The 72,089-nt window shown below is 41.4% G+C and overlaps 1 protein-coding gene across 1 annotated transcript; it reads right to left on the bottom strand.

Annotated features, from left to right (window-relative positions):
- Nucleotides 1-31,517: 31,517 nt before the first annotated feature.
- On the bottom strand, nucleotides 31,518-52,413 carry LOC308364229 (cadherin-18-like; the record flags this gene model as incomplete). Its single annotated transcript, XM_080837268.1, has 11 exons — nucleotides 31,518-32,029; nucleotides 32,477-32,728; nucleotides 35,454-35,568; nucleotides 37,646-37,767; nucleotides 39,390-39,526; nucleotides 39,956-40,209; nucleotides 40,316-40,503; nucleotides 40,797-40,964; nucleotides 43,973-44,092; nucleotides 45,537-45,831; nucleotides 52,150-52,413. 11 exons carry the CDS (start codon nucleotides 52,411-52,413, stop codon nucleotides 31,518-31,520), a joined length of 2,427 nt encoding a protein of 808 aa, XP_080693394.1.
- Nucleotides 52,414-72,089: the final 19,676 nt, after the last annotated feature.

Raw genomic sequence — 72,089 nt, forward strand, 5'->3', positions numbered from 1 at the left:
TTCAGTGCCGTGATTGTGCTACAGGATTTGGTTTCATGCACCTGGAGAGACCACCCCTGAACAACCTTAAAAATGAAAGGGGAATGTTCTTTTACTGATTACAGAATTAACATAACACATTTCCTTCTAACAGCCTCCAATTATCCAAGCGTAAAAACTAAGCTCATGATTTAAAAATGTTAAACGGGTCTCTTGGCAGAAACAACCTTCAAGCTGTGGCTTTAAGTGACAATAAAGGGGCCCTGAATGGGTCCTTCTGTGCTGTGTCCATTTGTCATAACATTAGGGTCGTCCATTTGTGGTTCTACTTCATGGTTAGGAATACAGCTACTGCTGAAAACCAATTTTTACACTCTGAACATTTGAGTGAGTTGTTCAGTTCTTCAGACATTACCTTTTAGTGGGAAAAGGGTTCTATTCACTAATGATTAATTTCAAATGTATTATGTGACTAGCGTACTGAAGTGCACTAAAGTCAGAGTGCCCTAGGTTGCACAAATTAGATTTTTGGTAAATGAATAAATAAAAGAGTTTTTTTGGAGAAACAGCATGTGGCGCGAATAGAATATCCCTGCTACAAAGTCAATCTGAAAACAAAACAAAAAACAGCATGAAATTGCAAATTACATGGATATAACAAGAATGCCAGCATTAAAAAACAAAACATACTGTACTTCAAGAACATACTGTATGGAATATATCACAGACAACTTCTGACTGGCACACACAGATAATGATGTGTGTATATTATGTTAAAGACCCTTAAAGATATAATTCACTCTTTCATCCAGGCTTGGAAGGCTGCACAGGTCCTTCACACACTCACACACTTACCTACCCACTCATTCACTGTATTCATTCTCTAACTCCCCTTCACACTTCTGATCATGTTTGGCTTCTCCGTCTCCGTGCTAATAATTAAGAAGCCGTGAGCCATGAAATTGACAGTTGCAGAGCTCCATCCCCACTGTGAGGGGCCTGCGGAGAGGCACAGCGTCAGGCTCTCTCTCTCTCTCCCCACACAATAATAACCTCAGGGAGACCAATGCTCTCATTTAGTCCCTTTCTTCCTTTATTTCCTTGCAGTCGCTTTGGATCTTTAAATGGTCATGGCACCATGTCTGAATGGCCACTGGTAAAGCTGAGGTGTGCTACATGGACTGTGTTTCTCTCTCTGAGACACTAGGGGGCAGTCTGTACCAATGCGAATTTGTGAGAACATTGAGATACTTAAAATATGAATGAAAAAAAATCAAAAGCTAATTATTCTGTCATGGCTTAATTGCCCAAGTGAGCTATACGTTGAGGGTCTTTACAAACAATGTGTGGTCTTTACAGCATGTCTACAGCATGTAGAGAAAAATATGAATACAGCCACGTGACGTAGTCTGTATTCCCCTTACAGTTTTCTTATACCATTGCCTGCTGTTGAGGTTCCTGGACCCTGTGCAGTGGTCTGGCAGAGGCAGATAAGCCTTGTGTTCCCTGGGCTTGGATAAACAGATTGAACCGACTAAGACTGATCCGTCTTGGAGATTGAATCAGGTGGAGGACCTCAGACTTGCTCACTGGCATACTCCCAAAGGGAAGTCCAGGATTATGTGGGAATTCGAGCAGCGCGAGGATGACTTTGAGTAAGGCTTGTCCGAGGAACTGAAGCAGGACAGGTGGCCCAGTAGTTGTGTTATCAACGCCGCTCTGTCTAAGAAATTTGACATGTAACACCACATGCTGAGGGAACATTCAGTCAATTAATCAGATGTTAATCCAGGTGAATAGAACCCCCAGCCCTGTATAACTAACCCTGTGCTTGGGTTTGTGAAGATGAAGTAGCCTCTAAAAGTGGGCTCTCCCAGAGGGGGGTCACACACGGGGAGCTCCTTTTGGAGGAGATATACATCTCTGCCAGTGATGCTGTTACCACTGTTCTACTTAAACATGGAAGCAATTATTTACAATTTTTTAAAGAGACATTTTACCCTTGAACGATAAAATCCTGCAGTTTATAGATGTGCCCGTTTGGCTGAACTGGACATGAACTAAATGTATTTCAAAACTAAACAACAAAATAGTTTTCCAAGTAGAGCCTGTAATCAATACCATTACTGCTGTCCCCCAATTGTTGATGGCCTATTAATCTCATTCCATTTGCAAGGCAGAGGTGAGATTCATTTCAATAATAATAAATGTCACTTCCTGTATCGCATGTGATCTATAACTCTATTGAATCCTAAAATGAGAAAACACAATAAGATGATATATAATATAATCCAACATGGTCATAAATTGTGTTACTACATTAAATCATACATCATGATGCATGTCTGTATAAGGTCATTGAAGTTGAATTGTTACTGACACCCCCAGTGTAAAGTGTAAAAGATGCTTGGACCAAGGAATCAATGTACAGTATGTCAATGTTGTTGAGGTTAAAACTGGTTGGATTTTGTTCCTCCATCATCATTCATTCATTCCTCTTCCTGGTCAAATACAGTTAAATACAGTCAGTCAGTCCCAGATCTGCGACTTTACCATCTTAAAATCGACTTGGAATTTGCACTTCTTCCTATCATCGTTAGGGCTAGCGGGGCACGTAATTAGCAATTAGGAATGAGACAGATAACTGAGTGCGATGACGGTCTCATTTCTCCATCTACAAAATCTTTTGTGGAATTTAATTATTAATACATGAAATCTAATTGAGCCACCGTCTGTGCACATGCTCAAAGTAATTAAAATTGGGACTTGGATTCGAGCTAAAAGTTAATCAGAGAATCTGACTTCATTAAAAACATTCTGGAGAGAAAAAATGTCAAGGAACATTTGATCTGAACAGGAAAGTGCACAGTCAGTGGCCCTTATATCCAGCAGCACACATGGATCCACTGTGAAGCAAACACACACACACACACACACACACACACACACACACACACACACACACACACACACACACACACACATACACACACACACACACACACACACACACACACACACACAAACACACACACTCCTCTCAGTCAGTAGACCTTAGAGCCAACAGCACACGTGGATCCACTGTGACCTACAGCAAACTTTTCCTGTTTTTGCCTTTGCAGCTAGCACTCTCTGTTCACTTGAAGAGCTCTGTTTTTGTCTGCCAAAAAATCTGAGAGGTTTGAAATTCCATGAACTGCACATGGGGCTTTTCACTGCAAATACTAATAGCCTGTTACTGATTCATTTAATTTAATTGTATTGTTCTTGATTGTCAGAAGCCCTCCTACACTATGCCATTTGGAAATGTGTAAAATGATTTTGGCTACGGCACCAGTGAAGCAGCAAGTCTTGCATTCATACAGAACGTTAGCTAATATGGGGAACAAATCTACAGTCTATGAGCCAAATGGGGTGTTAGCTACTCAGAACTGACCCCAGAATCCCAGTCTGCCTCTGAACCTATTCAACATTAAGAACCCAATATTGTCTATGGGGTTTTGTGGATTTTACCTTCTGATGCTCAGCCTTAAACTATGAATGATGTCAGCGATGAACATAAACAACACCTGTCCTTTTTGAGAAATCAATCTCTCTCTCTCATGTCATTATTCCATCTGTTACAACTCCTAGAGATAATAAAGTGGGCCTTTGCCTTGATGGTTCTTGTCAATGCAATCCCCATCTGATAAGATATTTACTCCTCTTCTTCGTCAAATATTAGTGCAAACTAATAGTTCATGCGCCAAGGTCTGCCCTGTTTGGTGCGACTGGCTTTGCGTTGATTATATCAGTATGCTAAACGCAGGACAGGCCCGACCCCCCGTGGAATGTCAGACCGGTCCTCTCAAGTCTGTGAATCTGTAAGCGCTTATATTGATCAGTGGGGAAATTAGGATTCATTGCCGTGCAGACTAGCGGGAGATCCCCTGTGCTACATACCGCAGTGCCCCAGCCCAAAGCCTCTGTCTTTAACCCTAACCCTTCCATCAAACACACACACACACACACACTCACACCCCTAAGGTCTGGAACCTAGTGAGCAGAGGGACTTAGCAAAGGGGATGCTTTTGAACAGAGAACATTTGTAACGAGCTCTTCCCATAGACCTGGAAAAAATGATACCACAACCAAAAGTGCAGCTTTGTTGCCATGCTTATAATCTGAAATGATCTCTTCTTTTCCAGGGGAAGAACAGCAATGAGCAGCTATACTGAGCCATAACCTTTCCTCCACAGCGCAGAGAGGAGGGCCCTCCCATACCTCCTAATAAAATCTTCTCTGACACTTCTCCAAAGGGAAAGGGCAAGCGAAGAGGTCTGAAACATAACAGGCCCAAAAAATAAAAAAGGATGGGCCTCTGTTCAGGGTTTATTATTTGACATTAATAAAATAAAATAAAAACATCTGGTTAATAGATCTGCAGTGGTGTATATCTTCCTTCGACAATGACAACCTCTCTTCAGCACCAGCCATTGTTTGTTGTGACCCATTACAGAGCTAGCCTTTGGCAACACGAGTTCATGGTGTTGCGTACATACCTATAATCAATCAAAACAAAGGGCCATTATATTGAAATACATCGAAAGGGTAGTCCACATCTCATCAGTGTACCATCATGAAAGTCATGAAAGAGATTAAGCATTGCTTACCACCATCAAAAGCAAAAAAAAGAGTAGGCTTGGTCATTATTTCGAGTATGCTCCTCATCAAGGCATCAGTTATCTGATGTCTCACACACTGAAATGCAGTATAAGCTGGTCTACCAGAGTGTACAGTAGCACCATAGCAGAGGATTCAGAATTCAGAAGCGATCCTGTCTCCTGTTCCACACGTATCGTGCCCCTTTTCATCCCTCTTCATTTATGAGGTGCAGCAGCCTATATTAGTCCTTTCTGCTCGCCTGCGAAAACGGTAACCAAACGTGCTATCGCCCATCTCAGCTCCTTCATCCTGGTATATATTCCGTTTCGCTCACCTTGACATGCAAACCGACAGCTTTTTTCTTGCAGCTGCTGTGGTATAGCAGCATTGTCAGTGGTAATGCATTTAACCCCCCTAAAGCGATCTATCACTTCTGCCAGATGGACACGGAAGCTTGGTCATGTAGCTGAGTTCTCGTCTCTATCTCACTTGTATTCTTGTTACTTCTTGAGAAAATGCACACTTTGTGAACGTAAACGAGAGGCCACTCTGTATACAGTTTCCTCTTTCAAACTGTTACAACCATATTGATGGCTTGCAAGAGATTTTTTTCTCTTAAAAGCATCAACTGCTCCTAAAATTGGGCAGAACAAGTGTCTGATTGTGTGAGTCATTAACAGCTGCTCTTCTCCATCTGTTAGAGCTACTTTTGGGGCATATTTAGTAACGGAGGTGCTAATCCCCTGAATCTGAACATAAAGTCTTGTCAGGGGTGAACAGCATGAAAGTTTATTTTGTACCGAGGCCCAACTGTTGACGTATTGAGTTGAAAAAGAAAAAGAAAAACAGCATAACGGTGAAAAGACTGCAAAGGCAGTGCTTCTAGGTTCTATGCTGTAAATCTAGTGGAAACTCCTACCACAGTTTAGCCTTCAGCGTTTCCCAGAATTCCATTTGATGTGTAATACTTGTCTATGTCAGGTCAATTTGCCAGTTGTCCACATTTCACGACACGACAAATGTGAAAGGATTGGTGAAGACACCTGAATCAAGATCAATAGAATTGCTGATTACTGGGAAGCATTATTTTTTCAATACTCACTCAAAATTATATATAAGATAGAGATTATTGACATTTAGATTTTCACTGATTAAAAAGCAAATCATATTTTTCAACTGCATATTAAATCAGATTGGTACAAAAGATTTAAAACAACAAGGCAAATTGTACAGAGGCATTGTTTTAGTTAGATAACCTGAGGAATTAGTACATGTATCAGGACAACTTTGCTGTGATTATTGTACACAATATAAACTGTAGAATCATAACATGGTATATGCATGATACATCCTACCACAAGCTTACCACTTCCTGAGAAACCCTGGTAATGGTTATTACAAAAACCTTTACAATGACAAATTGAATTGAACTGGATTGTATAGTTCAGTTCGAATAATATTATTTTGATGTTTTTAAAATCATGAGTCATGAGAAATGAATCAAAGCTGTGTTTGTCTTTGGCATCAAAATAATGAAAATGTTGAGTTTGAGCAAATGTGTTCTCAGTAGTATTTGTACTGTCATCTCCACTGTGTCTCATGGCTGTCTTGGTATTTAGTGCAGTATTTGATTATAAACAGACAGCCCTGGACACAGCTGCTGGGGTCAACCCAGCGGTAGCCACAAGCTATCGCGTCAACAAAACTTTGTCAAAACAAGAGTGGCGTTCTGACTCCCAAGAAAGCCAGATAGGGGCTTCTTGCTGATAATCTGCAAACATCTGACTCATTGGATGAATCAGTGTTGTGGATGCTAAGGGTGGCAACAGTTAGCACCTCTACCAATTCAATTCAACAATGAACATTGATTTCTGTTTCCTTAGCCCCTTCACTTGTGAGGTATATGTACGTGACTATATGTATCTATTGTGTAGTGAATTACAGGACGTAAATTAAACATGTGAGTCAGTATTTCAGTTTCACACCTGCATCTTTTATGCTTCTTTTGTCTAATAAAACAAAGAATTCCATCTCCCCCGAGATAATGCCTTTGATGGAACAATGACCCTCAAGCATTAGCTTTTTAGATTTGTGATTCTGTGATGGCGCAGTGAATATGCAGTCCCTCTGAAAGAACAGGGTGACATTTAATGCTTTTATCTTCACAGTACAGCACATCTCTCAAAATACCAGCAAGCAATTATGTCAGAGGCAGAGAAAGATGAGGTTCCTTCAGAGGCAATCAGTCATGTGTAATATCCATAGTGCAATATTAACCTATTATTTACATACAATGAAAATATGTTTTTGCAGACACATTCATTTAAAAAAGAAATACGATACTCTATTCTCTATTCATTCTTACACTGCTATTCATTTTAGCCGAGAACCGCGTCAACAAACGTGGGGTTATGGAGCTGTGCAGTAATTGTGGTTGTTGCCCCAGGCTTTCTGACTCCAAGAGAGTCATTGTTTCAGGGGGACAACACAGGTACAACACCAGGCTTCAGATAATGAAGTACGATACAATTGTATAAGTACAATAAACTAGTAGATGTTGACACATACACATGGACATGGTGGACCCTAATTTAATTGACTTGCAAATGGAAATGAGCAAAGTTTGCAACGCATGAACTAAAGGTAAATGGGGGGGGGGGGCTGTGCAGTTCATGCAGAATGGACTCTGCTCGTTGCTTTGCTCATTGGGCGTCAATGAAATGAGGGCCCCGTGAGTTTAAAAGATCACACCTCTGTGGTAACTTTGTCAGAATAATAACAGCCTTCGAGGTGTCCAGTAATCATGACATAAAGAGTACTCTATCTCTCCATTATTTTTGTGTATCTGGCGGCGATGGTTCACTCAAATAAGGCCCTTTATATTTGGAATTGATAGCAGAACCTTAGATGTTTGGTAGGTCTGGGTAAGGACCTTCTCTGGTTTGCTTGACTTGCAATTGCAGATAGTGGCCACTGGGGTGAAAAGTCTCCAATCATACTTGCACCCACTATTGATGAAGGTGCGCCAATCATGTAGACCTCAACATCATAAGGTAACCCAATGGATAATTAAACAAGCTACTCGAAACTCCTTCAAAGAAAACCTGTGCCTCCCAAGTACCAGGATATTCTGAACTATGTATGCCAGTTATCTGGACAAAAGTATATGACTGTGAAATCATACAGTGGGGATTGCATATGTGGTAAATGGTTTTCAATTCCCAAGAGTTGTTTAACTATGCAAAAGACTCTGCAAAATCTCTAAACAAAAAATTCATGCCTTAAAGTCACCCAGTGCTAGCCTGGTGACACCAGCCTACGTATTTCCGCCTGAATTGATTTCAAGCTCATACTCAGTCTGGCCCAACCCCGTTGACAATTGTCTCCAGGACTCAAAATCCTGTAGGACCAATCAGCGAACAGTTCAGAGCTGTGACGCAAAACTCGCCTTGGAGGAAAAGACACGAAAAGCTATCGGAAAAGTTGTCTCAACTCTCGAGAACATCAGAAAATTAAAAGGAGAACAAGAGTATTTTCTTGTAAGTTTTATGATTGGAAAGGACGTCGTAGCTCTTCTCCCAACTGGCTTTGGGAAGAGTTTAATCTACCGAATGCTTACTAAACGTTGCTGATTGGTTAAGGTTATGAGCACCCGCTCATCTCGGAAACGAAAATGCATAGCGTTTTGCCAGACTGAAAGACGGAATGAAATGGAGTCACAGGCTGGTTATGGCCAGGCTAACCCAGTGCAACTTTCGAGGCTTAAAAATAAACATTCAGAAAATCGATAACAACAACAATCGCCGCCATTTTCTTTATTTTTTGTAACCTACAATAAATAAAGCAGGATTCCAGTCAATGGAAAAATGGCCTCTCCCCACCGGCGATTGTTGTTGTTTACGATTTTCTATCAGTTCTCACCACACAAGGACGTCTCATCTTTGCTCATTGAATGTCGATATGTAATGGTATGGAGTTATTGAAACTTACTACGTGTAAAAAAGACTAGAAATTGAATGTTTATTTTTCATTGAATGTTTATATCTCAAGCCTCCTGCTGCAAATTGAAGGATGTTGCTTTTTGCTCTGCTAGTAAAATATTCACAAACAAATGAGCAGAATTGCATTGAGACAGTGTTCATACATTTGATCCTTTAGGCGCTACAACTGTTTCAGAAACTGTCAGACAACATTCAGTTATTTATTTCCCTGCATTAAGATAGCGGGAGCTGCATCTTGAATTTCGACGAAAATCGACGTCTCAGTCAAAGTACTTATAGCTTTCCAGGTGCACAGTTTCCATTCTATATGATATGCTAAGGAGCCATGAAGTAGTGCCCACTGACAAGTTGAAAAACTATTGGGAGCAGGAACTTAACATGGAAATTTCAACCGCTTGGGAGGGAATTACGGATAGAATCCACAGTGGCTCTATTAACTCCAGGCATTCCCTAATTCAATTTAAGGTAGTCCACAGACTGCATTTCTCCAAAGCCAGGATCCATTTACCCCAACATTTCTCCTTTATGCGATAAATGTAAACAACGTACTGGTACTCTAACTCATCAGTTTTGGTCTTGTTCTAAGCTAACATCCTTCTGGTCTCTTATATTTGACTACATTTCAAAAGAAAAACCAGACCCAACAAGCAACTTCTAGCACTTGAGTCCACAACTTTTCTTTTCCTAAACAAGTCTTGTGCATAATATTGTCTGTCAAGATTTTATTTTCCCCCTATGCTGGCCTTTATTTCTTTAATTTGTATTACTTAATTTTATATATATATATATATATATATTTATTTTTTTCCTTTTTTATTATTATTTATTTTCTTTTTATTAGGGTTGTGGGTTTGAGGGGGGGCTGATGGGAGGTTGGGGATTTTTGGCTTTTGTTGATTATGTTGTTGTAAAATCTCAGAAAACTTGAAGGATAACTCTATTACCTTTGTAATTTAATTGTCTGTATAACCCTAATGTGCCCTTCATTCAATAAATATATATATATATATATATATATATATATATATATATATATATATATATATATATAAAATACTTATAGCTTCCATAAGTCCTTTTATCGTTTTTAGGTTTTTTGTTCATCTTAAGATCCTCAGAGGAAATGTTTTTAGTTTATTGTTATTTTTTTTGTTTGTTTGTGTAACTGTCTATTCCTGTTTTAATTCTGTGACTATGTCGCTTGCCTTGACTGCTGACTGGTAAAGACAATTAATCCGGCATTGCTGCATTGAGGCTTTTGTCCCACATTCTCCTTTGTTAACCTGAGCAATACATCTCCCTTGCTCTTACAGCCTGCTCTCAGCTGTCCACGTGTCTAGTCCACCACAATATGTGAACAGAGTGACCAGGATTCACATCTGACTCACCCAGAGATTGCTTGTGTGCAGAGGCCAAGGCTAAGATTAAAGCTGGAGCCAGACAGATTAAGGTTATTCGCAGGATGAAGCATGATTTTCACCTGCATTGGCTTTGTGCTGGAATCACTGAAAGCTCCACTCCCCCTGCCCTCATTGATTTGACTTTTGTATGCTGCCTTGAGTCAGGGTATGAGTTTCACCTGAACTGAATGAGATGTGTGCAGGCAATATCTGTACATTTGTGTTTCATTTCCATGCATTCCCCTATAAACATTACAGTTTTAAAAAGTAAAAATGCTTTATTAATAGTTCTTGTAGACCTTTATATTTCAATTGTCATAAAAAAGCAAAAAAAAAGCCAATGAATCAGTTTTTCAATCAAATTTGTAATGGTATGCTTTTGATTTTTAGGACATGCTTGGGGATTGCCTTCCCAAGTCTTTCTGGTGAAACAAAATTACAGGTGGCTATCATTGAGTGTTTATCCATTTCTGAATTAAACAATCGTTCTATTTTCATGTGCAGATTTAATACAGAAAATATAGAAGTGGACTCCGCATGACAGAATAGAATAACTGACACTTGAAGGCCCACCTGTGGTGTATTATGCAGTCATGGATAAAATTGATCCAGCAGAGATGTGAATCATGTACAAAAGTGGACTGCCGACTGAAATGTTAGAAATACCCTCTGCAGTACTTGCTTGAGTAATCAAGAGACTGTTTTAGGCTTCAATACATTTACATTGTTCAGAAGATCATAGTGTGCAAGTTCAGCTCAGAAATGTGTCTTTGTCCAAACCATGATTACATTTCTGAGAAGCATGGCAGAACTGTTACGGTACCGATGTTTCTAGACCTCAGTCACTATTGAGAGGAACAAAGTGTGTGCTTAATATCTACTTGCAGTTAAACAGAAATGATTTCTGTACAAGAGGTGCACCGATATTAATCCATGAGTGGGTGATAAGCATCCCCATGTGGGGTGTGTTCATTGTATCCTAGTTTTTTGTATCAGAATCAATGTCCCAATCAGGGACGTGCACAGGAATTTTGAAAGGCAGTTGCTCTGCCCTGGAAAAAAGGGGCAACACATTATTTTTTTGTCACAGCCGTTGCCACGCCCCCGTCATCTGATCGCAAATTTTGCCAATATAATTTTAAACTCTTACTAACCATTGCTGCCACGCCCCCGTCCCCTGATTGCAAATATATATATTTCCGTCGGAGGGGCAACTTCAGTTGAGGAGGGCAAACGGACAGTTGCCCGAGCAACCTTAGGCCACTCCTGTGTACGTCCCTGGTCCCAATGTTATTAGTATAAAGGTCTGAAGTAGCTTTGGCTGTCTCGTTTGCCACTTAAAGCTTCTGTGTTTTCTTCTGTTCACACAGTAGCACAACACATCATTATGCTGAAGCTGGAAACACACACACACACAGGCCCAAGGATACAGAACGAAATGTTATGCCATCACCTTGGGCAGAAATGCACTGATGAACGGATTTTATATTTATATTTTCTATGCCTCCCCACTCATGCAGGGATGTACAGTACGCTTGCCTTCATGTGGAATGTGTCCCAACAATTGATAGGCCAAGATTCCTGTGTAAGTTGTGGCTTAGGATTCATGAGAGCTCCTCCTGCAGCGTGGGTGTTCTTTTTCTGCAGAGTGTGCTGAATCCTAAGCAACGTGACCTTTTAAATATGCTATTCCACGGAATCAATCACATGCCTGTCATTTTGTGACAATTGTGAATGACAGGGAAATGAGAGCGAGCGGGCACTGCAGTGGGTGACGTGTGTGTGTGTGTGTGTGCGTGTGTGTGTGTGTGTGTGTGTGTGTGTGTGTGTGTGTGAGTGAGTGTGTGTGTGTGTGTGTGTGTGTGTGAGTGTGTGTGTGTGTGTGTGTGTGTGTGTGTGTGTGTGTGTGTGTGTGTGTGTGTGTGTGTGTGTGTGTGTGTGTGTGTGTGTGTGTGTGTGTGTGTGTGTGTGTGTGTGTGTGTGTGTGTGTGTGTGTGTGTGTGTGTGTGTGTGCAAGACAGTATAGTACAGAACACCACTGTTTTGTATTAGATTTGTATGTGACAATATAAAACATTACCATAAGCTTTATTGTGCATTCTTAATGAAGGGTGGGTTGAGAGTACCAAGAGAGTGAGGGTTCACATATGGGCAATTAGATTTTATTTCTTGACTAAAATAGGGTTCAGGCCAGAGCATGCAAATCATTTAAAAACGTTTTCATTTTTTTCAAATGCTTCGCTAGTCTGGACCCAGCTGACTAAGACGTTTTAAGTGGCGTATTGTAAGTAACACTAACACTACAATGTTTTTTGTTATTGAAATGGTTTCTGGGTATAGTGTTTTAGATGTATGTACATATCACAAAACAGAGTTTGTGGAAATATAGATTGAAAATGGAATATTTTTTTATAATCATTATACCTGAATCCAATAACAAATAATTTGTATTAAGTAAGATTGCAATTGTAATATTAGACAATGTTTTTGGAATATCTACTGTATGTTCTTGATACAGCCATACAATGCATTAATGTGTTAATGTAAGTGTTAGTATTAGTATTAGTGTTAGAGGGGCCTGCATATCAGTGCTTTATGTACAGTAGGTTCTCTGATGTACAGTATCATTGTGTGGTAATTGTGAGTAATTCTGTGTGTTCCAGTATTTGTTGTGAAATCTGGAGTTTGTTGCTCATCACCAGCTCACTCCAGATGGGGAGAACAGCTGTCCCTTCCCCATTGTTTTTCTACAAATCTCCCAAAAATATGCTCTCGCCTCTAAGCTCCCGTACATGCACCGGGAATCCGAGGACAGCGGTAATGGAGGAAACTGAGATTTACAGCAGGCTGTCATGGACAAACCTATCGCCATAGCCGCCTTTTGCTTGAATGTTGACACTGACCGATATCCTCCGCAAAGCCTACTATTATCAGATACCACTGACAGCTTCAAGCTCAACAATTTTGTACCATTCATGGTTGATCAGCTTCTTTTACCGTGTGCGATTCAAGGCACCAGAAAAATACCACCATCCCCACCTGAAATGTCACCGGGGTTGTGATTGAACTCATATTTTGCACACAAAATATATGGTGTTATACCTGTCACCATGGAAATAAATACAAGTAATAGATGAAGGCAATTACACTTTAAGTGGAGGACTGGGACGTGCTGTTCACTGCCATTATGCTGAAAGTATCCCACAGACACAAAAGTTGACCCAGATACAGCTGACAATACAGTTGTCAGGGGGGGGGGGGGGGGGGGGGGGGGCTGTGTATTTATTTACTGGTGTTTAATCCAGTCCCTGGGGAATCAATGTGTTTGGCTGATTCACAAAAGCCTTAATCGACTGAACACTCCGCTCTGAGCTGGAGTGCATAGTCGGTTCTCAGACGGTGTGGCAATTTATGGGAAGGGCTTGCCATGGTCCACAGGTGCAAGCTGAAAACTCGTTCATGACTTTTGTGGGCATTGTGTTGCAGAGGGGATAACAGTGGCTCTTGCTATTGATCAACTACACCCATGACTAAACACAGTTAATGAAGTCTCTTGCAGTCTGCAGTCCTCAAAACTCACTGTGCAACTTCACTGGGATCTCCAGTGATCTCCAGGTAGAAAATGCCATGTTTTCTGACAAACGGATGTGTGTGTTTATTCATTATCAGTACATAGTCACGATTCAGACCACTGACTTTGACAAATCAATTCAGTATTTCAGTAAAACATACTATAGAGAAATGTATTTAAAACAGGAGTTGTCCATGTATGTTAAAACAATGGTACAAACAATGGTGAATAAGTTCCTACACTAAGGCTGCTATCACAAATCTGAAAATGACATCAGTTTCAAACGGTTTTTAACCTGATACCTAGGTATGATCGATTTATGGCTGAGATGGACAGTCAAGCCCAATTTGGCTGTAAATTCGCTCTGAACCTGAAGGATGTAAGTTGGTTACAGCTCTTCCACAGCACACGTCTTCGTGATTGCAATCATATTGGATACAGTTCCCATGTTGTCTGCCATGCTGGTATCTATTATCCATATTTTGTGGTGATGTGCATTATTATGGGATGTGGTACTGGGAAATCAACAGACTAGCTGTGCCTTGGACGTTATTACAGAGCCCTTGTCTGCCTCTGAAGATCTTTTGCGTGGAAGGAATTCCCTGGATGCATCTTCCCACCACATAGGAGGCACAAGATAGATTGCAGGAGGGGCGCTGTGTATTTATTTGCTGGTGTTTAATCCAGTCCCTGGGGTGGGAAAGAACTAATACAGTTTTACACAGACTCCATAGCTTGTGTTGCTTTGCCCACACCCAAATCCATATTCTTCAAGCGCTCAAAGTGTAGCTTAACATCTAGCATTTTTAAGTATATCCACTCTTAGTGTTGAGAGGTGACTGGAGACTATAATAAGAAGAAACCACCTAATTTTAGTCTTCTTCTGTCTCCTCACACGCTAATTTGGCAGTGATAGTCCATTTGATGTTCCTTCTCCATCCTTCTTTCTAGTGACAGTAAAGTTGTGTGTTTTGGTACGGCTTATAATATCCATACCACGAGGCCCCCCTTTTTCATGTTCTTTTTTGAAACCTACATTTAATGGATGATTCAGATGTTAATTAACCTCAATTTATTTCCAATCACTCAATGGAACACAGCAAGAATAATTTGTGTGTGTGTGCGTGTGTGTGAAAGAGAGAGAAAGAGAGAGAGAGAGAGAGAGAGAGAGAGAGAGAATGAGAGAACTAGTCTGTGTGCGAGAGGGGGTGTGATGGATTGATGGCCACTCTATTTAGATCGGGGAAGGAGAAGAGAGAGAAAGGCCTGTCTCCAGCCTGAACCATTTTTTGTTATAAATGTCTGAGGTAACCTAGATTAATTAAAGTGAACTAGTGTCTCGTGTTCCAACCACAGGCTGCAGCCCTTTTGATTGGGTGGGCCAGCTTTCAGCACTCGCCCACCTTGGCCCTTCGGTGGCCCCTGATAGATAGCTTATATGAACACATGCATACATAGATTCATACATACATACAAACATGCATACATACTGTACATACATACAAGTATTATTTGTTAGTGTCTCCCAAGCTAAAATATCTAGGGGACTTAGACATAAGGGATACTCACTCATGATATAGTCCTACTCAGCAGGTAGATGAGTACAGGCCTCCACAGTTGAGATTTACATAGAAAAAGTCTGGGTCATAAAACAGACTTGAGTAAGAAGACATTTAATTGAATTGAATTGATATATTTCCACTGAAAAGGTATCAAAATCTGTTCATCTGTATAGAATAAGTTGATTCACTTAATCACTGTAAAAAAACAGAGCAGAGTTGAGATAGATCATTCAGACAGAGTAAAATACCCAAAGGATAAAATGTATTAAAAAGCCCTGAAATAAAAAAAAAAGTGTTTGTATTGAGTGAGATCTCACACTGAAGGAACTGAATGGACAAAGACCATCATTTTAAAGCAGCTTGCTATTGAAATGGCCTAATTTACCATGTATATTAGAGTTCAGTCCATAAATATCAGACTGCGTTGTACATGTGAATATAATACAGTCTTTTTTTATATAAATATTTTTATATTTCTTCATGAGAAGCACCAGGAAGACATCCACTTCCCTTTGCTTTCCACTGACATCTCCCACTGACTGTAGCAGCACGCCTGCTTCATACATCACTGCAGTGTCATCAATCACATCCAGAAACCACACATAACAAGTCCCATTGGTATAAATGCCTTTGAGTTCAGTGGAATGCTTCTTTGGCGTATTTGCCCCATAACAGCTGTTCTTTGATGAAGGGAGCTGTGCTGAGTTCCAGTCAGTTCATCCATTTTAGTCAGACTGATAAGTTTAAAGCTGGATGTCTCGATTTTGACCATCCACAATTAGTTATTCTATTCTATTCTAAGTTTGTAAATATGTATACCTGACATTTGATTAAAACCTTATGTTCGTGGATAGGATATATATTACATATGTATGTAGAATATGATAATTCAATTATTATTATTATTATTATTATTCAACTCCAAGGGTTAGCCCATTTATTCTGCAGAAATTCACATAGTATATCCCATGGCGGTTTCCATTGGGCACAAATGACTTGCACGCAAGCATACCCCAGGAACTTTACAGAAATGACCCCCTCCATTGTCAGTGGCAGCCAAATAGCTGGCTGCTGTTTGCTGGGTGCGTTTGATCCCTTAACTGTTGCAGTTCCCAGCCTTCCCCGCTGTGTGCGGTGCTAATCCCTGTGTCTGACTCAGTCTCCCCTGACATCCACAGTGCACCTGTGTTTGAGCACGGGCAAACAGCACAATGCCCCATGATTCCACCATATCAAAGAGGGGAGTCTGCACAGAGAGCTGTTCATTGGGCTCAGGGCCTCTCCTTACTCAGGGGTCATCCCTCCTGAGGCTCCTACGTGACGCATTACTGTAATACATTCAAAGGCTGCTTGGATAAACAGATTGCCCACCAGTGCCTCGAGCACATGCCAATAACTGGTGGAATGGACCGAAGCACTAATCTCCTGTAAGGCCCCTCACTAAACAGAACTGCACGATTTATGTCTTATTAGTTTTGTCGCCATAGGGGAAAAAAGACCAGTAGCATTCTAGCTGAAGATACACTTTTGAGTTACTGTAGAGCTTTGGTGGACCAGCCATTTTAGGTCTGAGCCTGAATTCAACGTTTGGAAGAGGAGTGCTAAGTAAGGGATAGTGTCAAGTCAAGTCACAGTTATCTTAAGAGCACAATTAAAAACACCAGGAGTTGTACCAAAGCGCTTTCCAGTTGAGGTTAATCAATTTACACTAGAAATAAACAAGAATAAAATAAGACATTAAAAAGAGAAAATATATATATATTAAACATGGACAATTTATGAAATATATACAGCATGAAAAGCAATACAAGTGAAATCATGACAGAGAGATAGATGATCAAATACAGTATATATAATTGAATGATTTCTCTTACCCATGCTTTTTTGATTACTTTCAGATTTTGCTTAACTTCACTTTGCTTTAAACATAGCACAAAAAGTAAGGAAATTTGGGTTTACAACTGAATTAATAACCTATTTACAAACCATTTATAAACCATTTATAATGGAGTTTTATTGTAAAGTGGTACCGAAATTTGTGTTTGGTCGATTATTCCTTTGTTGTAACAATGCTTCTTGGCAATAAATCTTATACCGTTGGAAAGCCTGTTTATAAGCCTGGTGCCACATTTGTAAGGAACATGCATTTGTGGGATAAGCTGAACAGCTGAGTATGTGGTTTGCACCAATGAAAAATGTGCATATACATTATATATATAAATGAACAACTGATTAAAAAGTTAAATTTACCAAAAGAAAATAAATTGTAGACCTCAGACTGACTAAATTTACAAATAAAAGCCTAACCTCAGACTGAACTGAAGTGCAGCTAAAATAATGCATCACCAAGCTCAAACTCAGGGACTGCCACTGTATAAAAGTATGTTTTCAATCTGGTTTTAAAAGTGTCCAAGCAGGACGCAGATCTAACACCAAAAGGGAGACTATTCCAGTATTAAAGACCAAGAAATGCTCAACCACTCTTTGATTTAAAATACATTTATTCTGATTTTGTTTATCCATTTTCTGGCCCCCAAAATGGTTCGAAACATACTTTTTGTATGGGGGCATGACCACCAGGAATACATGAAGCTGAGGTCATGTTCCTTCAATGAATCTTTGCCCATAATAGCAACCATCCATTTAGAACTAGTAATGGCCATTTGGGCTGGAAAGACTAAATAAGTGGCAGAAAGAAGTAGCTTTACAAATAAGTCCCTTTTAGAAATGAAAGCATGGAAATTATATCTGCAATTCAGGAAGCAGGTAAAATTGCTCTATGAGGTATAACTCCACTTTGTGTCATGGCCACATCATGCCCTCGGCCTGCACTGTTTTTCTGCTACCCAAGCACTGCATAGTCCATTATCCCTTCCATTGTATACACATCTCAGGGAAGACAAGATGTGACATCCACAATAAGTGGTTGTTTTGAAAAAAATGCTGGAGTGTCTAGTTGTTAATTATGTTCTTGCAGCACAACTTGTCTGAAAGGTAATGTTCTTTGAGCGGTGAAAAAAAAAGAACAGTTGTTCTGTACCCTGATGGGCCAAAAAATCTGCTTTCTTCCTGTTGAACTCTCAAGATTTTGGAGTTGCAGTTGAAGGCAAAAAACTAATATATTGAACAAGATATGGGGCAAAAGACATGAATTTCCATAATGAAGGGCAGATAGCACACAGCCCCTATGGCAGTGGTCCCCAATTATTTTTCCCCAAGGGCCAAATTATGTAAAGCAAGTGAGGCTGAGGGCCAACAACCCCCCCCCCCCCCCCCCCAAAAAAATGACAGCGGTTAAAAAAAATAACAGTTTTTATTAGTGCTGTCAAACGATTAAAATATTTAATCACGATTAATCGCAAATTAATTAATCGCAAATTTTATTTGAATGCTCTTATCATGGAAAAGTGGATTGGCTTGCTTTATGCAATGTTTTATTTTATTGAAAAACAACATTGCCAAACAGGGGTGTACAAAATAAAATTATAAAGTGCACATTTCAGACTCTGCTGAAAAGCTGCCCGTTGACATTTTCAGACAACAGTGAAGCTCGCTTCTTTTGCACAACTTTTAAAAGGTAAACTTTCTATTCAGAAGCTTTTTATCAAACATTTCGCCGTATCGCGCTCACCATCACTCAAACCGTAACGTTAGCCTACTACACAGTTTGCGAGGCCAAAAAGAACGTTAATCTTAAAAAAAAAAAAAAAAATCTTTTTTTTTTTTTTTTTTTTACGACGTCGCGGGCCAAAAATGTGCCGTACCCGGGCCGGATCTGGCCCACGGGCCGCCATTTGGGGACCACTGCCCTATGGCAATGAAAGAGGGGCACATGGAAACTATTGCCATTCATGATTGTCTAATGGCCTTGCCCATTCCACCATACCATCAGGAATGGAAGCACTAGTCTATGTGGTGTGTGTGTATGAGTGTTTTTGTGAGAAAGAGAGGTGAGACAGGTCATCAGCCAGGTGATGCAGCCGCTGCTGTTCTCACTGCACTGCAATGACATCCCCACGGAGTGCACTTCTCATTTGGCTTCACGAGAACTCTCATGTCAGCTTTTATTTCTCACTTTGTGATTTTGTGGACATTATATGTTGCAGCACTTTCATTAATGCAGTCTAGGTAATGCAAACTATCGGATTAAAGGGGCTATGGGGTGCTGTCCCTAAAATGCATTTTCTTCCCTGATGTCACAGAGTAAGTGTCAGATCCTTGGATGTGCTTGCAGCTATGCCTGAAGGCACAGCTTTCTCATGCTGACAACTCCACATCGGTGACAGTAAATGTCAAGTCAACTCACAGTTATGAAGCACATTTAAAAAACAACAGGAGTTGTGGCAAAGAGCTTTCCAGTTGAGGTGAATCAATCGACACTAAAAATAAACAAGAATAAAAGAATAGAGTAAGAGATTAAAAAAAATTAAAAACATTAAGCAATATAAAACATAAAGGAGATATAAAAACAATAAAAGTGAAAGAATAAAAGACCAAATACCAAAACAACATGAACAAATAAAAACAAGAAAAATATATATATGTAAAAGAAAGCAAAGAAATAAGAAAGAGTAAAAAGTGAAAGGATAAGAGAAAAATAAGCAGATAGATAAAACCATTAATATGGATAATAGAACAGAATATAACCACCAAAACTATTAAAAAAAAAAATAGTATTAAAAGGGAACTTGACCAGAAACCACAGAGTAACCTCAGACAAAAAGCAGAAATAAAAATCCTCAGACTGAACTGAACACAGCTAAAAGAATGCATCACCTTGTAAAAATCCAGGGAATGCCTGTGTGTAAAAGTACATTTTTATTCTGGTTTTCCAAGTAGGCAGCAGATCTTACATCACACTATTCCATAGTTCAGGACCAATTACAGTAAAAGCTTGATCCCCCTTTGTTAAAAAAACAATAAAAGCCCCTGTCAAGAACATAGTGGGTCACAAGACTTGAAGCAAAGGCTGGAGCAAGATCCTTCACAGCCTTAAAACATTCAAATCTTAGAATTTTATTTTCATCACAGCGAGCCAGTGTATTGCAGCTAAAACAGCGGTAATGTGCTTTCTGGTCTTAGGCCCAATCCCATTTCTCATCTCTACCGCTACCCTTACCCCTACCCCTTCGCCTTCGCTTTTTCAAACGGAGCGGTAGTGGAAGGGGTTGAAACGCTAGCCCTTCGAATTGGGATGGCACTTCAACACTTACGTACGTCATCAGTACGCTGCGTCAGCTGTTACGTTACCGGAGAGCGACAGCTGTCACTCACCAGACATAAACAAACATGGTGCCTGCAGCTCTTATTTACACAATGCAACATTTCATCAAACAAGTTTTTAAATCATGAATTACAAAGAAAATACTTTCATTTGTTTGATGCTTTCCCTGCTGTTTCCGACATTTTTAAATTGACTCTCGCGATGTTTCTTCTTTAATGCTCACGGGTTCGCAATGCATTGAGGGAAATCAGTCTACCCCTCCGTTTGAAGTGTGCCCTCGGAAAATCTCCGTTTGGAGCGGTAGAAAGCGCTTCCCCTTCCCCTACCCCTCTGTCTTAACGTGAATTGGGATAGCACTACCCCTCCACATGAACGCGCAAAACGGAGGGGAAGGGGAAAGACGAAGGGGTAGCGGGAGAAATGGGATTCAGCCTTAGTTAAAAGTCTAGATGGCGCATTTTGGACTACTTGTGGCTTGGAGAGTAATGCCTGGCTTGAACCTGAATAGAGTGCATTGCAGTAGTCCAGTCTGGAAGATATAAAAGCATGGACCACCCTCAAGTCTTTTGATCATTCTGCAGATGTTATCTGCTATGGTGTGTGTGTATGTGTGTGTGATGGATCGAGCCTCGGGTTACCATCTTTATGTGGATACGGCCAAAAGCTCAGGGTCAGGAGAGAGGGTTCAAAAGTCAGATGGGTTTGTTTACTTTTCCAAACAGATCAACAAACCATAGGTCAAACACAAAAGTGTAGATTCAGAAATCCAGACCAACACGGTATAAACAACATAAAGAAAAATCGAAATTCACAGTCTCTAGACAAAACCTGCTATGCCTCTAAATCAACAGAGGACAACAAACCGCAGTGTCAAGGTTCAAGCATACGCACAAACCTGCCAAAGACTGTCTCTAGACAGAACAGAGCAACCTGTATAGAGTGGTGGCCAGTGCAATTTATAAAAAAGGATATACACAAAAATCAGTTAGAACACAGATCACCAGATGAACCCTGAAAACCCAAAGACGGTATTCTCTGTGTGCTAAACATATAACTACAATAATACCATCTAATATATCCTATTCCATTTGTATGCGAGTGCAATGTGTGTGTGTTAGCAGTCGTAGGTCTGGGCAGAAGAAAGGCTTTTTGATGTGCCGTCGCATAGCGGTTGGGGAACCAAAGATAATCACCTCTGTTTTGTTTCCCATCCAGTATTTGGTATCTACAGTCATCATGACCAGAACTAATAGGTAGGGATATAAATCAGACTGTCATCTGCAAAGCAGTTTTCTGAACATTTTGTAAATACATTTGAGAACAGCAGGGGACCTAGAATCAAACCTTGTGGGACTCCATTTTAAGAGCCATCAGTATTGACCACAACGGGCCTATTAAATAAATGAGGGGAAACACTGAAATGCTATTCCCTTACCATCAGCACAATGCTCCAGCCAGTCCATTGCAGCCCATTGTATCAAACGTGGCTGTAAGATCTAAGAGAACAGTAACTGAACAGCCCTCTGAGTCAAGCTGTGAGCAGCAGATCATTTGAGACTTCCAAGAGGGTGCGGAGCTGAGCATTGCGCAGAAACTTGGTTGGTACATTTCTAGGATCATAATAACTTCAGTCAAATAACTTTGTAATTGTGTAAAGACCAGTCTGGATCCAGATAAGGCTACCCACAAAATGACAGACATAATTTAAAAGATAGGATGGAATTAAATCTGTGGGGCAAATTGTGAGTTTCATATGAGACACCAGGTCAGTGAGGCTGGAAAGTGGTACTGCATCAAAATTATGTAGAGTATAGTAGACATTATAAAAGTCGGTAGCTGATGATATTGATGATCTGATCCCATTAATTAAAACAAATAAATAGAATCACTGGAGAGTGCAAATGAAGTTGTGCAACCAGTAGAAGGGTTGAACAAAAAAGAATTATAAATGGTGCCTGTTAGAGTCATCCACGCAAAATTAGTCAGAATATAATTTCCAATTTAAAATTGTAAGGGGCCGGAAAGGCAAAAATGAATTGAATTAGTACAGGTTCGTTCAAGCTTGTGGCTGGTGAAAACACACACACACACAATAGGCAAGAGTATAATAAATTGCTATTTTAATATCACAGTAGTAACAGCAGATACAAAAATACCAATTAGGGACATTGGGAAGTCCACTAGCCCCCAATAAATAGGTAAAGACAATACATAGTATAAATAACAGCAGTTGTTTTAAATAGCAGCTAAAACACAATGTCTGGCAACCATTGATACCGTCTATGTGAATAACGAGGATCGGTCACAAACCTGGCAACCACATAGGCTACTCACGGAAACCGGTAGCGTCAATGACGTCAAATTAACAATAGCTAGGCCGGTCCCGATGCCCAGTTGCATACACAAAATATTGCAATTCCTTGGGAGGTCAAAAACCTGTAACAGGCGAGGAAGCACAGGAACCTTGCGTGCCTGACGGAGAAACTCACCAGCCAGAAACATGCCTGTGCAGAGAGGCTTGGATGGCTCAATAGCAACGGAGGACAACGCTCCTTTATACCAACATCAAAAGACATAGTGATTCCAATGCAACCAGGCCGCTCGTGGATTCCGGTGCTCCCTACAAAAGCCCCCCCGCCCTGGATAAGTTCCCATCTGCATTAAATACTGCGTTCAATCACTTCTGAAGTTCACGGATTGGTCGAGCTAAAACGGAGGGAGAGGACAGCAATCAGTGGACAGCAGACCAAGAGAGAGAGAGAAAACAAGGCAATGGGGCAGTCCTTCTACACGTCCACCACCAAAACACCTGTGAAACACGGTAACACTACAGCTCTTTGGTTACGTTTGTACACACACTCACAGCACTCTTTTATTATGCCGTTACAAAACCGTTTACATCCACAACACTCATGATTAATGCACACGTTAAGTTTACAAGGGCTACCCATTACAAGATGATAACATCAGAGGACCAACATGGCTTAGATGTAAGCCATCTTTCCTGTAAAAGAGGCTGCACTCCCAGAACAGATCAAAATTATCAACAAATATAAAACCAAAAGCCGTGCACTGGGGTGTTAAAAAGTCTAAAGAATGACAGTCTGAGCCTGGCTTCCTCCAACATCTCCCTCTTCCCCAAGATGAAGTTCAAGCGGAAAGGTCGCAATTTTGAGGCACCGCAGATGGTGCTGGATGAGGGCACATTAGTTGGCAATCATATAAAGAGGGTTATTTGAGAAATAACAAGTACTAAGTGAGAAAGAAGATCTTACATGCCATATCCTTCTAAGGACTGTGTTTTCTATGTTCATCAACGGCCATCAGCTTTCAGCAATGAGAAAATATGTTATTTTCATTAAAAAGACCATACCTACCATATAAAGGTTACATACATGAGGATATCTCACCCTTGTATGACTCCTTATTGGTGTTTTGAGAATACATTGGGTATATATGTATATAGGGTATATGATCTGTACAGGTTGTTGTCAAATTGTCATGGTGCTTGCAAAGCAGTCAAAGAAATTGTATACAAATTGAATCCTCATGTTAGCGTCCACAAAGTGTAGTTTGCCAGTTACAACTCACTTAGCTACATATGAAATTGCCTTGAGAAATGTCACAAAGACCAGCATGTTGTGGGGATAAATCCATGTAGGCATACAGTTGCGTCAACAAATCCTACACACAGTGTTGACTTTTGGCTGTATGCCAATAGGATGTCTTGATTCCAATAAGGTGTTCTTTCTACATCTTGACATGGTCGGTATGGTTCTCTGAAGCCCACAGGCACTGCATGTGGGGATGGGTGTGGGTGGTGATGAATGAGGCTTCCAGATTGAAGGTGGCAGATGAATAACAAAGAAATGCAGAGCTTAATTAGCTCATATGAGAAAACGTTTCACTAAGTCAAATATGTGCCATGTCTGTTATGGCATGCCTGCCCTAGTTACCCTGTGCTGGTTTGGCTCAGATTGCCTGAAGCTTCATTTTAGCGTTTAAAAAACATACATAGCCACTTAATAATGTGCATACACATGTCACTGGACTTAAACTAATTGCAAGCTGGATGATCGTTGGCTTATGATTTGAAGGTAGATGATCAATGATTCTGGCAAAAGGTTGTTGATATTTGAGCTTTACAACCAATCAAATGACACGCCTCCCTTCTGTGCTCCTGTGCTTCTGTGTCCTCTGGGGGGAATTGCTAATTGCGCTCTCCAAGCCATTACTGTTGTTTCCCATTTACAGAGCCAGGACTGTGTGAAAACACAAACGCTTCTTTGAACACACACACACACACACACACACACACACACACACACACACACACACACACACAGCTGGAGAACGTCATTTGAGCAGTTGATTGTTTCATGAAATGAATGAATCGTTCACCTCCTGACACCGGACATTGTCACGTAGGTTAAGACAATCATCCAACATTTCTTTGTATTAGTAATTTTTTTTGTCATATTAGTCATAATCAAAGTAGAATCTTCACAAAATCCCACAAAGGCTTTTTTGTATGAGGCATGTAGGGCTTCTGCAAAGGATCATTACGTCTTCCATTTGTTTAAAGTGGTTTCTCTGGAGAGATGGATGTTCCTAAGGTAAACAGCATTTGCAGCGGACCGGCGTGTGTCTTTGTCAGGGCTTGCAGGTCTCAGGAAGTACCCTCAATTAGCACACAGAAAGGCCACATGTCGTCGGCGGGCCAGTAATGAAATGGGCAATTATGTAGTTCATTATTTTTAATGCCGGCCGCCATGTCAAGCAGGGATGTGGAGATTCTTTGAGTGCCCACTCCTGTCTCATAAAAATAGTCACCAAAGACAGCATGGAAAATGACTCAGCAGCCAGTGAGGTCTTTGTTATAAGGCTTCGCATGGCTGGAGTCCCCAGACTCTTTATGCTGTCGGGTTCGAATATTGTGACATTGTGTGGAATCATACAAGGGTATAGTTTTGTGATTTGCTTCCGATGCAAGTGCTCTCTATGAAGGTACTGTAGGTGTTTATTTAGTGCTGCAGTGCCTGTCGATTCTGCAGGTGTGGGGGCTCAGTGTGTTCATTCTGTGCGTATTCATTTGTGCGTGTGTGTGTGTGTATGTGTGTCTGAGTTTGAACCACCCTGCCATCTCTTTCTCCCTAAAAATACAAAGGCAGCTCTGCAGAGTGTCAGCATTTTTGTCAGTGAAGTACATTTTGCTTATTTGTTTGGACTGTGAGAAATACATGCAATGCAGTTTGCTATGTTGGCAAGTCCTAGGAGTTCTATTCAATTTAGGCAGTCCTTAAATTGATGATATTCACTTTCCTTGCCCTGTAATATAGCTAGATTAGAATCCTATCCTCAATACTGTCAGAAGAAATCGCAATCAAAATTAAATTACTGCTTGAGCAGTCAGTATGCAAAGTCACGACCTCATTCATCTCCCACACGTGGTGTTCCTCATTCTCAGTGCCGGCATGGCAAGGCTTCACCTTCCTTCTCTCCAGCTGACACTGATCTTGTCGTTTGCTCGGACATGTTAACGATACATCCCTCGCGAGAATACTTTACCAGAGCACTTTAGTCATTATAGTTGTGTTAGGATGCCAGTTTTTGAAAGACAGTTTGTTTTGGTGCACTCCACAAAGGTACATGAAAAACAGGCTGACAGCACAGTTCTTCAAGACGTCCAGGCTGAAGGCTGGGGACACAGGATGGCAAGAAATGGAGAGCGTGCTGCTGGCTTTTATGAACTTTGATCTACTAACTGAACCACTAACATTTGTTGAAGTCATGAGTTACTGCCTTACTGCTGAAGAAGACAATGTGTCAGCTCTTGCTAGGATTTCTTAACTGAAGTAGGCCATTGAACTAATTATCGGATTAACTTGATTGAACATTGATTATAATGTACATAGTTGTAATTTGACAGTGCTTCAAACTTCAGAGAGTGATTACAGTACAGTCAGTCATTTCAGATACTTTCAGGTTGTGTATTTCACTAAAACACTACACTTCAAAAGTCCACAGAGATGTTGCTGTTACCAAAGCATGTAGAAAAATAAGTTATTTAAAAAGTAAATTCCAAAATTGGGCTGAGAGCTGTCAATCCATGTCTTATTTAGAAAAGGATCATGTTTTAAAGAGCAAATATACAAAAACTGCATTTGATTTCACCCGTGCACAGTTACAGAAAAAACACACCCATGCTGGTTTAGAGTCCAATCTAAAAAATGTGATGTAAAAAATGTGAAAACATAATGTCCACAATCATTGTACCCACAGCTACTGCACAAAAAGTCATTACAATTGGTGCTTAAATCAGTGTGGAAGAATGAGGGCTACACACAAGCAGGCGTTAAGGTTATTGAAGTCAAAATCGCTATATTTATATTACAGTGCCGAAGAGAACCAGTCCAGAATCTTACATTAGACTCTAGTACCTATTCATTATAACCTATTCTGTGGGGACAGTTGTAAAGTGGCAGGCTATTTATTTGATTTACACCTAGTACACTATGCTTGTAGCCTACGGTGTGAGGATTCCCTAGGAGGCACATATTCCTTGGAGGCATATACTTCATACTGATAAAAAGGTTTATCTTCCTTGCAATTTGAAAAAGTAAAGAGGTACATACTGTATGTACACAGAGTGTTCCTTACTAATCTCCTTTGGGAACTGTACATTTTCAGAGCCTGTGGCACTCCTAAACCTGTTAGTTAATCTGGTTTACAGTGTGCTTTGTCAAATTTATTTACAGTGCAGCACAAATACTTGTCCATGTGAATAACAGGTCAATATGGGAGTTTTACTAGCTCATCCTGGTCCTTCAAGTAGGATGCACATTAATAATTTACTGGTATTATTGCATAGATTTGGTACAGGTCAGGTAGTCTACATTTATGCCAATGAAAACAGACATTTTTGTAAGTTCCCTCAAGATGATGATGATGATGATGGTATGGAGGTAAGTAGAGATCTAGACAGCCTAAAGACCAACACTGACAAAGCAAGACTTGGTAACATTTTAGTATTTTAGGGGAACATCAATGTTTTATAACACATTTATAGGTACTGAATAATAATCATACGGATGTGTTTGTGAAGAACTTAAGTCTGTCATCTCATTCACAGGCAATCTTGAGTTTTGGTAAGAAGTGTGTTGTAGGATAGTGCAGGGTCTAGGGGAAACAAACGCATATTGCAGCGTCAACAGAGAGTAAGTGGTGATGAAATAACGCTTTGTTAAATCAAAATGAAATGACTATCCCAATAGGGAACTGCAGAGCCAGGAATTTGGACTTGAGCAGTGTTGTTAATGACTGTAGGATGAACCTCTAATGGCTGAGTAGAGGTTTCTTGCAATGTCATTCTTACCTCTCATATGTTAGAAAACACCTACTGTAAGCTTACTTAGCCTCTTGGGATATCATTTTGACACTGATAGCTGCCATTGTAAACTCTAGTCAGCTCGGGTTAGCTTGTCCGAGTTAGCATCAGTAACTTTGCAAGCGATAAGTCCATTGCACCATGGCTCTATTCACCGTTATTTCCAACCGAGATACACGGTTTGAGTTGAGGCCTTGCTGGGCGGATGCCCTGCCTCACAGTGTCCTTTCAGTCTGATGGAGATGAATGCTGTACATGCAAGCATATACCGTAGGACCTTCAACACCACCGCCTCGTAACAACACAGCCTTAACCATATTTTCAGTGAAATTGGCCGTTGATGTGTTTTCAGTAGGATAATTGGCCTTAATGTTTGATGCGCATGGTTTTACACACCAGATTGTGCTGGAATGGCTCATTTCAGTGATGAGGCCGATCAACAGGATAGATCATCATAACCACCGTCATCATCATTAACAGTAAAATTAGTTTATTTTTTCTCTGAGCATTATCACAGAATGTGAGGGTGAATGGGTGGGCAGTGGGGCACAGGGAGACTGAACTGAGGGGCGTAACTTTGACTAAGCGGTGGGCAAAGAGTGCCGTGGCTCATGGATCCACAGAGCGAAGCTTCATTGTACTGATGAAAAGATCATATAAGAGTAGTGAAATACAATGATGCCTGCTCCAGTGTTAAAGCAGCCTTAGTGACCATCCCCATATCCGAGCGTATTATAAAGTTAAAAGAAATATGTTACTTGTTCGAAAGGGATGCTGATTGTCCGTAGCAAGGTATTTAATAATAATTGATTCAATTTTATGTTATCTTTTTTTATTTACAGATTCTCTGTCTGACATTATATTCACCGAAGCAGTGACACAATGTCGTTTGCAAAAATGAAGTCAGGGCGTTCCAAGACAGGTCATATAACTGGGGGATCTTGTACAAAACAGGGCAACATTAGTCTTTGCAGAGGAATAAACTGATTTACTTACAGACTTTCCTGCATCTTTGAATCTTGTCATTTGTTCGCATCATCATAATTTTTTTAAATAAAGTTTTCAGAAACGATTTGAAATGAGGGTTGTTGCTGAATTTAAATACATAATAGTGCATAGCCTATACAACATATACAGTACATGTTGTATGTGATCCAATAACATTAATTAAAAAGTATAACTTAAACTATGATGACATTGCTTACTATCAAAGTACCATGATGGCCAATCCTGAATGTTATAAAAGCATAATGTGCAGGAAATGTTACTAATGATTGTTAGTAATCACTGGTTGAATGACCTCTCATTTTGCTTTGATTTCCTGAGTGGGATTTGAGATGAATAATTTAAATGAGATTTGTAATTGTGTATAATTAAATCTGCTGATTGTACAACCGACTGTTCTGAATTATGGGGGATCTGGAGTGTGAAAATGGCGCTTTGTCGGGCATTCAGAAAATGCAACCATAACAGCATGTGGAGGGTCATTTTGAGCCTCATACACAATGACATGGGAACTATCACACAAAATACTTACCGGATAGGCCCTGAGCAACACCATGCACAGTGATTTTTGCACTTTAATACTTGCTGGTGTGTACATGTGCAAGATTAATGGATATGTCACTTAGAAACAGGGCCAGACAGTTCTACAGTAAAGTTTTTTTTTTAAATGTCAAAATATTTGTTGGAGATATAGAAGGGGGTGCAAAAGAATCTCTGCCCAGCAAAAAAATTATAATAAAATATAACGCCTTTGTCGCCTATAAGAAACTCCGCCCCTGTTGAATATGAATATTGATGTGTTAGGTGAGGTCATGTTGCATGTTGTCATATGATTAATGATGTGTTAGGTGAGGTAATATGACATGTTGCATGTTGTAATATGATTAATAATGCGTAAGGTGAGGTCATGTTGCATGTTGTCGTATGATTAATGATGTGTTAGGTGAGGTTATGTGCATGTTACATGTTGTCATATGATTAATTGATGTGTTAGGTGAGGTTAAGTGTCATGTTGCATGTTGCATGTTGTAATATGATTAATGATGTGTTAGGTGAGGTGATGTGTCATGTTGCATGTTGCATGTTGATATATGATTAATGATGTACTGTATTAGGTGAGGTTAAGTTTCATGTTGCATGTTGCATGTTGATATATGATTAATGATGCATTAGGTGAAGTTAAGTGTCATGTTGCATGTTGTAAGTTAGATACAACACAAAGCCTGTTCCTACTACAAGCCTGATGAGGTGAATTCCATGACTTAAGAAACAGCTCACTGTTTGGAGAGTGAAGACAAACCCCTTCAGGTAAAGCACAAGTAGTGCATCCTTATCTGCAATGTCACATTGTAATTAGTCAGAACAAAAGAGCTTGATCAGATTTTAATTGAATTGGCTGAGGTGAAGATTGAGTGCAAAGGTGCAAATATTATTGCAATAATTACATTTGCTAATTAAATGTCAGCCTTTTGAATACAAATGAAGATAAGATCCTTGGAGATTGCCTCCTCAATTTTTCTGCTGTGTTTTCGAGAAGAAGAGAGACGACACATATCATTCATGAATATAGGTCAATCATGTCCAGGTGAGAACTGGACATATTACTATGAGTGAGAGCAGAAGTGCACTTCATAGACTGAACCTATAAAATCACCCTTACTTGCTAACGAATGAAAACATTAAAATGTTGAAATCTAAGGCCCACACTTCCCCCATATACAGTATTTATAAAATACGGTCAGAAATGTTGTACTTTGATCATTACAAAGAACTTGCGATTGAATGTAAAAAATGTATGAGGTCTACTCATTAAATGCAGTAAATGCTGAAAACCTCTTTTGCAACAGCCTATCCAACCCGCCCCATCTTCTTCATCCTAATGATTCCTATAGGGGTATAAAAGCAATCTTAGGGTTCTTTTATTTATGTGTCTCTGGCTTCATGGGAGTTGATCATGCCTGGATTGCAACACAGACTTTTCACAGTTAATTTATGAGTCCTGGGAAAGTAATAAAGGCTGCCCACTCAAGCATTTGAATCCAATTACATTCCATAGAATGCCTATGTTATCAAATTAGAACTCTCTCTATGCGCTGGAGAATTAGAAGAAGTTATTTTTCTTGGTTTTGGCAAAGGCGATATACATAGAGTTTAGCACTACTTCACGGTAAAATAAATGGGAAAAGGGCAAAAAATGCAAAGTAGAAAACTACAGATACGCAGAGAGAAATGGTGGGTCTTAGTAATTGATGTGTTAGATCAGAACTTTAATTTTTTAGACTGCGTGTCCTCCTCTCTCCACCGTATCAATGAGGCAAAGCCATTACGCAACACTCATTGTGTCTGACTTAGCAAGATGACGTTTGATCTAAGGGTTTTTAATGAGTCGGAGGATAAAATTGTTAGTACATGGTTAAGTTGTGTAATATGCATCACAGAACGCTTACTAGAGACATGAACTTTATTAAGCAATACAAAATATACACCAGGGAAAATAGCCTCCTCTCTCAGTCTTAGAATCTTTTTTTTTTTATATCATTTTGTGCTTTTTAATCCCAAAAAAATCTTGTTTTCTTTCCACTTGTAGAACCCAGTGAAAAAGAACAGTTGATGGTACATCAAAAGCGAACAAATTTGCACAGTTTTAAAAAAAGAGTCGCCACGGTATCCTCTCGTAAGGAAATGAGTCAGACTGCAAGAAGAAGGTGTTTTTTTCCTTCCTCCATATCAAACGCAGTTCCAGGTCAGGGGCTGTGCTCTTTCCCCGGCTCCCTCAAAAGTCTGGGCAGCGTGTGAACCTCAGGGCCCCAGTCCTCCAGGTCGCCTGGATCCAACTCCGACGGAGCTCCAGGGAGGTCCAATGAGCTGATAGAGCCGGTGGGGGAGCCGCGGCCCTCGTAGGAGAACGTCTGGAGGGAGTCGTACGGCGGTCCCCTCATGTCCCGGTCGGCCACCACCACCCTCTCCTTGATGACCCTGTGCATGTCCTCGTTGTCCAGCATCAGAGACGAACAGCTGGCCCCAGCGGCGGCCGCCGCCGCCTCCCAGGCCTGGGACAAGGCGTCCCGCCGGAGACGCAGCTCCTCCGCGGCGGCCGGGTTCCTCAGCGCCACGATGTCGAAGGCCTCAGTGTCCTCCTCACCTCCCCCCTCGTCATCGTACGTCACCACATTCTCCCGCACGTCCTCCTCCGCCATGATGAGAGGCTCCTTCTTGCTCTTCTTACTCCGCAGGGTGACGAACAGCACCACGATAGCTGCAGAGAAGGAACAGAGGTCTTTATTGTGTCGCCTGTTGTGAGTGAAACTCAGTGAGAGACAATGGGACGGAGGGGAGACTAGTTTGTAGAGCAATGATGAAAGCAATGATGAAAGCAAAGCAGTCGGAACAAATGTTCCCCAGAGGTCACTCCGATAGAGCATTCAAGGTCTGAACAAATGTTTTACAAAGGAAGAATAGATCAAAAAGTCACTTTGGTGTATGAACTTCAAATTCACTCTCCCTCCATCTATCTCCCTACCTCGGTCCCTCCATCTCCCTCCCTCTCTCTCTCTCTCTCCCTCTCTCTCTCTCTCCTTCTCCAACTCTCTCTCTCTCACTCCCCTCCCTCTCTCCCTCCCTCTCCAACTCTCGCTCCCCCTCCCCTCTCCCTCTCCCACTCTCTCCAACTCTCCCTCTCCCACCCTCTCTCTCTTGCTCTTACCCAGCAGAATGACGATGCAGAGGAGGATGGCGATGAGGGCCCCGGTGCTGAGCCCTGCTGAGGAGAGGAAGGCGTGTGCCTGGCAGGCCCTCAGCCGGCCGCCCCTCTGGCAGGGGCACACCCGCAGGGTGAGGGTGCTGATGCTGCTGAGCGCCGGCTCGCCTCCGTCCCTCACCTCCACGGCCAGCTGGTACAGCTCCTGTTCCGTCTGACTGAAGCCTCGCCTCTGCGACACGATGCTGGCACTGTTATCTGAAGTACGAAGGAAAAAGAGATTGTTATGGTTGAGGTTTCTGTTGTTGTTGTTGTTGATGATGTTGTTGATGTTGTTTATGCTGTGACATAGATTTCTCAAACCCAGAGTCTGGAGGACCCTGAGGGAGCGAGAGTTAAGGCAGATGGGATGACTGGGCTGTCTGCAAATATGTATTTTGGGGGCTAGAAATGCTCTGAAAAAAAGAGGACTAGGTACTGGAAAGACTGTATGTCATTATAAATCGCAGCACCACCTTTCACAGGTGAAAATGAAACTTTATTCAGTTTCAACTGAATAATAAAGTCTGGAACCTTTTTCCCTGTGATTCCTTCACCAGTCTGGGGCTATTTCTTTTCAGTGATGAATGGAGGGAGCCGGTGGAGCTGTGAGAGATCGTGTGCGGTGCCAGAGAAACTTCACGCCTTATTAAATCCACTCTGGCGCCCAGGCTCTTGTCGATCCGGGGAGGCTTGTGTGTGTGTGGCGAGCGTTCAACCCCGCATCTCCAGAGCCCAGGATCAGTATGTGCAATCACGGCCCGCCTCTTGAAAATGCAGATTCATGTTCCCAATGGAGTGCTGCCGAGCCCCCCGACAGCCCAATGCCCATGGCAGAGGAGGAGGAGGAGGAGGAGGAGGAGGAGGAGGAGGAGAAGGAGGAGGAGGTGGAGCGCCAGTCTCCAGGCAAGATACTGCCTACTTGTGAATGTCAACACTGCTACGTGCAAACAGGAGCCCCAGGGGAGAGGGCCACGCCTTCCTCCACAGGCCTCTCTGATTTACACTGGATCTGTGCCGGGGAAGGGTCAACATGCTGCTCATTGCCAAGCTGGGAGTTGAAATTCAATACGTCGCCCATCGCCCACAGCTTGCTCCCTAGGAGTGCAGCTTGCCTGGCTGGCAATTGGCAGAGACACGGGGGAGACCACAGGCATTACAATTCAAATCAAAGGACGAACCCCTCCTGCCTCCTTCCACTAATTGCAAAGGTGATGTCCTCGTATGTTGGAGTTATGTATAGAGGCACAGCAGGCAGAAGTGAAAAATGACACTCGTCTGTCACTTAACTGATGGAAACGAACACGTTCCTGCTGTTTAAACACAGCTGATTGTGGGGCATGAACATTTTTTAATGCAGTGGGGTAGCCACGTGATGTGTGCAAGCGGTGTAATTAATTTCTACCAAGAGGCATCCTGTGTGCAAAAAAATACAGCCTTGGCACTCTTGGTAGCTATAGCAGTCAAAAAAAAAAAAAACACGAGTGCATCTAAAGTGTGAAGTTAAAAGGAATCTCATGAAGGCGACAGATGAAGCAAACGGGGGAAAATGTGAGAGACTAAAGCCCACAAGAGCCACTTCTGTCACTAATGTCCGCTGCATAACAGATGGGACGTGTGGATGTGCAGGGCTCTACAGCGGCATCACGACACACACACTCCTTGACGAGGATCATGTGGGTATTCTGTGTTTCTGTGTGTATATGTAGTGTTTAGTGACTCAATGGAATACTATTAGTAACACCAACAGAGTGGTAGCTCTTTAGACATGGATAAATGAGTTAAATAAATATCTGGTATTCATTAATGAAGTATTTTAATGAATTAAGAGAGGGCGTTCTTCACCGTGTAATTAATGAGTTAAGTACAAAAACAGGCAAACCCCCCAACCTGAAGCTTGCTGCTAGAGCTCAGTATCAACAAGCAGATGGTTTTTCTTATTTACAGCACCAGGATGCTTCAGTGATCAAAGATGACAGAGGATCTGTTGGCCTTGTACCAATCAATGGCAGGAAAGACTGCTACAGAGTGCTCTTAAGCCTTGCGGGGGGGCGGGGGGTGTGGTGGGGGGGAATGGGGTTGGGGGGGGGCTCAATGAGTAAACAGAGCTCAGACAGTCCTTCCATGGGGATGCTGCCTGAGTGCGGTGTTGCCTTAGGGCGGAGAGCGCGCTTGGCTTGAAAGCACACAGTGAACGAGTTCTACAGCCCTGATAGAAAAAACTAGACAAGGCGTGTAGCCTCTAAACGTCTCTGTTGCTGATCACACCGATTGCCTCCTCCATTCCCAAAAGTAAACCTAAGTCTCCGCAGTCAAACAAATCCATACAAAAAAAATATTACAGTATTTTTTATTTTTATTTTGTGTAATTCTTTCTTGGGGAAGCCTTTGAGCGAGTGAGAAATATAGGACCGGTTGCCTGGGAAACAACACCATTGATACACGTGTGTTGCGACGCAGAAAGAAGAGGAAGGAATTTGGGGGCACGAGACAGTATGTGAGGATTATCCCTGGAACAACAAACAGCACAGACTATGTTTGTATTGGTAAACAGGCTACAGAAACTACAGACTATGTTTGTATTGGTAAACAGGCTACAGAAACTACAGACTATGTTTGTATTGGTAAACAGGCTACAGAAACTACAGACTATGTTTGTATTGGTAAACAGGCTACAGAAACTACAGACTATGTTTGTATTGGTAAACAGGCTACAGAAACTACAGAAAGGCTTTGACTACAGCAAGCCTGCTCTCGGGAGACTATAATCTAAGAAATAAGAAGACCAGTCTTGAATCCATCATGTGACAGTTTTTGAAGGACTAATTGCTTTTTAATGATCCATCACAAACCATTTGTGATCTGTATTTGTATATAAACCGTTTGTGAATGGACTCAAAGCCTTGTGTACATCTGTGCATTTCAGACTCGTCGTAGGCTGTACCTTCATTGTCCTTCAGGGTGAAATTGGGATTGGCAGGGGGGTCACTGGGCAGAGTGAAGGTAAAGTGTCCATTTGCAAAGGCGTCTCTGTCAGTGGCCTTGATCGCTTGAATCACCTTCATGAGCAGAAGGGAGAAAAGCAAACAGATAAAGGATGAAGTACAGAAAGTAGAAACAAGTAAAGAGAACATGAAAAGGAAAACAAAAAAAGGAAGGTAGGTAGGTGAAAGGATGTTATGAGACAAGAGGCAGTGACATGCATTCAGATGGTGTCTGAGGATTACTGGTGTAATTGGACTACCTGGGGTTTTTCCTTCCCCTGCAGTTTTTGAAGGACATTGGATACAGCATCTCTGTCTTTCCCTCTCTCTCTTTCTCTCTCTCTCTCTCTCTCTCTCTCTCTCTCTCTTTCTCTCTCTCTGTACCCTCTCTCTTTCTTTCTCCTGCGCTCCCTCTCTTTCTACTGCTGCTGTGTCCAGTTCTGCCTCAGTGAGATGTATCGGATCAAGGGTGGTGGGAGATGTGCTATGGCTTCTAGCCAATGATATTGTGTTAGCTTGTTAAGATAATTGGCTCCCACTACAAGATGAGTAGACGGTGAGAACCTCCAAGTGCCACTGAGCTCCAATTATTCTGGCTGCTCACCTGTAAGCTTGAGGATGCTCAAGTGAAAAACGCTACTGTTTTAATAAGCTGGAAACACGCATTCATATTCATACCTGATATCATGCAGCTATTAGCAGCGTTATTTTTTTTTGGTACCTTAAATATTCCGGGTGAGGTAACGGGAGAGAGCACATCCTCACATCTCCTCCTCCTCCTTTTTTATAGTGACTGCAGATCAAATAGAGTGTCTTGTGCATGAAATGATGCCTGAGCCTACGGGGGGAAGCCAGACTTCTTTAGCAGACTGACTCAATAAGAGGGGTCACACAGTGACATGCACTGCAACTCCACTGAAGTGTGCGACACTCAGAGGTTTTTAAGTGATGGAGTCACAGTGGAGCCATCAACAGAGAGAGAGAGTCACGATGGTCTGCATCCTGCGGTGACTGACTGATGAGACCAACATTATGAACGTCGGCATTCGAACTGGCAGGGCCTTAGAGAGAGAGATCGTCGACCAGGCCACAGAGATGTTCTTAGCGAAGTGAAAGCATAGAGAACATATTCAGTCTGAACCTGAGAACTGTCTTGTGATCATTCTAAATAAATGCAACCGATATTATGTACAAAAATACACACAGACACACACAGACACACACACATACACACACATACACACACACATACACACACACACACACACACACACACACACACACACACACTGCCCCATCCCATGAGATCAAAATGATGCACCAATTCATCATTTGTCCCTTATACCTCCAGTTAATTTTTGCTGCACTGATATGAGAGGCCTCTTGACATTTAATCTAAACAGGCATCGTCTGTCACCTCCCTTCAGTGCACAGATTATGTGCCACTGCCTGGTTAGTAATCTTCATTCAAGGGGAAAAATATGAAGAGAAAATGCTATTCCGATGTGAATCTGGGCTGCCGTGCTGTGCACAGGCCCAATTTGAATGAGTGATGATTAACATTTCCTGCAAGCCGACTCTGAAGCGCTCAATGCAGCACCTATCTGTCGGCCAAGACACTGGTGCACGCTGAATAATTTATAGGTTCAAGAGGCTGCCACGTCTGCAGCACCACAGATAAATCCATCCCTGATGGTGTCAGACATTCCATAAAGGCTGTGTGTTTGTGTGTGTGTGTGTGTGTGTGTGTGTGTGTTCGTGTGCCTATGTGTGTGTGTGTTTTTGCGTGTGTGTGTGTGTGTGTGGGTGTGTGTGTGTGTGTGTGTGTGTTAGTGTGCCTATGTGTGTGTGTGTTTTTGTGTGTGTATGTGTGTGTGTGTGTGTGTGTGTGTGTGTGTGTGTGTTTTTGCGTGTGTGTGTGTGTTTTTGCGTGTGTGTGTGTGTGTGTGTGTGTGTGTGTGTGTGTATGTATGTGAGACCGAAAGAGAGACTAGGTGGTAAAAGGCAGTGGAGCTTTTTAGAGGCGTCTGAGGTGAAAGTGAAGACTAAATGGTGATAATTACGAGAGCTGGGGATGTTGAGGAAGAAGGAGCTAGGAGAGGATGAAACAGAAAGGAAGAAAGGACCAGAGGGAAATAAACCACAGACTTACTTGGCCAACCCTGGAGGTTTCACATACAATGATGTCGTTTTCTGTGTCAATGTATGGCGCATTATCATTAACATCCAAGACCTGTACTGTGACGGGAACATAACTGACAAGGCTGGGATTGTCTAAAAAAGAATAATGAACAAACAGGGAATTATTCATGATGACTAAATTAATTCTTGCAGAATAATAGATGTAGCAATACTTAGAACTTTAAGACATTCAGATGTAATATTACTGAAATTAATGCAAATTAATACATACATTTGAAGACATCATTATCCTGACAGTTTTGAGTCGTTAAATAATTGTTTAATTTCATGCTTGTTCGAGGTTTGTAATAATGACTTTGTCTGGGTCTGTGGGAGTCTTTCTTTTGAATGCACTACAGTGAACTTCCAATGTAATGCAATTTAAAGTAGCTCCTTATTCATCAGCCTAAGAGGCATGCCTGCGCTGGGAAGAACTAATTGAATTTCCCATGCCTTTTTCATGTCTCGTGACCGAATTATCTGTGGGCTCAGTTTGATACTCTGCTTCTTGAGGTCAGCCAAGTTGCTCTTACACCACGTCAGCATTCAGTGTCTGGCTTGTGTCACATCAGCATTCGGTATGTGACTAACAGTGCTTGTCACTCAAGTATACCAACATAGCAACAAAGCACACAAACGTCTTTTCTCAATTTCATACGGTTCACACACACACACACACACACACACACACACACACACACACACACACACACACACACACACACACACACACACACACAGATACATAGACACACACACACAAACACAGAGACATACCGTGTATTGAACATAAGAATATTAGGCTTTCTCTGTGATGTAACCAGCAAATTGCGAATCCAACCAGCCAAATATCCAATTAACATATTTAAATCTACATCAAGGTTCTCTCAAACTGCCCTCAGCCCTGATAACATTGAAAGCTCCATCCTTTGTTCTAGATTGGCATGTGACATTGTGTTGGATCCAGACAGTAACATCATTCTATGTTTGACGCCCATCCAACTGAATCCATTGAAAAAATACAAACACATGTACCTGTTGTGTTGAGCTGTGTTTAACAGGATGCTGTTCAGAATACACTTCAATGCTTTATGCCTAAGAGGCAATAACAGGCCACTAAGTTGTCACAACAGTACATGTGACAGAACATGGCTATACACGATTATGTTTCACCTTTTAACAAATAGGCAGATAATGATGTGCAACCTACACTTTGATGCAGTAAGCTTAAAGTTTAAGATAAGACCAGATATTAAATCAGGTATTAAATTACTACATTTCTTCACCTGTATACGGCATCTATGATGAGTTCATTAACACACGTCGGTCTCCAGACGTCTGTGCTCTGACTAATAAATGTGAGTTAACCTTATCGGCTCAGTGTCAGTCGCCATTATTGACAGGCAGATTCAACCCATTATCTGAACACCATTGTGCAGAAGCCGTTAAAGGAAAGGGTAATTGCTTAGATAGGCATCAGTGGATGGAAGGGATAAAAAGTGAAAGAGCAATTGATTGACCTGGTACATGTGCAGCACCACACCCTGTCGCTTACGGTCTTAGCATTAGCCCCCCGCTAATGCATCGCTCGATAAAGAGTCACAAGTCAAAGAAAAATGTCATCTGTGTGTCTCAAACTAAGGCTATTGAAAGCAGAGGAAAGTTTTTAACAAAAAGCGAAAGTGAGAGAAACTGAGCGACGCAGTCTTGGTTACCGATCTCTGATGCCATCACAGTGATGTTGTGCCAGGCGGCTTCTTCCCTGTCGAGCATTTGATTGGTTGTTATTAGTCCAGTGTGAGCGTCAATGGCAAAACTTGTATCTCCACGACTGGTTTGGTTAATGGAATACCTATTTACAAAAGAAGAAAAAAAGAGTCCAAAATGCGGCATATTTTCATTGTGCAGATCACAATGCCATACATCTCACTGTGTGAGGTACAATGGGCACTGGAGTGTCTCTAGATATGACAATTACGGACAACAAAAGCTGTTGTATCTTTAAAAACCAATACATGTCTACAAAACAATAACTGTCAGACTGCACTGAGAAATTGAAATTCTTCGCCATAGAGACCTTGTCACACATTAGAATAGAGATTTGTTTCTTAACATCAGCATTCACCAGATAGGTGGTGGAATGGATGAAAAGCTTCTGTCTAAATAAAAAATGATGTAGTACTAATGTTCCAGAAACAAAGGCAATCTGTCTACCTGCCAGAGTGAGATTCCACCAAACAAAGAAGGTAGAGTAGCGGAGAAGCTCTCCATGAAGCATTACCTTACAGTGCCCTTGGTGCTGTCGGGGTCCAGTGCGGTGACCATGCCCACTTCTGTCCCTGCAGGAGTGTTTTCGTACACATCCAGGATGTAATAATCCATGGAGAAGACTGGCGCCTCGTCCACATCTCCTATGATGATCTTTAGAGAAGTGGTGTCTTTGAAAGGACCCAGGTGAAAAAAACGGGAGTCCAGGTGAGTGTTGACCCCCTCAATGTGAAGAGTGTAGGCTTTCTTCTTCTCATAGTCTAGATGCTACAACGAACAGATAGATTAAAATAATGTTTTAAAAAAAGATCATATTAGAATTGTATCATCAGATAAACCATATTTATGTATTTTTTGTAAGTAAGGTAGGAACCTTTTTTAGCACGATAACACCTTCTTTCTTGTCAGTGTCAATGGAGACAGAAAAAATGGCAGCTCCCTCTGAATTGGTGATACGGTAAGTCATTTCAGCATTGACACCAAGATCGTCATCGTTCGCTTTGATTTTGCCCACTGCCTTCCCGACCTCGGCTGATTCAGGGACGTAGAGCTGGTAGTTCTCTGTAGCCGAGTGAAACATAACAAGCACACATTAATTTCATCAACAGTCTCTGCGTACCACAGACATGGACCTGTCAATCCATTTGATTAAGTGCTCAGTGAGAATGAACGAATCCCTACAACACTTAAATCATGAGCAATTCTGCGTTCACAGTGTGCTCAAATGGCATTGTGGAAAGATCACAACATTTGTTATTTTCAGATTACATTATAATTACTTATGGCGTATCATAATGAATAGTCCATGAAATATGTGGATGCTGGAGAGAGAGAGGAACAGAACGAGCACCTACTCTGTGGGAACCTGGGGGGGTTGTCGTTGACATCGGTCAGTGTGACATTGATGGTGGTTGATCCAGACAGACCGCCCACCTGACCAGCCATGTCTTTGGCTTGGATGAGAACAGTATAAAACTCCCTGGTCTCCCTGTCCATGTTCGCCAAGGCAGTCCTAATGATACCTGCAGCGAAAAACATGTTCAGTTTAACATTAGGGAATGCTGCGTGAGAACAACCTGGATCTTTTATTCGGATATACTGTATACGTGTGTTTGTGCATGTGTGTGTGTGTGTGTGTGTGTGTGTGCATGTGTGTGAGTTAGAGGTGATGTATATTCCTACGCATGTTTGCATATGTGTTTCTGTGCATTTCTTATTTCCTTTTGTGGAACAAGTTAATCTCTATTGAAGAGATGACCTTTGAACTTTCCTGCTGGAAGGCATATAAGGATCATCTGGCATAAAGAAGTTCTCACTGGAAACTAAATGATTGGTGGTGGTGGTGGTGGTGGTGGTGGTGGTGGTGGGGGTGGTGGTGGTGGGGGTGGTGGTGGTGGTGGGGTCTTTCCATGGCCCTGTCCTAACTCTCCCGTCCCGCCTGGCCTTTATCCCATCCTTGCATGCCATTCGGCTAGGCAGCTCCCGCACGCTTCACAGGTTTCAGAAGAGTGTGTGTGCCATCTGTCCAAAGCGTGGCCCCAGGTTCAGCAGACCATGTAGTGGCCACAGCAGGCAGGGGGGAAACAGATTGAGTTTGCACGGTGCACCTGTACAGGCCCAAAGCCCTGGGGAACACAACCCCCCACTGAGGCTATGGGGTGAGGTGTGCAGCATCTGACATTTCCACTGGAAGCAACCACTGATGGGAAGAGCAGCGCAGTGAACTGCCTTCAATGTTAACGCCTTTAAAAGCCTTTTATGTCCACAGCGTATTCAGTACTAGGAAAACCGGGGCTGAGTGACGGCCGAGGGCCATCTTGGAGAGGCTGGCTGATTGGGAGGTCAAGTCAATGTGTATTAATTTAAAAACAGATAGTTATCGAAGAGCCATGGCAAATGTAACCCAATTACACAGCCAGACAAAACATCTTGTGCACACACATGTAGGATTTGAAACCAAATGCTAAGGTTAACCAAGGTTAAGTATGGAATTGATTGTACTCCTTTGAAGTTAATGTGAACAGTCTTCAGGGATTCCATTCTGATTTATTTATGTATTCTGTGGGAACATAGTGTGGCATATATTTGTGTAAGCCGTTAGTCTTTTGAAGTAGAAAAATCGCGCTCAACAATTGTTAAAACAATTCTGAATTCCACTGTGAGCTGCGGTACGTTCTTGTAGGAACAGAGGAGAGAAAATATGCAGGCGGACACCTCAATCCGCCAGAACAAATAAGCACAGCCCGCCGTTCAGCCTCAGAGAATGTCATGCAGATTGCATACTGCACATCCAGACCAGATCCCACCTGCCAGAACCGGGCATTTCACTAGAAAGCTTTGTTTTTTAAGAAACATGTTAATGTTAAACAGTCTCTCTGCATTCAGCTAACGGCCATCGTCCAGAGGCAAGGAGTAAATAAACCAAACCGGAGCGGACACTGATGCAGAGCGGGAGCTATACGGTTTATAAGTTATTCCTGAATCATTTCGTAGGCAGCTATACAGCGGAGTATTCATAAAAACCTAGTCTGTTCAAAAATATCTTTGAGATGAATTAGTGATGACACAGCAAAAAAAAAATGTATTAATGTATTAATTTGCCTAGAGCTGTCTATCACTAGTTCATGATTACTAATTGTGATGAATATCGATGAACATGTTGAAAATCAATTCAAATGTTAATGAAAATTTCGATCACATCAAAGAATTAAATTGCTTGCCTGCTCCTTTCATAAAAAGTTCCTTTAAATACCTTTAAATAGATTATATACTAAAAATGCATGAATTGAGTTAAAGTGTTAATGATAATCAATAATGTTAAACTAAAACAAGTTCACACACACACACACACACACACACACACACACACACACACACACACACACACACACACACACACACATACACACATGGTGACAACATTTTGAAACATTTTTTTTTTTTTACCTTCAATGCATTCTCATGTGGCCTGTAAAGCTGGGTGACTTCCAATAAACTAATATGTATTTGAGCACAGATAATGATGAGCTTTAAAGGGGTGGTGTTACAGTATGGGGATGTCTGGAATGGCAATTTTGACATCCACAGACTGGGGACTACTGCATGTCAGGCCACCTCTCATAGGGCTATCAATGTCTTTATGTCTGCCTCTCATGTGCAATTTTATTAAACACGATCATTTCCGACTGGCTGTCCACCACAAGGGCATTACTCCCTTCTTGTAATAGAACCGACCGAGGAGAATAGTATGTGTCCATTTTGCAATGCTGTACCCAATCATTACCAAAGTAATGTCTGTTGAGATGACCTGATGGCCTTTGCTACTGCTAGAGTAGGATTGTAGAATTTGTACAACCATCAATGCTTCATCCAATTCTTCTTAACAAGCATGGAAAATGCCCTTCCATTTGCTCGGTTCTATGGCCCCAGCAGTTGTCCAGTTTCTTCTCACTCTCTCATATGTCGTACGTTTCTCATTCTCTTGTCTGTCTCATTCCATTATTCTATCTCTTTCTGTCCTTCTCTGTTTATCAATTTACTGTTTTGTACACACACACACACACACACACCACACACACACACACACACACACACACACACACACACACACACACACACACACACACACACACACACACACACACACACACACACACTCACACACACACACAGCAGTTGGTGCTCTAAATGAATAGTGTTAGTACTGACCAAGCTCTTTTGAAAGCCTCAATACAAAAGACAAAAGACAAATTCAGTCAGTGGTGGTTGCTTTCTTGCTCTTTCAAAAGCCTTCTGTCAGGCTTTTTACTCTGACTGTGTCAAAGAATAGAACAACATGTCTGAGAGCTTTCATACAAAGGAACTTCATTATTCTACAGCAATGATAATGCAGTTGCTTCTACATATGTGCAAGGCAGCGTCCTCACATACGCAAAGTGGGGTGGTATCTACCTCAATGGAGATTTTAATTATATTTACATATATCATATTTTATTCCCTGTGAAGGAGGATGAATCAATTGAGACTTTACCTGTTTTGGGGTCGACAGAGAAGTAAGGATTTCCTTGTAAAATGCTGTACACTATCCTGGCACTATTTCCATAGGTGGGGTCATCTGCATCAGTGGCAGTGATCTGAAACACCGAAGTTCCTAGAAGAATGGATTTAAGAACAAAGTTATTAGTCTGGGAACAGCAGTCTGCACAAACAACATACTGTATGTAATTACACGTATTCTTGTAAGCATCCATCAAGAACTTTACACCACCTGTAACCCCCTATCAAATTTGACATTCAGAAGAGTCTATGGGAGATGGCTTGTAATTAACATCAAGGGCTTTGGCATATAGGAGGTGCAGTGACATGGTTTATATATTTAAAAAAATCACAGACCAGATAAACTCTCAGAAATCTCTAGGCTTAATTTAGGATTATTTGGATTAGGTTATTCTTTTCTCTGACTTGGGTGTCTACCTAGGTGTCCCTGTCATGTATCGTCCACTTGCCAGGAAACCTTACTCATGCACTAGACATGGTACTTTCTTATATTCCAGAAGAGGGCATCCAATGATAATCCAGCTTCTCAAACCCTATCCATTCCCCAACACCAGTCTGATTGAAAAGCATGGATAGTGCTAACTTCTTGAATACTGAAGCCCACTTATCCCAGTCAGTCCTACATTACATATAATCTGTGTTAAAATCATTTTCTCGCTGATTTTTCTGGAAGGAAAAAAAATATGTCGATTGATTGGAAATGTCTAGGCAACATACAGCAACAAAGACCCAACGTTTCTATCATCAATACATAAGACACCATCATTTTTGCACCAACCAATCTATCACCTTCTCCTCTTTATCTTTATCCTCGGTTTTAAAAGTGTGTACAGGCTTGCTTTGCAACTTGAATAGAACTGAATGTCAATAATGTCTCATGAACAATTTCAAGCTTTTCAACACTGCACAACGTGTCATAAGTCAACACAAAAATGCAATCATGAACAATATATGACCATGATTCCTTTTACACTTTGTGAGCATTTCAGTGTTTGCTATCGCAAGGAATGTGTAACAATGTGTACATTTCCTTGAAGGTACTCTCTGCTGTGTAGTTTGCCATTTATTTGCAACAAAAGGTCCTGTCTATCTGGAACATCTTAGAAACCCGTTCACTGACTGACTTCAGAATAAGAACCATGGTTTGCACATTCTAGTCTTAACTTCTGGAGTGACATACTCCTCTACCACATCAAACAGCTTGTAAGAAACAGCATGAAACGCCGTTTTCAATAGAGCTCAGTGAATGGACGTTGTTTAGAGTTGTTGTTGCATCATGTTGCCTGAGGATAAGGAAACACCCACAGTACTTTGTCCTTTTAAGTCATGACACATATTTCAACACTTTCAATTATCACTATCTCTGTTACACTACGAGACAACGCCATGATAATACCCCTAAAGGAACCACTGGACCACCACAATAGGATCTCACTAGAACCTAGTGAAGCACATGTGAGCTCTCCCTGTTCAGTATAAAAATACAAGGCATCAGCCACCAGACTCCTCAGTGATCTCAGAATCCCCAAAAGCCTCACCAATGTCTGCCATCTCTGGCACAGAAGCTGTAAAGGGGCCATCGGGAAACTTGGGTGCATTATCGTTAACATCCTGGACCTTGATGATGAATTCCGACTCAGGCTCTAAGGCTGTGTTAGTGTGCCGGTTGATAGCCTCTGCATGGAGGACATAGTGGCTTTTCTTTTCCCTGTCCAGGCTCTTGGCGGCGTGGATGTCACCGGTGACCTCGTTGATGATGAATATGGTGCCAGCACCTTCCCCGGAGAGCAGGTAGCGTACTGACCCGTCGCCTTTGTCTGAATTAGAGTGTAGCTGAGAGAAGGAGGGAGTTTAGAAAAAAAAACAGGAAGAGGGAGACAAATAGAAGAAAATGTATACCTCAAAACCATGGTCTTAAAAAGATCCTGTCAGATAAACTAACAACATGCATAACATTTTACAGACAGTTTTGTTGTTACCATTGAGAGAAATCATACATGAGAAGTGTTTTAACCTTGCGACGGTAACCTTGCATTCCTTTTTGGTCCAGTAAGAATGGTTGTGACTGAGTGTCTCAAAACGTCCTCCCAAACGTACAGTAAACATAAAGTATTACTGAAATGTTTTGGCCACAATATCCTAACACAACATAATTTATTCTAATTACCCACAATATATATATATTCTAATTACCCTCAATATATAGCTCAAAATATACTACATGTTACTATGCTAAACTCAAAAGTTTTGACAAATAGAATGTTTGACAACTTCATAAATCCTTCAACATCATTTACATACGATTTCTGTATATGACTACATACAGTATATCTAAAAATATTCAGATAAACTCTGGAGGTTTCATTAAAATTCATGATCAAAGTGTGTCATGGATGTATGTGGTTCTGAAACAACCAAAAGAAATTGTCTGGAAATAAGCGCAAAGCCCTCAAACCAATCAGAAAGGGAATTGTATGATAGCTATATCTCTTACAACACTCGCAGCGGGGATAAAGCTATCTTGACATTTTGAGGTTAATGCCTTTGTACTCAACCCAAAAGAAGTTATCCACACTGGAAGTATGCCGCTAATGCTGTCTCCAATGTGAGGTTTGAACCGTTCATGAAACCATGTCAAGGAAGTTAGTATCTGTGACATGTGATTGAAATTAATTACATGCATATTCTTTCTGCACTATTCTCGTTGAGACCATTCCGTTCTACCCTGAAACAGATTTCCATTGCCTCTTTGCTGCGTATCTATGATAGCACAATATTTCATCGGGGTAATACTGCTAACAAACAGTGCTAAACTATCTGTATACTGCTGTATGGTCAACCACCACATCTGGAATAGGCTTTTTTTATTAGCTTTAGTTGTTGTGTGGCAGAGTTCAAAAACAAAAAGGAATCATCAGGAATACACTGACGCAGAGCAACCTGAAGCTGTGTCAAAAATATTTGTCCTCATGAATTCCGGCATTAAAATTGATAACCATCCCTTTTTTATTTTGGCCCACAATGCTGTGAAGAGCAACTGGCAGCTGTTGGCAGTGCGCATCCCTGGGTGTTTCAGATACATTTGCTTGGCACGTTTCATCTGTTGTTATTGAAGTGATCCCCCGTCCACCTCCTTTAGTGTGCATCTAGTTCTTGGCTGCCCCCAAAACATCCCAAAGCAGAGAGCAATTAGGCAATACAGCTATCACCTTCCAAGCCCTTTCCCTGTGGTTGTAAAGGACACTCATCTTCAAAGAAGTACATGCAGCAGACTTAGGTCTCCTCCATGTTTTTCTATGTAGATGCTCTGCACCTGGCTGTGGTATTCTTACTACTATGGGAGGATATTCACTTCACACACTCTAGGTAAAAGTCTGTAAGAGACTCCCAGCATGCTGTGCAATCAAGAGAGAGCCAGTGTTCTGTTCATGTGCAAATGTTCCAATTTAGAATGTCGCTTGTGTCTCCCTTTTGTGATTTGTGTTAGCATGTCATTTTATTCATGTGTCATGCTGCAACACTTGTGTGCCAACTAACACAGGGGCTATCTGTGCACCGCCAGTAGCATTGTTATGTCAAAGCTAATGTCTGCTTCCCATTTCTGTCACTGTCTCTCAGTGTTTCCAGCCTGAGTGCTTTCCAGTATAAAAGGCTTGCAGCCCAACAACACAACACTTGTTATTGTCTTCTTCGAAAGAAAACAATAACACTGCTATACCAAATCAATTCACCAGGTCTCATCATACCTTGAAACTAATAATAAAGATCTTGTCCAACATATGCTACTGCTATTATTATTAACATTTCCAAAATCATGTCACACACAAGTGCAATGATGCATGCTGCATATGTATGAAAACATGCACAGAAATGATCAGAAGTCTGGGGGTGGAGGATTTAGGCATTCCAAGCACCTTGTTACCAAACTTCTGATATTCAGCAATTTGAAAAAGGTTGAAACCACGGTAAACCAATGCTCCTTTGCGTCAGCTGCTCATTCTAACTGCTCAAAGGGACTAAACATTATTCCTTGAAAACAACATTGCCCACAGATTAAGCCTACACATACAATATCAGCAGATGAATTGATAAACTGCTTCTAATAAAAGCAATTCCTCCAGGCTACTGTGTTTATTAGCCATGTTCACAGATGTCTCAGAAATTAAATTTGCTGAAGATTACAATCATCTACTACTGACAGTCATTAGGCTAGCTGCTCTCCCCTTCTTTCTACTAGCGTATTGCTAATTCTTGATGAAACAAATTAGTATTAAAGCGACTTTAGAAAATGATTTCAAGGGAAGACGAAACATGTTCAAATGTATTGGCTCTTAAAAAACCTGAACTGTCAATTATTTGTTTTGAATATTGTATAGAGGAAGTCCTAATCAAATTTGTTGAAATCTAATTTTCGCCACCATGAAAATCCAATGTAATCGTTCACCCTGTAATCTGGGTAGTTATGTTAACATTAAAGTGTTGCCTTTTGTTCACCACAGGAGAGAACACAAACAGATGCCATGTAGTCATAGCACTGGATTCATGAGAATTTGGAAAATTAGAATGGTAGAAATGTTTCATATTTGCCACGCTTATTGTGAACTGTCCATTATCACAAAAGTAAAAGTAACTGACCCACCTCAATGTAGGAGAGACCAAGTACAGCTTAATCAAGGGTATTGTTAAAAATGGCTTAATTTCTCAGATTGTGTCTTTCATAATGCATGAAATTCTGTGTGATGGCATCTCCAAGCTATGTTAAAAATGATAGCTTGTGTCTGTATCAAAAGTAATAGACAGACGTTGGTTTGTGGGGCAAGTTTTCAGGCTAAGTGCAAGCTGTCTTGACAGGAACACAAGTAAAAGGATGTTGTGACTAGTTATTATGACTATAACAATTATTTGCTGCATTCAATGTGTTAAATCTCAACCTTTGGTTTGTAAGCCACAATCTCACTGGCTTTTTGAAACAAAGACTCTGAATACTACAACTTAAAAATGTGACCCTGAATCACCACTTTGATTTGGATAATGCATGGCTGTTGATGTAAATTTAACTTTAGCCCTTCTAACTGGCATGTTACAATTGTCCTTGGACACTGTTTCAACTGTGAGAAAAAGTAAGGCACACATGCTTGAATTAGTGAGGTAAATGAGTCGAAACATGTATGTTGCATATTTGTTTAAATGAAAGGTGTCGCTTTATGTTACTGCTGACAAGGCAATATAACAGTAACAATAATGTTATTGCTATTGTAATAGGACAGAACAGCTGGGGATGGTTTCAGCTGGGTAAGAGTGAAGAAGTAGCTCCATGTGTTTTTTGCTGACCACAACTGTGCACAGAGTAGTTGGAGGTTGACATCGGTAAATGGGAAATTAAACAGTTTAGGGATAAGGTGGCTATCTGGGTTACCTTATCAAAGCCAGTTAAATCAAATAGAATAGATCTGAAAAAAGTATAAACACTACAGTACATTCCTTAGGAGGCCTTGCCGGTGGTATAGCAAGAGGTTTCTACAAGAACGAGGGATGTGAGTATTAAATTGGGATGCTGCTCTGAACAAGATCTGGGAGAGCAAAGTGCAGGAGGACCTGTGCAGAGGTTGATAGAGAGGCCACGTAATAAGAAGCAGAGCACTCATTAAATTGAGGTCCAGCCTCCTTGGCTAGCCACAAATTACACAAGGTGCGGCGATGGAAAGGTCAATTTTATAGTGTTCCAAGGGCCCTCCACACAGCATGAGCAGTAGGCTGCAGCCTACCCATGCTTGCCCCAATGCAATCCCTGTCATAGACAGCGGGATGGATACTTAATCATCCCATCAACACAGGTGGACAGGACAGGTGTAATCAGCTCTCCTGCTGCCCTCCCCAATCTGCTGCCCTCCCCAACTCTCATGCTGAGCAGTAGGCCAATATAGTTACATTTACAAATGATCGGGAGTACCCCAAGTTTAAAGTTGGCAACCTTCATCAGACCTATTATGTCTCGGTAATATGTCAAGACAAACACCCTGAGAGTCCTAAAGTCTCAGTTACATGAAGGAATATTGACTATTCGATATAATAGCATAGCTCTCTGGCTCAAAGCTGGTTTTGAAGCTGGTTAAATATCTGTATCGATCAACTGTAAAATCCATCCCCTTGTACACATGTACACATATCTTTTCAGCTCAAACAGAGACACAGATCAGGCAGATGTTCTCTTAGTTTCCACAGCTTTGTAGCAAGAGTCTTTTTTAATCTTGTATAATAAATAGAAGTAGACAGGAGTGACAAAAAGGTATTGTACCTAAGCCCTTAGTAACCAGACTTAACTGGCATTTTCCACTTTCTCAAGAATGAGAGTGCTGTGCTTTAGGTAAGTCACACAAAAGCATTCTATTACATAGCCCCCATGTGGGAGTGAAGGACTGATTAGAGTTCACTGGGGTGAATATGAAGTGTTCTATGAAGTGTTCTGAATTATCATGGGGTTCTTGATGGCATGTATTTCCCCCCATTTCACCTTTAATGACTTAAGTGCTCCATTTAACTTTGGAAAAAAAATATGTTACATGTTTTTTTCCACAAGGACAGATTTCATAATTGTTACACAGCATTTTGCCTTGACCCTACACCTGTGTCTGGGAGGGTGAGCAGGGAGTTGCTGACGGCTAATTGTTTTTCCGGCAGAATCCTGGCAGATCCTATATGACTAGATAGAGGCCGAGGACACGTGTCGCCTGCAATTTCCTCAGAACAGAAGCTTTGTGTTATTCATGTGCAGAGTGATATAACACTTGGCAGGACTTTATTCACAGGCTTTATTACATTTCACTGATTTGTATCATATCTCCCATGAACAGAAGCTAAAGAAAAAAAAATGCAAATGCAACCATCCATGAAAACAGCTGATTAAAGTCACACTTCAAAGTTAACCTTTTAATATCTCGCAATGGCTGAGGATGAGAACGTTGTCCCATGTGTTCTCCACAGCCTCACAGCCTGCACATGTATGCTCTGGGTGAAATCATCCAGACATCTGGATATGATGTGGTCGGGCAGATGGCTCCTCTATGAGACTCTAATAGCCTTCAATATCTGTCTGTTAGCATCACAGCAGTCAAACCAAATCTAGCCAGCGCAGCTCACATGTTCAGCTCAGGTGTCTTGGGAATAGACACACAGGTCGTTAGTGATTGTCAGTTTTGACCTTAGCCATCGCCTGCTTCCCCTTCACCTTGCTGGGATCACGATGTGTCAATACTCCATGTCACAGTATATTTGTGACACTGCTGCAGTTGACCACTATGAGCACTCAGACAGGGGTAGGTAGACTGTAGCCTTTGGTGAGGACCACAGTTGTTAAAAAGTAAAATGTTATGTTCTGTTTTCTCCTCAAGGGTCCTTAACCACTTTTGATGAGGAAGGACCCATAATGAAGCTGGTTTTAATGAGATATTTTGCATTTCAAATACCAGAGGACCTTTTTTTTAAGGGTAGCCTACACAAGATTCTGGAAAGCACAAGTGGAAATGTACACAGGAAGCCATTAATTGCATCACATTAATCTCTCCTAACTCATGCGAGACACTGCTTAATCACACTCTTATTACCAGCACACAGAGCGTGAGATCGTGGGTCAATCACTTACAGTATGAAGTCAAATTAATTTCTTCTAAAATATGAAGACAAACTAAAAATCTGGAAACACAGAAAAAGAAAGAAACAAACCAACAAACAAACAAAACATTCAAACAATCAAAATAAACAAACAAAACCCTCTTGGTTGACATACAGAATAATGTTAATAGACACGCATAAACCATCTCAAAGTGGTGTGACGCTGAGTTACAGAATTAGAATTGTACTCGTTGGCAAAAGCAGGCGATAATTCTGCTAATTAGCAGAAACAATTTGTAAGAAAGCTTGCAAATGTTCAGCTTATCTGGTTACCAGTAAAAGGCATGTAGCCTTTGTAATGGGGGTAATTCATTCAATTAGTATAGGACTATTAATAGAATGGCATTTTATCATCTCAATGCAAAGTCCATTATTAACTTTAACATGCACAATGCACAGCATGAGCATTAGGTGCTCACACATGTAAGAACATATTTTTTAAATTGGTCCAATTAAATGCATATAAAAAAAACACTCATTTACCTTTCCCACGTGCTGAGGCTCGGGGCCAATATGTTCCTCCAGAACATAGAACTGATTCCATATCCACCCTCTCTTAGGTCTGTGATGCAGGTCCGGTTCCGTTGACTTGGTTTGGTTCCGGTTCTGGCTCTGGTTGTATGCGGTTCTGACAGGGCTGGCCGGTGAGGGTGTGCCAGCGGTGGTCCGAGCCACGCAGAGGCACAGCAGCAGCAGAGGCAGCAGCAGCAGACAGAGGCAGCCGGAGACCGTGCTGGATAATCGCATGGTCGGAACCGAGGGGTGGCAACTCCTCGCTCTGTGCACCTTGGGCACACGTTGTACTCAAAGGGACGCTGGCAGGCAGCTGTTCACTGAACACTTAGATCAGACCCATCCAAAGGCGTCTGCTGTTGCCCATTGTGTTATTATATCCACTGATCAGGGAGCTCCTTTTGCATCACATATGCTGAGGAAAGACGACAGGCATACTTGGTAAAGACGACAGAGCAGCTGGTTCATCAGAGACAGGAAGATATATCCATGTTGTATCTGTGAAAAGAAAGCAAATGTTTACTATCTAAAAACCTGACACTTGCATTACAACATGCTTCATGTTGCTTATAAAACTCAAAAGTTGAATCTCAAATAACAAAGCTATGCAGCAGCATTTTAAAAGGACACAACAGCTTTGATCTTATATTGCCAAACATTTTGGAATGGGTTAGAAAACCAGACATAACAGATTTGATCAATCTGGGCCATGAAAGCCTTCATCCATGTGCTCAACAATGTCTCTTTGTCTGCCTCTACCTCTACAGACATACACTCGGTTGAAAGGGAGCTGTGGGCACAATAGCACAGGTTTCCGTTGCTACCTGGCTCTACATGCAGTTTAAGCCCATTTGACTCAATGTACACACAATCATGTGCTGTGGACTCAAACTGAAACTGTATTTAATGAACTGACAGAGACTTTACAATCATATTTGTAGAACTAAGCTCACCTTAAAATGACATTTTCAAAATGGTTTTGTCTTGAAATTAATGTCAACATGATCTTGATGTGACAGTAAACTGCAGCAATATAGGGCTTTTTAATTAATGGTGTTCAGCTTTCCCTGGTTAATACTGTGCAGTTACAGATCATATAATCCAGTCAAATGGGACCATCCCTCTGCTGAGTTTAAAAGGAGGGAAGCATAGCGGATCTCTGCCACTCTAAAATAGATATAAGCTTGACATGTGAATAAAATGTTAATCTCTGGGGAAGTTGTGATGTATCAGTTTTCCTGCAAACACATTTTGTGTTTCAGTAGGGGTATTTGATCTGATACAACCATTGTGAATTTTCTTCTGTATACTCAGGCTTCCCCATATAAATCTGTACACCTGTCAGTGGCAGACAAGCTTGGCTGAAAAATAACACAGCAATGAAAAAACGGCTGTTTGATAAATGTTTTATGTAAAGCTAAATTGAATAACTTGGCAGAGGATGTTGTACTGTTCCCATACAGCTCATAACAACTGAAGACGTTGTACATTGTTATAAAAACACCAAATCAAACCTGAGGATGTGGGTTTCACTTGCAGTATTTTAGGGTTTTATGTGCACAGTGTTGTTGCATTGTTCAATAATGTAAGTCAATCTCAATTATTCACTTGGCCATAGTTCAGCCTCTTTGTAACCATGTATTTCATTTTGACCTTGCTGGGGCAGTGTGTTTGCAAACACACCCCTTTATACTTCACTGTGTGGCAGAGGCCAAAGCAATGCCTCACTCTGGTAATGATTTACTGTTGAGTCTTTTATAAATTGTGAATGTTCCTTTAGCAGGCTTAAACATCAACCAACTGCTCTCTGCTCGCAGGCATCTGTTTCTGCAGCCTAAGGGGACAGCCGGGGCTCTTAAAGCATATCAGCTGTTCATTACGTCACGATGCCCCTCGACCTGTGGTCATCATGTGAAGACATGATAACAAGAGGTGGACCTAAGGGTGAAGTCTTTTCACCCCATAGCTCAATGGCTAGTAGGCCAAGTTCAGGCAGCATGAATGCTGAGAAGGGCAGCGGCATTTGACTGGTGCAAGTTTGTTAAATCAGCTAGCAGCGAAACCAGAACATTCTGCAGAGATATATACTTCCCAGCTGCCTGTTGGTGAATGGAGTGTGATGACTAGAAATTGATTTACTTTATGACTTTGCCTGACTGTTCCTGATGTAACTCAGTGTGTAGCAAGCTGATGACTTGCTTAAAAAAATACCAGGCAACCCTCCCCTGAGCTACTGCTCTACGAGGCAGTTACGCAAGAAAGATTGCAGCGGGAGTGAAGGGTTTGTCGGGGCCTGTGATGATACTCAACCACCACAGCCATTCTTTTAGCCGACACTCAGATCAATCAGTTAAATGTAATCTAATGAAATGTAAGGGAGAGGGAGAAACTCGATCTGTTCTGTTCTGCAAGGCTTTTGGGAGTATTCACAGTTGTCTGGAGAGTCACGGTGACTTAAGCTCGTATAGAGGTCCCCATGGGCCAGTCTGTAATGCATCATATGTGTGGTTTTCATATGCTGGATCAGTTTCTGTATTTAGCCGTTGAACTCACTAAGCCTTGGCAGATGTTACAAGTGACGGCAGTGATAAGGCAGGCAGAGTGCCTCAGCATTAAACATCACTCTGCCACTCTAACGACGTTACAGTGGTAGTGATGCTAACTTGCCCAGATGATTTAGCATCATGGCTAATGGGTGTTGCACTCACCAGTATAAAATCCATGACTGGTCACTCTTCTCGAGAGGTAATCACCAATGATTCACTGCTCATACATATTTCATGAATCTTAGCTTAAGGGGGGGGGGGGGGGGGGCATTCAGCTTAAATGCATTAAATATCAACATGCCATAAATTTGAATGTTTAATACGTGCCCAGTGCCTTAAAACGATTAAAGTTTTTATAAATTGACTGTCAGCTGTATGAGTTTCTGCCTGTACGCTATGAGCATCTAGTGAAATGTGAGTTAGTAGTTAGCAGTATGGGTAGGAACAGTGCATTCAAGATATCAAGAAATTAAGAAAAATGTAGCAATGTAAAATGTAGCAATTTAAAATAAGTACTGATAATACTAACCGCTTGTTGGAACTATTTTTGGGGCCGAAGAATGAAGAAACTAAATCGAAATAAACCATCCATAATAAACTATCTATAAACTATCTATAAACAGAATAAACGTTCTGGCCTCGTGCCTTCGGACAAATCACAGCCATGGGGATGTCCTTTGCCACCCCGACTCTCACTCATGTCATACTGGTTAAATCATATGAAACTTGTGCTATATAGCCCAGTGAAAACAGGTATGTGAAATTCCCTTACTCCCTACTACATTTCAAGCAAAGTGATGGCCTTGATCTTGAGCAATGTTGCTGTGTATGTCATCAGGATGATCAGGCTTGACAGATAAGAAAAAGTGATGGTATACTAGTCATTTTCAGCAGTGTATAATGTTTTGCATACATAATAAATGATCCATTTATGTTCCCTATGTTTATGAATTATTGAGCACCTTTCTATTGAACAGTTTAATTTCACTTATCCAATGTAAGGAAATATGAAGTTGGTTCCCATTCATTTGAATAGCTTAAAGTGTCATCACTGCTATTTGGACAGGATAGCAAAGGAGTTGATTAAATCATACTGGATTCTCTCAAGGTCTTCAAATCAAATTTCTATTCTAAGTAATGTCCACTGTAGCTAATTAGAAGTAATTGGAACAGAAAATGTGCACGCAGACTGACTCTAAAAAGCACCCTAGGAGCTTGATCTATTTGAGACCCTTTGCCTGTGATTTCACAACACCTTCAACTGAAATCTTTTTTTGTCATTGCATGGAATTCATAGCAGTGTGAATCAGGAGCAATTGGCCCAGACGTGTGTGTGTCATTCCTCTGAATGGAATCACTGGATGCCTCAGCCTCTCGTTTGGTAAATGGCAAAGCCTTTTGCGACTGACTGCTCCTTTTGGTGCTCTCGTATCTCAGCAGACATTCATACAATGACTGCAAACTCTGTCTTGATGTCATGACAACATGAACCCTTTAGTGAATATCTAAAAAAAAAAATAGTGAGGTTGTTTTGTAACCACAGAACATCACCCATCTTGTGCTCCCCACTGTGTGAGCTTAAAAGCCAGATAGGATGGGAGCAGCTGATTGCTCATTAAAGGATTAACATTACCAAAAGAGTCCCTCCAGGGAATGATTGGCACGTGTTTGGCACCTTGACATGCCCACCATATGCAAGAATTAGCAAAGGCTTCACCGACCTGGAAAACTGTAACCCTCCACCCCACCCTGCCTTCATCAGGGGAGGTAAATCACTCGACCGAAAGACAATCCGAAAGCAAGACATGCGTCGATCTATGACACATACAGTATCAAGCACACCTCACACTGGCGTTAATAAAGTAACTGTAAATGAGTTTGCATTATTTCTTTAACAGATGTGCTGCATGTTTCCAATCACATGAAATACCACAATATTTTTAGAAGAGAATAGAGCATTTACACTGTTACAAAATGACAGCTTTCAGAAAAGGTAGTGAGGTATTGAAAACATGAGCAATCTCCAAGTTTCTTAATATTTTCACTCTCATGCCCTCAGGATATTTTTTGACCTGGACTCACTAAATGAGGCGGGCCAGTGGGGAATTAGCACTTAACTGTTACAGAGGTGCGGATAAAGTACTGTAGCAATAAAATCTGTCTGAGGGGTCGATGGGGAAGAGCTTGCTCTTTCCTCTAATTCCATCCATGCATTGCATCTTCCTTTCCACAAGCATGCACACAAATGCACTAAGTCACACTTTGCCCTGGTAGGGGTTTTCCACCAGCTTACCCTTGCCAAACCGGGAAACAAGCCGAAAACAGCTGGAACTGCTATGAAAACATGTGCAAATCACTCAACTAAAGAGACTGAGGAAGACTGAGAGAGAGAAAGAGAGAGAGATAGAGAGAACGAGAGGAAGAGAGAGTAAAGGAGTGCCTTCTGGCTTCTCTTACCCTGTGCATCTGTCCCTGAATGGTAGCAAGGGATGGGAGAGAAAAGAAAGGATCCCAGCTCCCATCCTCATTTCTGCTGCCACCCTGTGAGCCTGTGTGCTCCCAATCCGCCTCACAGCAGAGCGGAGCAGAGCAGCCTGCCGCAGCTCAGGAGAGCTTCTCTGATTGGCCAGTCCAGCTCACAGTCATACCAACACACACACACACGCGCACACACACACACAAACATGCACTGACATGCACACACTTTCCCCTGCCTTTTCTCTCACTCCAACATATGATTTCACAAGTACACAGAAAGTCAGAGCTGCTTTTTTACACACCTTCACTCTCTCTCTCTGTCTCTCACATATTGCTCTCAACGGACTCCTTTCTGTATAACTCATTCTTTTCTTTTTTTCTCTCTCTCTTTTTCTCTTTTATACCACCACTTCATCCAATCAACCATTCGCTCTCTCTCCCTCCCTATATCCCCATTTCCAAACAGCACACTAGCTCTGCTGAGACTCAAAGCAGTAATAGCACTGGCAGCATTTGGTTTAAGGCTACAGTGTGGCTCAGAAGAGAAACCTAATTAATAATATAAGAAGAGAGTGTGGGGGGGGGGGGGGGGGGGGGATGAGGGATGACTGATGTGTACCCTGAGTGTGAAGTGGCCCCAGAACCAAAGGCCACGTCTCCTTTTCCCTCTCTTCTCTCCACAGGGACCGCCTGGCTGCGTGTGTCGGCTCATGATGGAAACAGACGGCAGCCGAGAGCAGGCAGGACGGCGCTACACAGGAGCAGGGAGATGAGAGTGTGATGAAAATAAGAGGCGGATGGATGGGTAGGGAGGGGGGCAAAAAGGGAGGTTTACATACCACAGCTTCCAGCCACGGGCTCCTCTAGGTGCCAATCAATCATTTACCTTTGCAGCTGCTCCCTCCCCATTCAGGGGGAAAAATGGTGATGATTTATCTTTTCAAGTTCATTTATTTATGTACTCCTACACCCCCCCCCCCCCCCCCCCCCCATTCCGTCTATGCCCTTGTAGGTGGGGCCCCCGAGGTTGACTTATGTAAAATGATACAGCCTCATGGAACCAGGGTTATCATTTTAATGTAGACCATGTGCTTTATGGAACTGTTGGGAAGCCCAGGAAATTATATTACACAGTAGCACCCCAACTATTATTTATCATGTCCCATAAAAAAAGGATGTGCACTGTGCAGGGAATGAGAAAGGTGATCATTTATTGTACTGCATTGAGATTGAGTATTTCATATTCAGAAAATGCCAACACGCTGTAAAATTTCTCTCAAGTGATAATGTGGTGGGCATCTCTCCATTTTATATTCACTGGTCAGAGGGTAATGCGGGGGAATAGTATGTCTAACCAGAAATTTGGTGACATTGAGGTTAGTCTCCAATGCTGCCACAATGGCAAAGGGTGACACACGAGAGCTCGAGACACTAAATCAAAGGTTTAAGTTCGACCACAGGGAATCCTATAATCCCTCCATTTATTGTTAGCAGATATGAGGAAATCAATAGAGAGCAGAGGAGGGCAGAGGCGGCACAGCACTCTCTCAGAAAATAAAACTCGTTCAGACCTCACAGATATAAATGCACATTATTATTCTGGGTATTTGTGCTCATTTCCCCGCTCAGTATCCATTTTGAATGCTAAACACACAATGAAATAACCATGATGATACCGATCAGCCTGAGCCTGAGAAGCTCTAGAAAAGCACCCCAGCAGTTAACCATGTGACTACTTCAGGGCATGCTCACTCTCGGCCATGGGCCCATGTTGCTTTGCTGTGTGTGTGTGTGTGTGTGTGTGTGTGTGTGTGTGTGTGTGTGTGTGTGTGTGTGTCCGTGTGTGTGTGTGTGTGTGTGTCCGTGTGTGTGTGTGTGTGTGTTAGTGTGTGTGTGTGTGTGTGTGTGTGTGTGTGTGTGTGTGTGTGTGTGTGTGTGTGTGTGTGCGTGCGTGCGTGCCTGCGTGCATGTGTGTGTGTGTGTGTGTGTGTGTGTGTGTGTGTGTGTGTGTGTGTGTGTGTGTGTGTGCGTGCGTGCGTGCGTGCCTGCGTGCATGCGTGTGTGTGTGTGTGTGTGTGTGTGTGTGTGTGTGTGTGAAGGTGGGGGGGAATCAATGACCATGACCCTCGTCGACAGATTTCTGTCAGAGAGCCACAGGATATCAATTTCAGTGTTGGAACTTAACCAACTTGTGCTTATGCTAGTTAGATTCATTTCACAGAAGATGGATATCAAAGTGGTATTATGCTCTAAGAGCTTCCCATGACAGTGGGATAGTAAATAACAAGGCGATGCACACTGTGCTTAAAATGCCCCTTGGGGTTTCTGACCGTCCTCCAAGGAGATTAATAAGTGCAGCACTTGCAATCAGTACAACTATGGATTTAGGCCAGGAAAAACAAAACAAAAATTGAATCCTATGCATTGCTATCCTTCCCGCACAGGCATGGGGTGGGACAAGCGTGAGTGTTCAAAGTATCAACCGAGCTCGGTGTCATTTACAGCAGTCCTCAGTCATCTAAGCTGTGTGCGGTCACTGAGAATTATATCATCTTATTCTGAAACCAATTTAATAACTCTGTAAGAATACTGCATACAATAGCCCTTACTGAGCAACAAAAGCAGTCAAGGCCTGTGTCCTATTCTATCATCTGTTCTGATAAAGAACTTGCCTGGCTGCAAGATTTTTTGTCCAACCCTGAAAACTTTTCCGATTATAACCATAGCACGTAGATAGACTGTTCATATAAATGCGTTGAGTGTTTTGGGGGTGTAGTTGAGGGCACAGACCTAAAAGTAAAGCAAGTAAAAAGTAAAGTAAAAGTAAATTCACACTATCTTAATGCATGCTAAATACGTACATTCGCTCAGATGAATACTGCATTAACTGTGCATGGGTCCACTGACCTAACTGCATGTATTCTGCATAACAGTTTTATTTTATAGGTTTATACATGACCAATCTATAGTTATACCCCACCCAACCCAAGGAGGACAGCCCTACGGACATGAGCCTATGTCCCTTTGAACACCGACAACACCAGTGTTGAAATGCAGCTCATGTTTTACGGCTGCCACAGAGATGTGCTGTCATGCTGCACGTTTCCTGACGTCGGGAGCAAAATGCTTTCTACCCTCCATTTAACAGACGCCTGAGTTAATGAAGCGTGGTGGCGAGGCATGAGTAAAAAGGCATTAGCTCCACAGCACGTCGGCAGTTAATTCACTCTGCCCAGGTGTAGGTTACCTTAGCTGCAGAGCAAGGAAAGGTCTCAGTGACATGGGATGGTTAGCACAGCCTTGATTATGATTTTACTGCATGCATGTGCATTTGTTAAATCAGTCTACAGGTAAATTGAATTCTATCTGAAGTAGATGGTCATTCAAGAGTAAAATGTCCTGAGTAAACAAATAGTTTGTGTTGTGGCTGTACTGCATTAGTTTTTTTAATTCCAAATTGTTTTCCTCAATTAAACTACTATAAAACTCCACCTCTCAGGCCATAGAACAAAAATAAGGAGTATAAGGCTGCATGGAAAATAAATAGACCTCTCCATTGCTCCTCGCTCCTCTGTCAGGTGCATTTGTCATTGAAAACAACTACAAAGCGGCTGTCAAGGTTACAATTTTACTGAATTAAAATGCACTCATGATACCCATTAATGATACACCAAGCATTAAGCATTTCTTTCTTGGAGTTTAAACTGTCTGCATCAACTCTGAGGCATATAGGATATTGATAACTGAGCCAAATACCTTTTATGGACTAAACTTGGACAAAATACCTGACGAATCACCACTATTGTACCTTGTGCTTGTGATTCAATCATATCTTGATATGTTATTCAATAACAAATTAGATTTGAAAAACTATATATGCACATTCAAGTCAAAGATCTGTGTTTTCTGGAAAATCCAAGGCAGTTTAGTCATTCAGAAGGCAGCTGTTTCTAGCACATGGGAATTCAATTTCTGCCCAGGGTAGCATCTCATCAGGATTTTCAGTGAGATATAAGCTGTTCATCTCACATCACAGAAACTTTCACAAGGAGTTCAGGTTGTTAGTCTGTTAAGATGTTTAGAGCCCTGGAGGTTTGGGGACTGTTGGTGTCAACAGACTGATATGGCAATTTAGAATGTGTTGTCTAAAATACGTTTAAAAATGAGCAGAGTTCTCCTCTGCACAAAAGTGAGACATGCTCAGTTTACCATATTTTTCAGCTTGCGCCTACTAGTCGGAATAGTCTTTATGATGAAGTTTGTATGAGTTAGCAAAATTCCACCATCTTTGATGACTTGTCTTCTTGGTGGTTCACAAAATGTCCATGGAAGGACTGACTTTGTTGTAGTGACTTCACTGTGGTAAGGTACAGTAGTTGTAATGATTTGTGTGTTATATTTACATGTTACTGCTTAGTGCAATGTAAATTTTGACCTACTTTCGGATTTGCTTTGTTATGTTTAGACAGACGGCTTTGTGTGAATAATTTGACTTCATAGAGGTAGCGTTTAAAAAAAAGAAATTATTTTATTGTAACTGGGGTTCCCTTGCAGCAAACCCAGTAGCAACAGAGGCGAGTCAAAATATCAGAATAAGTAGACAGAAGATGCAAAGCTTATTTAGTGTGCAGTGGGCTTGGAGATAAATACATATTCACGCCATGGTGAATATGAGTGAGTTAATGTTTGCGTTTATTTCATATGATCTGAAGAGCCTGAAACGCTATGTCATGAACAGGATAAAATACTGGGTACCAATACTTTCGTAGGGTGCCAACATTGTTCATCACTTGCTGTCAACTCTCAAAAAAACGGGATGTGTTCATTTGGACATGGCCATTCTTCGAGCTCCTGAGGACATCTCACAGCCTTCAGATTAAATAATTTGACAAGGCTTATTATCTAGTCTCTTTATCTGAAGTCTTTATTACAGCGTGTCAGAGTACATTTGGGTGACAAGCAATACATAAATTCCAATTAATCAACTCACTGAGTATAGTCAATCAACTGGAAAGGTCATGTTTTGGAACAATGTCATCTTTTATGGCCAAATGTTTTTGGAAAATATTAATATTTAAGATCATTGAATGCACAAATACTTATACTGAGAATAATACAAACAAAAACTGGTACAGCAAAACCTTAAATCACACAATCCTTGTCAAATGTTTTCTAGAAAAAATGAATCACACACAGAAGTGCAACATAACAGTGTTACTCGGTGTCCTACTCTACAGGTCTATACGTCGACAGATCTATCCCTACTGTTGTTTTATAGAGGTGTGTGTGGTCACTGAGGGGGTCTTTGACGTGTCATTGAGAATCACCTCATCTCATCTCAGTCTGAAACCAATATGATAACTCTGTAACAATACTGCATAGCCTACAATAGTCCCCATTGAGCAACACTAGCAGTCATTTGCCAAGAGTGGTATATAAAGGATACAAACTCTGTGTCAATAGTGCTCTCCCTACCTTTGTTTTATTTACATAGTACATAGTACATAGTATGGAGTATGGACTGTAACATGAGTGATCTATCAAGTGTGAACCATCTTAGTAATTTTGCATGGAGTTACACAGATACACATTGTAGTTCATCACTCAATGTTAAATGACTGAAAGAAAGATTGTAGAAGTGAAAGCAAGTACAAAACCACTAGAAAGACCTGCACATAGTCTACCACTGTAGATCGTCACCTTGTCCTTGACGTGGATTTGTAAATATATCTATTAGTTGGCCTGTGCTGTCCAACAGCTCCTAATCTCTGGCCATTGGTCATTGTGTGGTGATGCTGATCTAAAGTGGTGGTGAAGTGAGGGTCAGGATGTTGACATGGACACAGGCTTCATCACGGCGGGTAATGGTGTGGGAGACAGCGAGGGAGGCGAGGGCCAGGGTTATTGACAGTCAGGGGTGCACGCAGTGGCATGCACTGTCCTCTGTCTCTACAGCTGTGACAGGACACGGGCTTGAGCACGGCGCGGACAGCGACAGCCGTGTATGCCATACATCACAAACGCGCGGAACGGCGGCAAGCTGTTTAACATGCAGACGACTGCTATTCATTTTCCAGTAATTCTACGGATCAGTGTAAAAAAAAGAGTAGGAGAGGATCTCTATCAGGAGCTGTGCATCATCGGTGCCCCTTCCCCCACCTCTCTCTTTCTCTTTTCTTTGCACACACACACACTCTCTCTCTCACACACACACACGAACACCCACACACGACCACACTCACACAGGAACACTCTCACACGCACACACACTTTAATGCTTTATCAAGCTTAGTAGTAGTACAACCACATTGCCCTTGAGTTGGTATTGCCCAGACTATCACCTCAATTCTCTCTTCTTCATTTATCACAAATTATCACATTCATCAGGTCAACTATGTCATTTTGAGATCTAAGGTGAACTGGAGCGTGGCATCAATATTTTTTTTTATGAAAAATGAATAAGAGTTAAAACAACTTGTATGCCTTATGTACCTTATTATCCACTATCAAGAGGAATTAGTGAATTATTTGTCAAACTGAAGTGAAGTGGAGGCAAGAGAGAGAGAGAGAGAGAGAGAGAGAGAGAGAGAGAGAGTGAAAAAAACTAAAATATCGTAAAATGATCAGGCCTGTTTGAGGTATACCAGATAATGGCGTGGACAGTGATGTAGATGGATGGGAACATCGCTGTCATCACATGCAAGGACATCTGGCCATGAACAACACACGCTGTCACCACAGTCCTGTGAGAAGACGACCAAGGAGTTATTCATGATACTGCCAGGATGCTTCACTTCAATCACTCACTAAGAAGGAGACCCTCCAGAGCCTTTGGGCTGTATCCCAATGCCGTGACATTTGTGCTTACTGCATCCAGACCTTACACACTCATATTGCCTGCTAACTTGCTTTGATTGTTTCCATAAAACACAAAAGCTTTAGGAAATAACCTGTGGCTATGAATATTTGAAACTATACTATAATCATCATCGAAAAGGTCAAGCCACTGAAAGCTGTCAGCTGTCTTGTTAATGTGTTTCATACTCCACTGCTTTCTGCCTACTTGTATAAGTAAGGGATAATGTATTGTCCGGAGGTCATTCTACAAAAATAATTCCCGACGGGGCGAACAACACCCCGACGCGCAGCGGAGGGTGTTGTTTTGTACCGAAGGGAATTATTTTTGTAGAATGACCGACGGACAATACATTATCCCGCTTATTATACGGGTACTTGCCAAAAACGATAGAAGACATTCCTCCAACATATCTATTTTTAATGATTTAGGTGCCGTTTCATGTGTCCCGTTTAGAAATAAATAGTTCTTCAAGCAAATAGAACTTTGAAGTTTCAGGTGTTGCATAGCAACCCATTACTTGCTGACTTCAAATTACTCTCTACTGTTGCGTTAAAATGACTGGACTTCTGGCGGAATGATATGAAAGATGTGAATTAGAAGTACAAAACCCGTTGCCAATGACAGCGGTGATTATCTTTTGCAGAGGTCTGTTAGCAGGAATTAATGTATGGGTATGACGTAGGGATGGCCCATTCAAATCAACGGTACTTTTTGGAACATTCTGAAGAGCCGTATAATAAGCTATGCTATGCTATGCTATGCTATGCTATGCATGGTGCTCTCCTTGGTCTCATGTCAATCCACTGCACATGCCCACACAACCAGTTTATGCCCGTTTACTTAAGAAGGGAAAAAAAGCATCTTGTTTGCAATATAGGTAATGTAGCAGTTGCTGATGTAGATATCATCAGCAACAAACATTTTCAACCAACGATAATTCCTCACCTTGGATTCAGATGGCATAAACAACATTTGCCACCTTGAGGCTAGTCTGCTCGGCAGGTAAGATGAAAATCCAGTTTTCATGAAACATGGATTATTTGTTGTCCACAGTCAAAAATGTGTAAGTAATAAGGTAAGTTAATGAGCCGCCAGAGGGGCAAATACAGTGGAATTCATCCAGGAGAAAAGATAAAACAAGAAGTTAAACTAAGGCTGCAGGCTATAAATGTCCTATTGTAGTGTTTTTGACCATGTTTATGACAATGTCAAATTGTATTAACAAAGACATCCCAGACATAGTCAACTTTGCATTAAAAATGAAATAACTGACTGAGATACACTTACAGTAAGGCCATCAGTCATAAACATTCAGAAAGACTCCTTCATGTTAATGGTTTTGTGTCATGGTTATGACAGTGTGGTGTCAGTCTGTTGCACAGCCCTTCAAGTAAAGTGTTACCAAGTCCTGTCACTGTATCTCATACACCGCCTCTGCAAGGTCATCAGAGATATGAGCTGACGATATAAGGATGAAAGATGAAAGATTGGATAGAACACATTGTCTTGCAAAGTGATTTAATCCTTTGTGAAAATTACATATTATTTTCACCTTTATTATAGGGTCAAGTCAAGACATTGTGAAGTTAGCTTTACCCTTCTGCTAATCCTCTGGAATATCCATTATATTTTCAGCATGGGACCACGCTGATGCAGATTCTCATGTAGTTGAAAGTGATAGATATTAATGTCAGTTTAAGTGACAGGTCTGGGAAGAGGACTGTATTTCTGTTTAAAGTTTCTTCTTCTCAGGGCTAATACTCTTAGTCAAAGTGAAAGGGTGGTCCAGAGTGAACTCAGAGTTGGGAGGCTTCTTTTACACTCATTCAAATGGTGTATTTATTTTATATTGGTTTGTCTAGAGGACATACTTTTTACTTTTGTTCTGGATAACTTTTTTAGCTTTGCTACTCACATTTCTATAATAATGTGTAAAATAGTGTATGTGCGTGTGTGTGTGTGTGTGTGTGTGTGTGTGTGTGTGTTTGTTTGTGTGTGTGTGTGTGTGTGTGTGTGTGTGTGTGTGTGTAAGATCCATATTCTTTCACTGCAGCAGAGACTGAGATTAAAGGGCTGGTCCTTTGATAGAAACATCATCTGTTTGATCTGTTAGGTATTAATACGGAGGCATTCATGGAGCTGGGTTCCATTTTATGATCCAATCTGGCTGGGAAAAGAAACGTACTAATAGTTTAGTCAAATGTCAGTACAAGCAGATCCAAGACAACAGATAGTTATCAGAGTTAAAAAAACAAGGAGGTTTTGTCATCTAAAACACACTGACAAATAGGAACAAAATCAGCAGGCAACAGGCAGCGTCAGAGAAAGAAGCAGAGGCTGTAAATACACGTCATTTACTAACTCCGGGACAACACTGGGACAATCTTCCACAGCAGAGTGCAAAGCTCCGGCTCTGAGGACACCATCTAATTAGCAGATATCAAACTGACAAATCTCCTGGCTGATAATGGGTAATAGTTGAGGGGCGGGGTCAGAAGCACATGGATCGGGTAGACAGTCTGGTTGAGGCGGATGCCAGACTTCTCTCTTGATTCATGTGAAATATTTCGACCCCATGACCACATAACTGTCCTTTTTTAAAGCCACAGGGGGGAAAAAAATCATTCAAAAGGCCTTGTAAAAGGAAATAACCCAGAACATGTGAGACCACCTGAACCTTAGCTGTCCGCACTTCTCTGTTTAGTATCCAAACTCCAGCCGTGCTCAACAGCTACAGCACTGGCCTCTCCCAACACCCCACTGCACTGGCAGTCCTCCGGTGACACGGCTTTGAATGCCGTGGCTGTAGGCTCTTCCTATTTCCTCAGACATGACAAAGCAGCTCTCTCAGTGAGTGGCACGCTGGCCAGAGAGCAGGAACCAGAGCTGTGCAAGGCATTAATCACTTGTTTACTCTGCCTGGGAGCTCAGAGTCGCGGAGGAGGAGGAGGAGGAGGTGGAAGTGGTGGTGCAGGAGGAGGAGGAGCAGGAGGTGGAGGTATGGCCATGGCTGTGGTAGTGGGGTGGTGGGGGTAGGCTTTATGTCACTGTAACCAGACAGGTTATGTGATTTATACCCATGTCAGTTTGGCAGAGCACAATGGCTGCCGGCCCTCACTCTCACAAACAAACCAGTGAAGCCAAGGCACAAATCATACATTGTCCTCTGGCTGTTGTATTGTGCTGCAAGGTCTTTGTCAATATGTTTGTCTATAATGGGCCAGTACGCTAGTGACAGTTAGCTGACAGGAACATGCATTTTTGGATCACTAATATTACAGGTAGTTCAGCAGCAGTTCACTAACTCACCAAAGAATGCCTTTACATCTGACTTCTACTTTGCATGTAAATGTATATCTCAATGTTAAGCTTACATTTTTCATATATGACAGATTAGATGAAGATTCTGGGTTGATTGTATTAGCTTACATTTAGCAGTTACCCAATAAATCGATCAACATTGACACATATTTTAAAATGTATTCTAAACTATAACATAACATTTGCAGGAGCTTATGAACAGAAACACTATTTCCTTTCTAAAAAAAAGAGATATGTGACCCCAGTCAATCATGTCACTCACATTTACTAAACATGTCTGTAGTTGTTTGTTTTCAAGGGGATGAAATGTTGTGCTGCTATTATTAAAACATTTCTATTGTGTTTATTTTTAATAGTGTTTCCCTTTGTCCACACTGACACCCCTTTGACAGCTGAATGGCAGTGTTCCAGCTGTTACTTTGCTAGTACATTAAAATATATCGTAATACACTACTTTTAGTCGGGCCATAATGCAAGCTGGTTGGGACGTGCTTCGCATGTGTTAAAGTGAAAAGTCTTTCAGTAAAACCTCTCTAGTCTTGACGTCTAGTAGGATATACATTAAATCTTCTTTTCAAATAGGCAGAGCAGTAATGTGTGTGAGAAGAGTTATACAAAGGATTCAAAATACACACCTCTCTTTGAAAGTATCACTACTCTTTGCAAAGTGCTCTCACACTGACTAAGACCTGATACGGATGTGATAACAGAGTAAGCTGATTAGGAAATATGTACAGTAATGTATTTTATGGCAACTGACAGAGCTTTAGAGATAGAGTTATATAACCGCTTGTGAGCACATACGGCGGTCTTCAGTCACTAAAGCCACTAAATGTATGCAATGTGTATGCATGTCTGTATGTACAATCACACACAAACACAATCCATGCAAATGTATCAAAAAATGTACAGTGAACTCATCCACATGCTGACCATCTTACCCTATTGTCCACATGACATTTGACAAAACGCACCCTACTGGCACCTTTGCTAACCTCTTTAATCACTTTTTGTACGAATCTGCAGTAACAGAGCCTTATACTAAGACGTAAAAAGTTGAACCATTACCTATAACCCAACAAACATGCCAGGCTCAGCCAGAGCTGGACAGTAATCAAGGGGTGTCATTTAAATCTGAGGAGTGCAAGATGGTATGGAGCGTTATACGTGCTTGTGGATGTGCACTCTGAAAAAATATGGCTCTGTTTAACTTGTTTACTTCATCAGTAAATGATAGATGAGTGAACAATTCACCTCGGCATCTGAAAATAGCTTTACTTGTAGTATCTCACATGGCTCACCGACTTAAATAATTAATCAATAATCAGTGCCACCACAGTATGATTCTGTGTCAAAAGAAATGACTGACACTTTCTTAATGCATCCGGAATGGCTTTGGAATGCCTGGAGAAACCCTCTTTAAAGACCCTCTTAACATACCGTGCCTGGAAATGATGGTAATTACATTGTGCTGATAAAATGGCTCTCAATGAATTCAAACTATCAGCGGTTTCATGTAGTCAAATCATCTTGTACTAATAAATCATTAAAAATTAATTGGAGCAATCTCCTTTGAATTCTAAACACAGTATTCATTAATATTTTACATGATTCATTTTCAACTGAACTGCCTAAATTTTTTTCAATTTCCTAGAAGCAGTGTTTCATCATTGATAAGGCCATAAAACAATTAACATACTCCATTATACGTCTAATATACACTGTTTTGAGGAACCCAAGGTCGTCGGATGATGTGTGTGGTTACATGATGTTGTGGCACAGCATGGGCAGTTGAAAAAATAAAGTAAGTAAAATAAAATGGTGCACTTGCCTTTGCTGCTGTCAAAAGTGTAAATATCTCACTGGGTACGTGTGTTGGTGTGTATGTGTGTATGTGTGTAAGTGTGTGTGAATTAACCCTTTGTTGCCAGCCTCCTAAAATTACCGATTTAGGGTAGATTACTCTCTTTGACTTCTGCATGTTGCAAATGTGCACACTGTGTCTACCTTCATCAAAAGCCATTAGTACTTTTAAAGCACAGGACACAGGGATCATCCTTCAGAATCAAGATATGAATAGAACTGAGCACAATATGTTTAGGTGCCGCCGAGAACAGAGGAAAGTGTCTCCTTTTCTTCTCTCTGTAGACGAGGGATGATGAAGAAGCCTTAGATGGATATCTCTGTGCGTGACGGTGATCCACCTGTGCATGAGAACAGGGAATTTCCTGCATTCTGTAAATAAAAACTGGACTGCCAAATAACTCTTCTCCCTCATCACTGTAAAATGATGCCCAGTAGTTGAGAGTCGCTGCACCAGCTCCATTACAGGCTGATATAGCGCCCTCGGGATCTGTATATGGCCTGTGGATTGGTTGTTAATGTTCCCATTGGTTGCTGGTTGCTTCCAATAAAATTCTGTGACGATCCAGAAGATACATGCACGGGGGAGTTATGATCCTACTCTTATCTTGGCAGACACGGATACTGATCAAGCCCTGTGCCAGGTTTAATAAACAATGTACACACACACACGCGTGCACACACACACGCACACATGCACACACACACGCACACATTTACACATTTACACAGACACACACACATGCGCAGATGCACAGATGCACACAGACACATACAAACACACACACACACACACACACACACACACATGCACAGATGCACAGATGCACACAGACACATACAAACACACACACACACACACACACACAAACACACACACACACACACACACACACACACACACACACACACACACACACACACACACACACACACACACACACACACACACACACACACACACACACACACACACACGCACATAGACACAACAAAACAACAAAACCGCCATTTTGATGCTTACACTGACCACAGGACAATTTCATGTAGCATTTTTACAGCATCACTAAGGTTAAATCTATTAGTGCACTGCCAAACGTAAAACAGGCTCAAATATGTTACTGGCTCAAATATGTTACTGCCACAGCACTGAGCTATGGGGTCCATTACGTAAAGATTGATTTTTTTTTTAGCGTCATGTTACCTTCAAATTGAAATGTTGACTTAAGAATAGTGTGATGGCATAGTGGGGGAGGATCGGTGATGCTTCGCAAACAAAACACGCTTCTGTCCTCAGAGATGTGCAAACTGAGCTTGCGACATCTCTGCTCTGACACAGTTGACACTGATGGCCCTAATTTCATTGGCGGGCAATAAGCACTGAGTAAAGTCTGTTTGCGCACGAACTGAAGCTATTGTGTGGCATGTGGGAGCATTGCCCTGACCCAACCATGTTTTTCGCTTAGAATCTTGCTCCTGGTATTAGTAAACTAGAAAAATTATTTTGCCAAGTTATTAAATTAGCTTCAGCTCATGGTCAGCAGACTTTGCTCGTGGTATGGAAATGATATTAATGAAATATGATGTTTTAAGTGCCATGAACCAAGGTACTGAAAATAATGGACATAATTGAATGGCTTTCAATAACTGGTTCAAATTTCAAACACAATGCTTCACGCATCCAAGTCCTACCAGCTATCTAACATCTTCATCACAAGCAGCCTTTTCCCTTCCCTTGCGTAACCTGACATTTTCATAATCACTTTTATAGCAATTTTGTCATGCTACAGTGCTTAGAGCGAGCACTGCTGCGATGAGCTCGGTTCTGGTTTGTCACATTTTCCTATTCAAATGCACATCATAATGAAGAGTGCATCAATGACCTCTTTATTTGAAATAATCCAATCCTAAAACATATTTTAGGTTTAAAATATAAAAAAAACAAACCCATGTGTGTGCTTGACTTGTGTTTATACGTCACGATGGCTATTGTAAGTGAATCCTGGTGAAGTTCCAATAAAGGCAAACAGACCATGAAATGTCATCCTAGCACAAAGACAATCAGATGCAGGGAAATGTGAACCGTGCAAACAATAGCAGTGGCTAAGATGACCTAATTTTAAAAGATGATTGTGATACAGGATCGTCCACTTATCCGCCTGCATTCGTTCTGCTCATACGCTATGCTGTCCACACCCTTTCCCAGATGTCTGCAATGCAGTGTAGCATCTCAAACCTCATCATCCTGAAGTAAGTGCCTGCCTCTGGTCAAATGGTCCATTACCCAACCTGCTCCTCCTTGTACTCGGGTATTACCCATTTTATTTCATTGGATTACTCTCAGCTCTTGGGTCCAGGGCCAAGGTCACGTGGTTAATACAATTCGGTGATTTGTACAACTGCACACTAAGATGGGCCTTGATAACAGTTCCCGGTTTTGGTCAAGGATATCTTTTTTTTTAAGAGAAAAAAATGGCCATGCAGTGATGCCTTTGTGTGTGTGTGTGTGTGTGTGTGTGTGTGTGTGTTTGTGTGTGTAATTGTGTAATTGTGTAATTGTGTGTGTGTGTGTGTGTGTGTGTGTGTGTGTGTGTGTGTGTGTGTGTGTGTGTGTGTGTGTGTGTGTAATTGTGTGTAATTGTGTAATTGTGTAATTGTGTGTGTGTGTGTGTGTGTGTGTGTGTGTGTGTGTGTGTGTGTGTGTGTGTGTGTGTGTGTGTTTAAACCACTGTGTCTGCAACTGAAAATGACTAGATTGCTTCATCACCACAACACTTAAAAGGCAAAGGTTGGATAAATTAAATCTGCTATTTTTTTGTTGTGACTAAGCAGGTTGACAATTA

The sequence above is a fragment of the Sprattus sprattus genome (genome assembly GCF_963457725.1).
Source record: "Sprattus sprattus genome assembly, chromosome: 4".
NCBI classification, from domain to species: domain Eukaryota; kingdom Metazoa; phylum Chordata; class Actinopteri; order Clupeiformes; family Clupeidae; genus Sprattus; species Sprattus sprattus.